Raw genomic sequence first — 72,089 nt, 5'->3', positions numbered from 1 at the left:
TAAGCTCATGGAGGCAGGAACTTTTATTTGTATTGTTCCCTAATATATCCTCATCACTAGAATATTACCTTGAACATAGTAAGCGTTCAATAAATATGAGCTAAAATAATTTAATACTCTAAATCCCTTTGATTCTAGTGATCTAATGGGTCCTTACAAATAGGTAAATGCTCAAAAGGCAAAAGTTTAAAAAAGGATCAAAGCCTGAGGCAGACTCTAATGGAACCCTTGATGAACAGAGAACCATATGAAGTTTCCAGAGGCTTACAAAAGAAAAATAACATAGTACATGTCGGAGAGCAAGGCATAAGGAAAATGAGGGAAGGGGAATAACATCCATTAACTGTCTACTTTCAGGGATTACATAAGTAAAAAGGACTACTGCAGAAATGCACTTCATAACTGTATGTATGCTTGGCCCTTGACCTGAGGTACCCTCCATTTGTTTTGCACATGGAGCCATTGGCTCTGATAAAGTGCAAAGGATCAACATCACTGGTCAGAGAAACAAAAATCTTTCCAGCCCATCTCTGCCCCGCTCTCAAGCACACCCACTACAGGAAGTAACGCCAACCATTTTACATGTGCTTACATGAACATTCTCTCTTTAAACGTGTTCTCAGACAAGACAATCAGTAACGATGTTTTTAAGAACTTCCTTCTCCCCAGCCCCTAAAGTGGAAAGAATCTAGCTCACTCGGTCCTAAAATAAAGACTGCGGGCTTAAAGTAGGAAAGAAGGTGTTTCTAGATCATTATCTATACAGACAGTTAGATCTAGAAAAGGCCTAAGGAACTCTGCAATATCTAGTCCATGCTTAATTTCCAGACGACAAAACAGATGCTCAGATAAGGAAAGTAAGATGCTCAATATCTTGGAGCTCGTTAGTCTTAGGGAGAAGACTTGATTTTGGGACTCCCATATCCGAGTCCACCTCTCTTATTTCATCAGTTTGTTTGGGTATTGAGATTCCACAGTAGCTTTAAATTGTTTACAATAAGAAATAGTGATTAACTACTTTAATTGTTAATTAAATAGTATTTTCACTTGATTTCATTATTCACCTCTGTTTCTCAGAATTGTTTTTTCTCAATCCAAATGATGCCCAATGAAATAGTGTACTGGCTTCTCATAAGAAGCTAGAACCCAAAGAAGAACCCCCAAATCAGGGTTTATCATAAGAGGTTTTAAATTTGAGGTGTCCTTTTTCCATTTAAGGTCTCACCAACATAATGATATGCTTGTTCTTTCTATTTATCTACGATCGTGATGAGATCCATGGACCCAAGAAGCAACATAAAATGTCCACTATGATCTCCAGAGTGTTTTAGATCAAAACAACATTAACCATCCAGATAAAGAAGTCCCTTGATAAACAAGCCAATAGCACCCTCTGGTTGACAGCAGTCTAGGCAAGCAACAGAAATAATAACCGTCCAAAATAAAGTTTTATGATTCCAGATTTGCTTGCTCCCAGTTTGGATTCACCATTTCTGGAATGAAATATAATTTTTTGGTCTCCTTTCTTAATTATCAACAGTTACATTTCTTAGTTGTAAACAGCAAAATCCACTCTGGCTAGTTTAAATAGAAGAAAGGATTTATTAAAATGATAACAGCCTTGGCTACACCAAAACATGATCCATAAGAATAATGAATTAGGGGCACCTGGGTGGTTCAGTTGTTTAAGCAGCTGCCTTTGGCTCAGGTCATGATCCTGGGGTCCTGGGATCTAGCCCCACGTCCGGCTCCCTGCTCAGCAGAGAGCCTGCTTCTCCCTCTCCTTCTGCCTGGCACTCTGCCTACTTGTGCTCTCTCTCTCTCTCTCTGTCAAATAAATAAATAAAATCTTTAAAAAAAAAAAAAGAAGAATGAATTAGACTTCATGAAAATTAAAAACATTTACACTTGTACCTGGAATATATAAAGAACTGTCATAGCTCAATAATAAGACAAATAACCTGATTTAAAATGGATAAAAATATTTGTATAGATATTTCACAAAAAAAGATATACTAATGACTAATATGCACATGAAAAATGCTCAACATCAGTTGTCACTAGGGAAATGTAAATTAAAACCACAGTAAGATACCCACTTGATACCCACTAGGATAGCTATAATCAAAATGATAACAAGTGTTAATAAGGATGCAGAGAAACTGGTATCTTCATTCATTGCTGGTGGAAATGTAAAATGGTACAGATGCTTAGAAATCAATTTACCAGTTTCTTAAAAATGTAAACATAGGGGTGTCTGGGTGGCTCAGTCGGTTAAGGCTCAGGTCATGATCTTAGGGTCTTGGGATCGATTCTCACATCGGGCTCCCTGCTCAGCAGGGAGTTTGCTTCTCTCTCTCCCTCTCCCTTTCCCCTCCACTCATGCTCTCTCTCTCTCTGCCAAATAAGTAAATAAAGTCTTTTTTTAAAAATGTAAACATAAATTTCATAGATGACCCAACAATTCCACTGCCAGATATCTACTCAAAAGACATGCAATAAAAATCATGTCCACACAAAGACTTATAGACAGATACTCATTGAGGCATTATTCATAATAGTCAAAAAGTGTAAACAATCCAAATGTCCACCACTTGGTAAATGGATAAACAAAATGTGTTATATCCATACAAAAAGATACTATCTAGTCATAAAAAGAACAAACTGCTGATAAATGGCTGCCGTGTAGATAAACCTCAGATGCCCCATCCTAACTAAAAGAAGCCGATGCAAATATTGTCTGATTCTATTTAGATAAAATGTCTAGAAAAGGCACTTCCATGAGACAGAACATAGAAGTTGTCTGGACGTGGGGGCGTGGGGGAGGGTGGAGACAAAGTCAATTGATTGCAAATGAGTATGAGATCTTCTTGAATTGAGGGAAATGTTCTGAAACTAGATAGTGATGATGGCTGTATAATTCTGAAAATTTATCAAAAATCATCGAATCATGTACTTAAAATAGGTGAATTTTATGGTATATAAATTAGAACTTAAAAATTCTCTTTGGAGAATTTTGGAGAATTCTCTTTGGAGACTTTCATTTTTAGCTAAGATGGAGTAAAAAGGACTGGCTACCCCCACCATCACATGAAGCAATGAGAGCAGCAACAACAAAAAATGGTGTATATGAAACAACCGCTTTTCAAGACTAAGGAAGCAGGCAGCCAAGATCAGGGGTCCCAGACAGACTGGGGACAAATGAGGTGAGCCCTGGGATTACCCCCAGATTACTGTCTGGAAGACTTTTCAGGCTTTGGCTCAGGGAAAGAGGACTGAGGCAGAATCCAGTACACTCCCTGACTTTAAGGACCTGAAGCTGGCAGAGTCAGAGGAGAAAACAGTAGTGAGAGTTCTCAATATGGTGTAGCAGAGAGGAGTGAGCTACACAGAAAGAACATTGGAGACCTGCAAAGGGTCCCCCTCTAGTTTTTGGCATTTGCATCTGAGGAAATTACCCCTGAGTGCACAGAGCCACATGGATGGTAATTAAACTACCATAGCATAACCATCTGAGGTTGCCAGTCACTAGCCACTTTTTACAGAGGTTGCCAATCACTAGTCACTTTTTACAGGGGCAAGTAATCCCAGTAATATAGATAACATGTATAATGTCTTGCATCTGATATAGAATCATGATATGAAATTATAAGAAATGGCTTGCAGTTATCAAAAACACAAAACTCTCATTTTGGATAACCACTTGGTCGATTAATTCACAATACGGCATAGCCAGAATGAGTTTCAAAAAACAAAATTATTTAAGACACCCTTCTAAGAACCGTAATCTGTTTTGTATCACATATTCCTCTAAGAGCAACTCAAAAGCTGTATGCTTCTATTAGTCAGATACAAAAAAAAAAAAAAAAGGGAGAGCGAGAGAAAAAAATTGGAGAAACATCAATGAAAAAGAAAAAAGGCTAAACGGTGTAAATGGAATAACTGCCATCATTTTTCTTTGTCATTACCTTGACAATAAAAGGTTTGTAGGGAAGCTCCTGATTTATGGTCCTTTCCGGCAGTTACTGCTGAACAAAAGCCACATTGATTTCCCAGGATCCCAGGTGGGGCAGTTCAAGGCCACTAACAATTGCAACTCACACTTCTATTGGTGAATATCTGTGAATTGGGTCTGACCCAGACCAAATTTATGAATGGGGCTGCTCTTGGCCTACCTGCCTTATCGCTGACAAACAGAAACCTTTACCTCTCCATAAGTTATACACATGAGTGCACCCTGGACTTCTGACCCATCCTTGTGCTGGCTCTCTCGTTGGGAGACCTTATGACTCTCTTTGAAGATTATGCACCAATAAAGCATATTAATCTTTGATATAGCCGACCCTTTGCCTACTGAGAACAGTATTGTTACAGCAAGAAGAGTAAGTTAAAGGATGAGGTAGAAAAGTTCAATGCGTTTGTTCTCAGGTTTTCCTTAGGTTGTCATTATAATGCTGTGAATAAAGTGGGACTAAAAATTCCTTTATGAAATATTTCCTTGTTATAAAACATTATAGGGCAAATATGCAGGGAAATAAAGTAGGGATATAGAGAAGAGTAGATGAAAATTTGGTGTCAATGAACATATATTAATCTAGGCCTAGAGGTAAAGAAGTGATTAATAAAAGAATGGTAGAAAGAAAGCTAATATTTTAATAAATCACTGATAAAGAGGAAGAAAAGCCTGGCACCAAAGAAATGGTAAATAAAGGAATTGGGAAAATACTAGATAAACATAGAAAGATCAAAGTCTTAACTATACAGCTGAGTGTATCATTGAAAGGATTTCTGGAGAAGGCGGCATGAACTGAGTTTTGAGGGCTGAGGAGAAGTTAGTAGAGAGAACAGCACGTGTGAAGATAGAAAGGTGTGTTGAATCTAAAGAAGCTAGTGTATGACTTGTGAGGAAAGCTCCCAAATGACATGTTAGTTTTATATCCATCGGTCCCTATCTCTGTCCCTTCTCAGTAATACAGAAGTGAGTCAGCAAAAAACAAACAAGGATTATCCTCCCAGTTGTTTATTTCCTAAACTTATTTAAGACTGTGGGGGCGCCTTAGTCAGTTAAGCGTCTGCCTGGGTCCTGGGATCGAGCCCCATGTCGGGCTCCCTGCTCAGCGGGGAATCTGTGTCTCCCTCTCCCTTTACCCCTCCCCCTGCTCATGCTCTCTCTCGCCGTCTCAAATAAATAAATAAAATCTTAAAAAAAAAAAAAAGACTATGTAGGCACACTGCATGATGCCAATCACAATTAAGAAGTTTGCCTTCTCTTGACTGCCTAACCAATAAGAAGTGGGTATTTACCGGAATGCACTTAGGGCCTCCAGAATGGGGAAGAACTGGGTTTGGAGCATCTGTTCAATCTTACACCAAAGGAAATATAGCTACATGAGCGGGAGACACACATTAGGAAAGTTCCTAATGACTATCCAGTTGGAGAATCTATCCTCTTTTTATGTGGGACTCCAATATCTGACCCTTTACCACCTAAATGTAGGGTAAAGAGAGTATGGTCTCTGGTGTCAGACTGCCTCAGCTCAAAGCTGGACTCAGCTACTTATCAGTTTTGTGGCATTGAGCAATTGACTTAACTCTACTTTTACCCAGTTTCCTCATACGTAAGACAGGGCTAATAATAGAACCTAGGTCATGACACTGATGTGAGAATTAAAAGATAGACTACATGTCAAGTGTTTAAAACAATATTTAGCAGTGAGCATGCAATGAATGTCAGCTATTAAAGAAAGACTTTTTCTTATATATATATATTTTTTTTTTGCATTTCTTTGGTTGGTTGGTTGTTCTGTGTTTTAATGAAGATTGGTATCTGATGCTGCCAGATGGAAACCAGAGAAGAGTAAACAACAAGGGATCTTCATGGATGGACACACACCATGCTTTGCTCCGTTGTTCTAGGCAGTGACCCAGGGAAGAAGAAAGCACAGTGGTATATCCTGGCACGAACAGCATAGCATATCCCTGAACAACAAGCAGCTGGGCTGGAACAAAGCCAGGGAAGGAATGCAATCTCTTTGGGGAAAAAAAAAAAAAAAAAATCACGACACGTCTTCCTATTTTGACAGCCCAGGGAAAAGAGGCAGCTATATAGAATAAAGCAGCAAGTGCACTTTGGGATCTTCCAATGAGAAGCCACGGAGAAGCACACCCTATTATTGTGCAAAACCCCTACTTAGATGTACACCCAGAGCTTTGGCCCTCACCCGAACTGTGCTGTTAAAAGGAGAAGAGTTTGACTGTTTTTCCCTGATGGGCACAAAAAATTCTTCCTTTTCTTCCTGGGTTTGGCTGGTGCTGCTACAGCTGCTGAAGAAAGCCCCTGAATAAGAATTTCTCCATTGCAACCTGAATATGTTCACCCTTCTAAGAATGCTGTGTCTGAATCATTTTTAGATTCATGAAGTTTTTACCAGCCATGAAGGTAACAAAATAAAATATAATCCATTATTAGTTATAACCAAATTATAAATAGAGACAAGAGGCAGAAACCAAGAAAAGAGAAGAAAGAAAGGAAGAGAGAGAACACCGACAGAGAAAAAGAGAGAAAAATGCAGAAAAGAAGAAAGAAGCCCACACCTGCTGGAAATAATAAGAAAAATGTGAGCTAATATTTATGCAGAGGTTCATGTTCTCTCTCCCTTCAGACGATAGAACGTTTATTTAATGAGTCTCTCTCTATCAACTTGTCAAGCAAAACAGCTGCATCTTCTGGGCCTCTAGCTCAGGGAAAGGAACTAAAGTGTCATGTCCCCACAAAGCTTCCTAAGCTAGATGTCTGAAGTATATTGCACAGGGAAAGCAAAAATTCCAAATAACCAGAATCTCCTCCATCCCAAGAATTGCCCGTGCCATCTAGTGGCAGCCTGTAATATAACCTCCCAGAGGAGTGGATGCAATCATTAGAGTTTCTGACTTCATTTTCTATAGAGTTAGAAAGACCTATGCTGGAGGGGAGGTGGCGAGCATGGGTTAAATGGGTGATGGGTATTAAGGATGACACTGTGATGAGCACTGGATGTTATATGTAAGTGATGGATTCTACTCCTGAAACTAATATTACCCTGTATGTTAACTAACTGGAATTTAAATAAAAACTTGGGGGGGAAAGGAAAGAAAGAAAGACCTAAATTATCCACCTGGTCACAGGATGCCAATACTGGGAGAGAACGTAGCAAGACCATGGTCTTGACTTTGGCGGCACAAAGGAATCACACAAAGAGCTCTTTAAAAATCTATCAGTACGTGGGTCTCATGCCCAAATACTTATGACACTAAAAAATGATTTTTTTTAATTTAAGTTTTTATTTGTATATTTCACTGTAGTGCTGTGTCAACAAAATGACATCTGTGTACCAGTGCATACATACATCAACAGTAAGATGTAACTTCTCATTACACCACTGCTAGAATATTAGCTTTTTGTAGGACACATAAGCACGTAAGATGGCCACACAAATAATTTTCTTTTTTTTTTCCTTAGATAACCTTAATTTTTTATCAGTAATACTTTATCAACCTCACTGTTAAGAGAACTGTAAATTATCTGGGTGATGGGGTATGAGGTCAGGGGGGAGGAATCATTCAACTGTATTATACTGTAACAGTAAAAAATGATTTTTAATAAAACAATTTATTTTACTCAAATAAAAGGAATCAGAATTTCAAGGTTCCCAGAAATGGTAGTTTTTAAAAGCTCTTCAGGTCCTTTAAGCTGAATCTACCCTTAAGGACCAATGAGCTAATCCAACCCCACCTTGTTCTAACATGTGGAAAAGAAGAATGAATTACTGTTCAGCACTCAGTGGCTGGCTGGAGGGGCAGAGATGGGAAAGGAGGCCCTCAACCAAATTAGTATTTTGTTTGTACATCTCCCAACTTGTTAAAGGATATGATAAAGGATACGAATCAGCAGCCAGATGAAGAGACATATAGGGCTAGGTCTGGGGAAAGCATGGAGCTTCCACACCCTTTCCAGGTTCGCCTCCCTCCCAGGTCCCATGTGTTCACCCCATGACTCCCTTTTAGAATGGGCTTGTTTTGCTCTTTTCTTTTTTCTCTCCCATCTCCTGAAATACAGCCAAAAATGTTCCAACTAAATCAATATACGTTGACATAAATCAACCTTGTATTCCCTTGAAAAGATGACTCTACAGTAAAAAAAAAAAGTATAAATCTCCCAAAATAAATAGAATGTAGGCTTTTAAGAATATTTTTATTACATTTATTAAATTTCTCTTTAACAACTTCTTTGTGTACAAATTTTCCTGGCATTAGGAGGTATAAAGATAGATTCTTCTTTATCTATAACCTGCCTCAATTCAACAAAGATTTAGAACAAAAGTAGATGCAAAACAGCATTTTTTTTTTTAATTTTAAGTCAGAGTGAAAGGTAATGTAGACCAAACAGTAAGGCAAAATCAGGAAGAGTTAGTACACATTTCCTTAATCAGATCTTACACAAATTCTGCTGTGCTTATTAGAGCTATTTTTTTTTAAAGGGGAGAAATGATCAGTTACAAGATACCTATTCCTTATTTGATAAAAACAGACCAGTTGTTCAGAATAAGAGTAGTTTTTTTGACTGTAAACAAATAAAGTAAATCCCATGTAGTACTAGATGGTGATAAGCGCTATGAAGAAAAATGAGCAGAGAAAGATAGGAGTTGAGTATTGAGGGGGGTGACCAGGAAAAATGCTGCAGGAAAGGCAGGGCACCAAGCCATGCAGCTATCTGCATAGTAAGATTAGTTCTTACTCACGTGAAGCCCAGTGCAGGTCAATGTGATGACTCTAATCCATACAGTAATTCAGGACCCCAGGCCTTTTCCACCATGTGGCCCTGCTCTCCCCCCTGGGTCCTCAGGGTTCTTCTCTCCATTTAGCTGGAGGAGTGTAAAAAGGAGTGTGGGGTGGGTGACACTCCTCTACCTAAGGAGAAAGGCATCACCTTCTCCCATCCTAAAGGTGAGAACCAGTCATACAGCTCCATCTGGGTGCTGCAGCCCTAGGAAATGTAGGCAAATGGTGTGCCCAAGAAGAAGGGAAGAATATGCATACAGATGAGCATTCGCGGTTCCCACCACAACCAGTTAGGAAGCTACTGCAGTTATCAAGAGGGAAGATCATGCTGATTGGGACCAGGGTGATGACAGTAGAGCTGGTAAAAACTGAAAGGATTCGGGATTTATTCTGAGTCAGAGCTGACAAGGTTTACTGAATAATCAGATGTTGAGTATGAGAAAATGAGAGGAGTCAAGCTTAATTAAAGCCAAGACAGACGAACTGCTGAAGTTCAGACATTCTTACACAGGGGCATCTTGAGAAGATTCAATTTGCTTGAGTTCATTCCTATGTGACTCTTATTTGTGGCCAGAGAAGAAGGTTTTATTCAAGAACACCAGGGGAACAGAGGCAGGAAATATTAAGATGGTGGCTCTTCCTAGACCATGAAGTTCTTCTGAGAGATGGATGAAGGGTTTATTTCCACAAAGAGCTCTGGAGACAGAGACATACACAGTTCTTAAAAATTCCTCAAATAGTAAAATGTGTAATGGGAAATTTGGACATTTTCTCCTGTAAATCATAATGCCTGAGGAAGCAGCAAATACCATGGACACTTCTGGTGCATTGGAGGTAAACTGCTGGGTTGAACTTTCTGGTGAAAAACCTATATAAGACAGATACTAAGAAATACTTGGTGTAGGGGACAGGTTATTTTGGTGACAACAAGGATCTGAATTTTTGAGAAATAATAAAAATGTTTTGTGTTCCCTATGAATTTGTCTTCAGAAGAAAGGAGAGGAAGGGAGGGAGGGAGAGGGGGAAAGAAGGGAACAAGGGAGAGAGAGAAAACCTATGGTGCTTTATTCCCCCATACACACACACACACAAACACACTCACACATACCTCAAGTAGTGAATTCTGTGCTCAGTGACAAAAAAGAGAGATGTAAATTGGGAAAAAAATGGAAGTTGCTTGCTAAATACTTTTCTTTATATTTTTTGCTTCCAAAAATCTAAGCCCATTCTGGGGACAAGGATAAGAGAAAATACTTCTAAGAGATCAAATATGCAAGTCAAATATGAAAACATGAAGGCAAAAAGATTTTTCTTGGATTAAATGAGATTTTCCTCAACTGGAAGGGACAGGCAGGAAGAAAGTGCACTGTCGCAAAAGAGACTGTGTTTCCCACAAGGAAAGAGGCTGATGATGGAAGGTATACAGATCTTGTCTTTCTTTAAAATTTTGCTGTATTCTTCATCACAAATTTTTTTTTGCATTAATTCAGATTTTTTTAAATTTTGTATTGGAATATGATTCATGTAATATTGAGTTTTGTGGCTCCCCTTAGTCCTCTTCCTGGTGTCTGGATGCCACACAAAGATGCCTGTGTTCCAAGCATGCCACACCACTAGACCCCAGGTGTCATGCCAGTGTGATGGTGGGCACCCAATGGTAACCTCAGTGGACAGATGACCTAAAAATAGAGGCTCCTCTGTTCCTCCAAATTTTACATGATGGAACAGTGGAGTTAAGTAAAACTTAACAGCGGAGTTAAGTAAACCTTAAGAAAAAATGAGATTAGGAGTAAAAAATAATTTAAGTTCTGTTTCTTGCCCATTGAATTCATGAACTGATGTTCACAACTAAATTACCAATAATTCTCAACACTGGCTGCACATGAAAATCACTTAGAGGGCTTTTAATACACACCAAACACACAGCCCCACCCCCAGAGGCTCTGATTTAATTGGTATGTTTTAAAAGCTCCCCAAGCTATTCTAACGTGAGGCGGGGGCTGAAAGCCATTGCCTTGTGCTAACAAGCATCGATGGTGCATGCCATGTGCGCTCCAACAGTTGGGCCTAGCAGAGGTCCGGCAAAACAGGAGCCTCCTGTCACTGTCTTCCCTTCTGATGTGGCTTCAAAACAAATCTCAGTGCATACTGCGATGAAGCATAAAACAAAACCAAACTCACTACAAAAAGTGAGAAAGCTTGAAAACACAACTCAAAAAACAAATTCAAGAGAATCCCTTCACCTAAAGCTCACAGAGTGTCAATTCTTTAAAAAGTGTATTAGCAGGGCACCTGGGTGGCTCAGTTGGTTAAGCATCCCCTTGATTTTGGCTCAGGTTATAACCTCAGGGTCTTGAGCGTGAGCCCCATGTCATAGGGCTCTGTGCTCAGTGGGGAGTCTGCTTGAGATTCTCTCTCCCCCTCTCCCTCTGCCCCTTCCCTCTACCTGTACTCTCTCTCTAAAATAAATAAATAAATCTTTTTTTTAAAAAATCAAAGCTAAAAATTAAAAAATGTGTTTGCATTTACATGATCATCTCTTTCAAGGTGACGAAGCCATTTCATAGTTAGAGAAGTTAGGAAATAAAGAAAACGCATTTAGAATAAAACAGCACAAAACTGATTTTAGTTCTTTTTTATGAAATTACTTTCTTGTTGTAGCTTAAATATTTTCTCTGTGCCCCATGCCAGCAACATACACTGCACCACCTTTAATTCTTAAAGCCTAGAGGTAAAGCATACCTCTCTACTTTGTGTTAATACGAACTTGGTTCAGATGAGGTTTAACCCTGGTTTTCAAGGTGCTTATAATCTAATGTACTATTGGTAGTTCAGCATCCAGCATCATGACATCATGATGGATGTCCCTGAAATAGCTTGTGGACCAGGTTACAACTTCAGACAGCTTTATTAACTCATCTGTTCACTCATATGAATGAAATCATTCCTCTACAAACTACAAATGACTATCACTTCAAATGACAGCACTGCAAATGAGATGTTCAACTTGAAAGAGTATTTGCCTACCCCTAGGGAAATGTTACTGCCAGGATAAGTAGAACCAAGTGCAAACTGAAAAAGAACTACTTCCCCTGTTTGCCAAATAAAACTTACAACTGGCTTTATGAGTAGGGAGAGAAATAGTCAACCCTAAGGTGAATGAAATGTACTGGTAACTAACAAAAATATCCTCTTACCCATCTACCCAAGTGCCGAAAAAGAACCTTCAAATCCATGATTAGCAATGGATTCCTTTGGATTTAATAGCGCCGTCTCCCTGTAGACTCTATGTAAATATATACACTTAATATCCATGTAAAGTAGAAAGCATTGTCACTAACAATCAAATCTAATTGAATTGTTCATATCACTCAAAAGCACTGAGCCCCTGACTTGGAGGAAGATTATGCAGAAAAACTGGTAAATGAGAACAACAACAACAACAACACCAACAACAAACTTTTACTTTATAACTTGATCTGGGATTCACCCCGCCTGTGTTCCTACTACAATATTCTGTGCTCCACTCAGTTCTCCTCCAATGAAGCCTCCAGTATGCCTCCTATTTGAAAACCTATTTGAGGGCGCCTGGGTGGCTCAGCTGGTTAGGCAACTGCCTTCGGCTCAGGTCATGATCCTGGAGTCCCAGGATCGAGTCCTGCATCGGGCTCCCTGCTCTGCGAGGAGCCTGCTTCTCCCTCTGACCCTCCCCCCTCTCATGTACTCTCTCTCATTCTCGCTCTCTCAAATGAATAAATAAATCTTTAAAAAAAAAAATGAAAACCTATTTGAACACCTTCTCAGAGAAGCCAGTGACGGAAGATGACTGGGAAACCCATCAGAGAAGAAGTTCATCTTGAACCCACAGACCGGGGCCCATGAACAGAATTCACAGGAATTTACTGATATTTTTTATTTTTTATTGCAGTTTTTGCAGATATATTGAAATAGTGTATATATCATTACTTTGGATTTACGATGATTGTTAAGCCAGCTGCTAGATTCTGTTATTTAATGTGTTAATAAGAAGCACATATATTACTACATCACAATTTTTTAATTATTTTGAAAACTATATTTCAATGTGATTTGTTTTCTTTGAATCCTTTGTATTTTATTTAAAAATATTATTCTAAGCCAAAGCAGTCAAAACACAAAAAGCTTAAGAACCCCCAAATAGAGAAACTTCTCCTTTCATTATAATTATTGGTTATTAGATTTCCATATTCTCTTGCTGCCTATCCTGAGTATATAATCCTAAAATGTGTATCAGGGAAGGCAAGAAACAAAATATCCTCTACTTGATTCTTTGCTACCAGTGGCCCTCTGGGCTTTATGGGGGGGGTGAAGAAGACAGACATCCTCTGCACTGCATCCAAATAACACATTAAAAGTTATTTTCTGCAGATGATCAAACTTCGGTGTTAGGAAAGGCTTTCATTTGCATTTCTTAAAAAAGAAAAGAAATTGCCCAGCATCCATTCATGATAGCTGTACTATTTCTGACTTCTATAGTGACTTACTAGAGGATTATGGCAATTAACTTAACCTTTTGGAACTTCTACTCTATATGTAAAAAAGCATAAAGCTACGGGTCATTAAACTGTACAACTACGTCTAAAGGTTCTCTAGTGATCAAATGCTGCTATCGCTTAGAATATATTTTGAGACTTCCAAACGATGAATGTTATGTGATCATAAAATGGTACAGCACAGAAGGAGAATTCTGGAAGGAGAGTGATACCTAACTCCCGTCAGTTGGTATATCATATTAAATTCGTAACAGGCAACTGTGTTGGCTTCGGCTCTGCCACCAGGTTTTTGATTACCAGCCACTCCCCACCCACCGTGTTGGTTGCTGCCAGGGCCTCAGCTGCACTCCTGCCAGTTTTATCACCAGCATGCTTCAAGCTCCACTGAAACCCCTGCCAAATTAAGGAGGTAGAACGGGAGAGTGGAATGATGGGACTATTCTTCAGGCGAATAGGCTGGGGTCAAGCCCTGGTCCTCCAACTGGAATACGGCCCCCAAAAAAAGATTCCTCAAGGGGAGAGGCATCCTCAATCCCCAGTGCTGACAGATGTGCTGAAGGTGATCCTACAGCTTTTTTATGGGGGAACTGGTAGAAACTTGGTTCCTGAATGGTGATGGCAAGATGGTAACTGCCTGTTGTCACAGGATGCTCAGAACACAAAGGAGACCTCAACAAATCCACAGACATCAAATGCACACTAGTACAACCAATGCAATTCAGATACATCACCCAACATTTAAATCCTCCCTGCAGGAACTCAACACAGGCAGTAATTGCATCATCCAAAGAAACAAAGCACTCCCTTATAACCAGTTAAACCCATTCAAGTCAATTATTCAAACAATTCCTGCCAATACACAATTCAAACCTTCATGTCAAAAGATTTTGTTTATAAACTGATTAAGGGCTTCCAGAAATGAGCTCCTTGGAAACATTATAAAGTGTCCCTGTCCAGAGCATCACAGCCCTGAAGGGGATTTCGTAGCTTTACCCCCACAACATTCTGCATCTTATAGATGACAAATCCAGAGACCATGGAGTTTTAAGGGACTTCTGAGGTAGAAATAGAACTGAATTTGCAAGCTAGGGCTCTCTAGACAATATTCTTATTTCACACACACAGGAAAAAGTATAAACTAAGGTTTTCAAGAATTACATTAACAGGCCAACGAGTTCATTGTGTACATGCGTACTGTGTACCTCAAATTATAGATGATGGCTTGACGGTACAAAAATCCAACAACCTCTCTTTCAATTTTCCAAGGAATCCAGCTTTGGGTAATTACAGTCATGGCTCACCACTGAAAGAAGAGAGGCTCTCTTCTAACATTTGATATACCCTGTCACCATTAATGAGGCCAATAAATGCCATTCCCCATGTCCCCACTCCCTCCTGCAAGTATCCTGGAACTCACTGCAGATGCAATATATTTCACTCCACCCCTGGAACAGGATTTCAAGTTGCAGTGGGTGAATTTAGATGTTAACATGCATCATTTTTAAATTTTCAATTCTGCAATTAAGATGCCATTGTAAAATCACCTAGGACATAATTCTGGATTTATTTATTAAAGTCATATGCATGTATTAGATACAAAATTCTTTCATGTAACCAATGCTGAGATTGATCTACTAAAGTCACATAAACCCACATAGAGAAAGTCACTGTGGCTGTGCAGAGAGAAAAGAAGGAATTATGCACAATTATAATGAACACTGGGTCAGAGGTAGGTCTATAAAAATATAAATACCTCCATAATCTTCGAGAGTATTACTGCTAGCAACCAGACTCCAGCTCAAAGATGTTTCCTAAATGGTGTTCTGACTGGCAGAACACTGCTGATAACGCTATATGGTAACATAACAGAATGCTGATAACAGTTGAAGCAAGACTATATATAAAGCGAAATTTCTCTTTCTCTCTCTTTCTTCCTCCTTCCTTCTTTCATTTCCTCCTCCCTTCACCCTTCCTTTCCTTTCCCTCCCTTCCTCCCTTCCTTCCTTTCTTCCTTCCTTCCTTCCTTCCAACCTCCCTTCTTTCCTTCCTTCTTTTCATTCGTATGATAGCATGGGGAAAGGCAAGTATAACCAAGGTGGTCCTGTGACTGGTTTATGGCTCTCTCTCCCCATTTTATGATTTTTGGCTTAAACTAGATTTCCATATCTTTGATTGCTCCTTATCTAATATTTATTTACTTGCTCCTATGACGTCCAAAATGGAAATGTCAAAGTGCTAGTCAATAAATACACCAGGGAAGGCTGTATTCTTCTCATGCGCACATGAAAATGGAGCAGCCCTGTTTCTGGGTCTCTCCACTGATGTGACGTCAACATGCAGGAAGGAAACCATTCATTCCTGAGATGCATCAGGGAGCAAACCAGTGCCAACACAGCTCCACCTATACTGTAGCCAAGAGATTCAATCTGTCCTCTAAAAAGCTCTCTAGCCATACTTTGTCAAATGCTTTTTCTGCATCTATTGAGAGCAATTGCACTACTGCGTATTTATCCCAAAGATACAAATGTAGCGATCCGAAGGGGCAAATGCACCCCACTGTTTATAGCAGCAATGTCCACAATAGCCAAACTATGGAAAGAGCCAAGATGTCCATCAACAGATGTGGCATACAATGGAATATTATGCAGTCATCAGAAAAAAACGAAATCTTGCCATTTGCAATGATGTGGTTGGAACTAGAGGGTATTATGCTAAGAGAAATAAGTCAATCAGAGAAAGATATGTATCATATGATCTCACTGATATGAGGAATTCTTAATCTCAGGAAACAAACTGAGGGTTGCTGGAGTGGTGGGGGGTGGGAGGGATGGGGTGGCTGGGTGATAAGACACTGGGAAGGGTATGTGCTATGGTGAGCGCTGTGAATTGTGTAAGACTGATGAATCACAGACCTGTACCTCTGAATCAAATAATACATTATATGTTAAAAAAACAAAACAAAAAAAAGAAGATAGTAGGAAGGGAAAAATGAAGGGGGAGAATCGGAGGGGGAGAGGAACCATGAGAGACTGTGGACTCTGAGAAACAAACTGAGGGTTTTAGAGGGGAGGAGGGTGGTGGGACGGGTTAGCCCGGTGATGGGTATTAAGGAGGGCACGTATTGAATGGAGCACTGGGTGTTATACGCAAACAATGAATCATGGAACACTACATCAAAAACTAATGATGTAATGTATGGTGATTAATATAACATAATAAAATAAAATTTAAAAATAAATAAATAAAAATAAAATAAAATAAAGAGCTCTCTAGCCAAAAATTCAAAACAAAGTCAGCAGGAGTTAAACACCTCACTCCTCAAGTCAAACTGTCCCTAGGTGCTGGGAAAGAAAAGGGGAAACCCCTTTCCTTTTTAACCCTGGAATATATATTCTTCAGACCTAAAGGTAATCAAACTAAAGGTTTCCTTCTTCAAGGCTGTTTGCCCTGTTCCAGGCCTTAGAGATAAGCTTTCCCATCATCTATAAACTTGCAGTGTAGACCAAATAATTTTTCAAATGTTAAAATAATAAGTAATTTTCTTACTAAACTCTCCAATGAACAAATTACAATAATCCTAATAATCTATTGCAACTTTAATTTCCCAGATGTGTGCAAAAGTATACATGAAAAATATGAATCTGCAGTCCACTAATCTCTTAGATTTGCTAGAAAAATCTCAGTAACCTTACTTGGGAAGAAAAGAATTTTACTCTTTTTTCTACAGATATAAAAATAAACCTTTCTACCATTTTTCTGGCTATGAGATGCAATTATAAATAAAAAAGTAAAAGTGATAAGGGAGTGGGAAAGGGGATATAGGTGCAGTTGTAAACCCAAGTTTTTAACCCAGAATTCCCAAAGAGAAACATTACCTTCCCAAGAGAGAATGCTTCAGTTATTGTTCAAAAACTGGGTGGAATTCGTACACTGATAAATCCATTGGTTTAGTTCTGCTCACAGTGCACCCTTAATCTCTCAAGGCAATGGTACCTATATACACAATACAATTCACTACCACAGCAGGTGCAGCAGGAGTAGATGGGGAGAACGGGCAGCATGCTAATAAGGAGATGGTTAGAAAACCACAATCTGTCGAGCCCTGGAAAAAGAAATGTGGTCATGAGCAAATTCAGCCTGCAATCAGAGACAGACTTTTCATGGTATGGATCTGAATGATAATGATGAGCCCAGATATATGTGGCCATCCTTCCTCACTTTTCAAATAGAAAGGATGCTTTTGCTCTAAATATGGCACTGGAAACATTATAATAATACTTCATACTGACAACTGGCTCATCTCCCCACTAAATCAGAGGAGGTGTGTCCTTTCCTCTAACACGAAGGGGAAAGTTATACTCATGATCTAACAAACAGTATAATTCAGTCCTGATCTTTTCTTTTCTTTTTCTTTCTTCTCTTTCAACCTTGGAGAATAGCCAATTTATGCAGCTAAAAAAGAATAATGCAAGCAAGCCAAAGAAAAAGGTTGTAGAGCAAATCAGATATTTAATAAAGAAAGGAAAAGGCCATTTCAATGCAGATTCAATTAGTTTCATGTCCAAAGGTTTCCCACAGGTCCCCAGCAAAGACCTGTGAGTTATACTGAGTGAGGTTCAGATGCCCTTTTTTTTAAAAGAACTAGGACATATCCCTACGGTCCCTGACACAGGCAGGAAAACTGATTTAGTGGCCTAATTCCATTCTCAAAATGTGAAACTCCAGTACCGTGTTGGTGCCTTCTGGGCATTTTCCTGACATTTCACTGATGCTAAACTGTTCTCCATTTGGCTTTTTACAAATTGATACATATAGCTGGGAGCACAAACATGTGTAAAGGTAAATTTACTATCCAAATTCTTGAATGAAGAAAGACAAACTGTGGAGGAAAGAAAACGGAAAAAGAGAAATCAGACTTAGCTTTAAAGGGGGCAGGGGGGGGCATCACAATGTACTAAACAACACCTAAGATGATCTTAAACACAAAGACAGCAAGTCATTCAAAGAATGCAAGTGCCAAGAGGTGGCCTGGAGGAACACAGGGTAATTCCCATCAACCTCCTCATACCTCATAACTTAATATGTGCAACTGATGCCTGTTCTGTCTTATGTGAAGTGTTTTGCAAATGCAGGTTGAGACAATCCCATTTTGCGTCCCACACCATGAGACAGCTGCCTGAACCACTCCCAAGTATAAATCATGGAGCTGCCACAAAACTCAGATGACTCAAATTGAATCTGTTATATAACAGGATCCACCTATCATTTGTACCAGCTACTTGTAAGGCAGCAGAGTGCAAATCCTCCTGTTGAATATCTAAATGGCTACGGGCAGAGGGCAAGAAAGAGGTGACCATAAGCTAGCCAGGAAGGGTGGGAGGGTGGGGGAACTCTACAGCTAGAGTCACATGAAAGGCAAGCAGAGTGGCATGTTGCTCAGGAGATCCTTCTGAGAAAGCAATGTATAGATTCTTTAAGGAAATGAGACGGTAGAAGGTTAAGAATATACGTGAATTAGACTCCGTTTCCAGAAACTGTAAGTAACTACTTACAATTACACAAAATGTGCTTTCTCTGTGTGTGTGTTTGAATAGGGTAGGATTCCTTTAGAGAGTAAGGATTTAAAGCAAGCAAAGCCAGCCGTAAGTCCTGCTTTAAGCTTGGTTCCTTGAAACTGACCCTGAGAGAGAGGCTGCGTGTAGGAGATGATTGCAGAGCACCCTCTGGACTGAGGGTGGTGAAGGAGAAGGGGCAGACTGAGCAGCTGGAGGAGCTGATCACAATGCAGTTGTGACAGAGGACCCCGCCTAACCCCTGGCGGCTCTGGATCTAAGATGCCCCTTCAGAGTGATCCCGGATTGAAGCGAGGAGACTGGGCCCTTGGAGTCCTCAAAATGACCAGTCACTGGATGCCCTTCAAAGACACTGTTAAGAAGACGAAAAGGCAACCCTCAGTACTACTCTGCCTGGCCCCTGGCATGATGGTCAGTCGAGGCTTCGAGCTTTGAGCTAGGCCCCATGATGAGAAGGGTATAAAGTGGAATTATTCTGCCTGAAGAAAATCAAAGTTTTAAAACTTAAAAGACTTGTCCTGACTAGTTGTCCTCCACCTTGCTCAAAAAATGTTTAAACTTCTGGTTGAAAGAGATTTAGGTTCGATCTAAGAAAAAACTCCTAGAAGTATAAGGATATTAAAAACCCTAACTGACTGGCAGAGGAAGTAGGAATGCTCCTTTTCGGGAAGTACCTCAGGTGAAATAGCTACCCACAAGTAGAGATTGTGATAGGTCAGAGTAAACAGACATCTCTTTTTCCTTCCTTCTTTTTTTCTTTTGTTTTAGTTTTTGTAGCCCAGGAAATACATTAGGGGTTATGATGTGTCAAATATAAACTGGAAGTTATGATAATTCACAGAATTTACTTGTTACCATTTAACACCATAATTTTTATATTCAAGATTCTCTCTCTCTCTCTGTCCCTCTCTCTGTCTCACCAGTTATTTTTCAAACTTTAGTCAGAAAGACATCATATGGAGAAGTTATTTCTTAAAAAATGCAGATTCAACCCAAATCTCCTGACTCAAAATCTGTGGCAGTGAAGTCTGAAAATCTGTATTTTTAATAAGCTCCCAAGGTGACACAATATATCAGAAGTCCTGCTCTAGAACTTGAAGTCACCCGGGCAAAAAGTTTTGTATAGCTCCTTGGACTCCAAGTCCTGTCCCTCAGGGGACAGAAAATTCAGCCTGAGAATTTGATCCTTGCTCTCTCAGCCTACCCTGAGAGCAGCGCTGGCCCCCAGCTGTGAAGCTCAGCCCAAGGGCTGGAACAATGACAAAGGAGCCAGCTCCTCTCTGAAACTACAGCCTTTGATCCTGTGGCCCCTTTCGTCTGCACAGGAGTCGCTGGCTGACCTGTAATGTGATCAGTTCCAGATGATCCTACGTGGCAGTGGCTGAATTCTTGAAGTTTCCTTCCAGATCTAAGTTATACTGTTCTATAGGAACAGCTTCTCCCACCTCTTACTATAAACTGAACTTCTCCCATAGTTACTCACATTTGAACTCTTGCCTCTCGTGGCAAATAGGAAGGAAAAAAGAAGTACAATAAACGTGGCTACCAGGCAAGTCAGAAAATTTTGAAGTTTCTCTTTTAAATAACTGAAAAGTACCTGCTGTAAGGCAATTTTGAAGCTTCAAAGAGAGACCATATGGGCCACAGTGTCTCTCTGTTGGTGACTTTCCCCACCAGGAAACAGGACTGCCAGATATGCCCAAAAAATACCTCAAAATGGGACGATATTTTATGGGGCTTTGGCAATACATCATCTCCATTCCATAGGTGAGTTTTATATGGTTGACTGGGGATAGAAGAAAATGTAGTTCTCCTGATTAATAATTCACTGCTGCAAGAAGGCTACTCTTGTAAGGGGTACTTTCCATTTCTACCTTCATTATGCATTTTAAGCATATAGAGAATTTTAACAACTGCATAATTTTAACAACGCAACGTAGATACATATTTTCAACAATAAAGGGGAGAGCCTCTTTTTCATTTTGCTTGTAAAGACATGGGCTAACACAGTTGATCAAGATCCCCTCTCAAATATTAAATGCAGAGAGGAAAAGACAGTTTAAATGTTTGTACATTTTTTACCAACTTTTTGTACTCACAGTCTTTAATCTCCTAAGAAAAGCCCAGCACACCTGTGTTTCACATGATCGCGGCTCTCACCCAGCAGGTACATTTAAAGGAAAGAACCTGTCAGCACACTAATAACAGTCCTGACAAGGGAGGGACAAAATGCTGCCAGCACCATAGGAAATACTATCTCCGGGAAATTAAAAGTGTACGGTCGTGTGTATGGTATATGTGTGTTTATGTTCTTGTTTCCCTCTCTGGCAATAGCTCCTGTCAATCCATGAATTCTCCGCTATGAATGAAATAGAAAATTGCTTCAGTATTAAAAAGTCCCGGCTGGATGTTAAGCCAACAGCATGGTGATTTTCAACTCAGGCTTAGATAACTCTTGCTTTATGCTTCTTGGGGCTGGAAAGGAAATAGTGTACTCTCCACCACAGATGCAATACTTAGGAGAAAAGTGAAAAAAGTAACAGCCGTTTGGCTAATTTTGTGTGTGTGTTTTGTTTTGTGAAGGGGGAGAATTTTCTAGGAAGAAAAGAGAGACTATGGAGTCTTCTGATCTACCTTCTACCAAAGGTCAATGACCTAGTTGCCAAGAATGCTCTAGGGAAATTGTGGGAGGAAAGGGAGAAGGCTTGGTTGCTAGAAGATCCGCATGGCAAAGGGAACACCACAGAAACAGTAACCATGTTGCCCCTTTGATGGCAGACACATAGTAGCAGTTACTAGAACGGCCATTATCCATTGGAGCCACTAACTGGCCCCCAAAATTAGTCCTCCTTCTTTCATTGTGGCAGGCCACTCAGCAGCTCAGCAGAAGACTATTTTGCAGGCTTCTGGACAGCTAGAGGTGGCAATGTGACTGAATCCTCATCAGAGGCATAATGTGGAAGTGGTGGTTTCCACTCCCTGGTCTGGGGCCAAAGGCACATGCACGCCTGTGTTTTCCTGACCTTCCCACAAGCTGGAACACAGCTATGCCATGACCAGTATGGATCTTACAGACAAGGATAACACACTTGTGTTAGGAGGGAGGAAAAAACATTAGGATGAAATGAAGAGAAAAATAAATGTATTTATTTCACTGATTATGCTTTCGAGCTTCTTTGTAACTTAGCTTCCACCCTAACTAGTACACATTATAATATTCTGAAACTAAGGTCTTAGAATAGAACTGAAGAGCCCTCAGACCATATCCATTTTCTCAGTTTAACATAGACCTTACCAGAGTTCTAGAAGTATTCTGTTTCAAAGGCAATAATAACAATGATTATTTCCTGAGAGTTTACACAAGGTACTTAAGAAAAGGAACACTATTATATTTTTTCCAAAAAAATTATTTGGAATTTATGGAATGGAATGGGCCCTGAAAAATCAACAATCAAAACTATATTAACCACAAATGTGTTCAGCCACCATAGCCACAGATGAAAATAGTACTCGTATGGGCTGAATTGTGCCCCTCCCCCCCCCCCCAATTCATACGTTGAAGTCCTAACTGCGGGTACCTCAGCATGTGGCCATACTTGGAGACAGAGATTCTTTAACAGTGTAATTAAGTGATATGAGGTCATTAGAGTGGGTACTTATCCATTATGACTGGTGTCCTTCTAAGAAGAGATTAGGAAACAGACACACAGAGACCATGTGAAGACACAGGGAGAAGACAGCCATGTGCAAGCTAAAGAGAGAGGCTTCAGAAGAAATCAACCCCGCCAGCACCTTTACCTTGGATATCCAACCTCCAGAACTGTGAGACAATAAACTTCTGTCAGTTAAGCTACCCAATCTGGTGGTCCTTTGTTATGACAGCCCTAGAAAACTAACACACGTATGTCAAGGTCAAGCATTTTTCTTTTTAGCCAAAACTACGGAGAAATTCTTTGGGTTGCTTCTCTAACAAAATGAAACAAAACAAATAAAAGAAATGAGTTCTGCATGATTTCTACTAATTCAAATTGATGGGTTCTTCTGGCTAACAAAGAGAGAACTTGTTCATATTTGGATGATATCTGAACTTTCAAAACAATTCTATACCCTCTCCAAAATAAGTATGGATCCATGCCTCATGCTATATTCAAAAGTGAACTCCAGATAGGCTAAAGACATAAATGTAAAAAGTAAAAAGATAATAAAATAAAATGCAGAAAGCCATCTTCGCAGCCTAGGAGTGGATAAAGACTTTCTGGACAGGAAGCTAAATCCTCAAATCACAATGTCGAACTTGGATGGGTTTAACTGCATTAAAATGAAGAATTATAGTACAGTGAAGGATACCCTTAAAAAAGCTAACTGACCAGAGGAGATTCTGCAACATCTAAAGCCAAAAAATATTAGTATCTACAATAACCTACCCACCCCCACAAAAAAACAAAAACAACTCCTGCAAACCAACAAGAAAATAATACAATACCCAATAGAAAAATTGGCAAAGGATATGAACAGGTAAATCTCAGAGAATGAGCAGAGGTCTAATAAGTATGAAGCAAAGCTCAACATCCTTAACAACAAAAGTACTGAAAGCTTAACCATCAATGATATTTCCACATTGTCCATTAGAATTGCAAAAACTACAACACTAGATAATAACTAGTGTTGGAAAGAACATGGGAATGACAGAAACTATTAGATACTATTGGAGGGAATATAACCTAGTCGAATAGTTCTGGAAAGCATTCTAAAGGGACTAGGGAAACCAAGTATAAGATGTCCTTTGATTCAGCAATCTACTTCTGGCTATAGTAGTCCCCCATTATCTGTGGAAGATACGTTCCAAGATCCCTGGTGGATGCTGGAAACCACAGATAGCACCGAATCCTACATATACTATGCTTTTTTCCCCCAGGCATGCATACCTATGATAAAGTTTAATTTATAACTTAAGCACAGTAAAAGATTAACAACAACAAGTAAAGATAGAGAAATTATAAAAATATAATAAAAGTTATGTGAATGTGGTTTCTCTCTGACAAAACATCGTACTGTACTGTATTGTGCTTTACTGTACTCACCCCTCCTCTTCTTCTTATGATGTGAGATGACAAAATGCCAACGTGCTGAGATGAGGCGAGGAGTATGACGTAGGCATCGTGAGGTAGTGTTAGGCTACTATTGACCCTCTGACGATTCGCCACAAGAAAGATCATCTGTTTCCAGAGCAAGGCTAACCACGGGGAACTGAAAGTGCAGAAAACAAAACCGTGGATGAGGGCGGACTGTGGTATTTATCTCAGGAATACTCACATCCAGATCCCTCTGAGAACATGTGCCTGGATATACCTGACTGTATTATTTGCGATGTGGAAGTTAGAAACAATGCCCTTCCCTAGGGGAAAGGATAAGTAAAATGCGGTGGAGATATACTATGAAAATATAATACATTATCTAAAACAACCAATGGTACGTGGAGCGACACAGAGAGATATAAATCACAAGTGGTGGGGTATTTGTAGCACTATCCCACTTATTAAAAGTACATACCTACAAAACCCGTGATATATTTTCCAAAAGATATACAAACTAAACATATTGTGGTGATTGTCTTCTGGAGGAGAAGAATGGGTGGGAACTGGGAATTAAGAGAAAAATTAAAATAGAATAGGGTCTTGCATGCACTGATAATGTTATACTAAAAACCAAGGAGTATAATTAGCTCATTTCTGTACCTGCAATTTAAACACAGACACACATACAACAAAACTTCCCTCCCCAAGCTCCTCCCGAATTTCTTTCAGTGCATTATTCTAGCAAGGCAAATCTTCAATGAGGACACTGGAATTAATTAGACAGTTGCTTAATCTTATTAAACATTTTTGGTTACACTATCTCAGTGTTCACAAGCCACGGGCAATTTGTTGCCCCACCCCTCACAGGGATATCGGGTATTTGGCAATGTCTGCAAACATTTTTGGTTGTCACCACTTGGGGAGCGGGTGCTACTTGCTCCTGGGTGGGCAGGGGCCAGGGATGCTGCTAAACATACTGCAATGAACGGGACAGGGTCCCACAACAAAGAAGCATCCCTTTCCAAATATCAACAGGGCTGAGATTGAGAACCCCTACACTATCTCACTACATTTTCTATTTACTTCTTTGGTTTTTGGGAGGCTGCCCTTCAAGCTGACCAAGATGCTCCTTTCCTCCTTCCCATCTTACTCGTCCATTACTCTCCTTCCATCTTTCCCTTCCCACTCTTCTTTTATTTCTGCTCAAGCACAGTCTACTGTCTTAGGCTGCCACTCTCCCTCTAGTAATCATTAATCTACTTAAATACCACACTGATTTTAACTGCTCATAAAGACTGTGAACGAGATAAACTGATAGTAAGCCATTAATAATTAAAGACAATTAATTGATAAAATGCCTCTCGCCCCTTTTCCTCTTCTTTCTTATGAGTTGCTCTACCACACACCCATCTATTAAAATAGGAAAGGTACCAATTTGAAAGTCACTGAGGGCCTCTACTAAATCTTCATGAATTGGGTGAAGGAGCTAACTAATATCTTAGAAGACAACAGTTAAAACAACAAACTGGGCAGGAGGGGATCAGAAGTAGGCTTTGAGATGGCAGCCACAAAGGGACAATTTTGGGCCAAGGTGGGGGTGAAGTAGGGATTGAGCTTCACCAACTGGATGTTTGATGCTCAACTCCTTCACTGAAACAAGAGGAAGGGAAAGAGCAGAGAGAGTGACTATGACTTTTTAACTGAATTCCGGAATCCTCTGAGCAACAGAATGGGACTAATGTGTCCCAGGTGGGATTTAAGTCTAAATGAAAGGATTGATTTTCAGATAATGGAGACTGTTAAACATTGAATTTCAATGTTGTGGATATCCTGCTCTGTTGGTCTTATTTTTTTTAAAGGACTTAAGTATACTGTATTACAGTCCCATTTAGACTAATGAGCAGATCAAAATTCTTAAGAGCTGTGATTTGTGATTTTGTGCATTTTCCTTGAAGTTTCAATTGCCATTTGGTAGTTTGTCCCTTGGTAGAATGTCCCTTGGGCATTCACATCTCTTCTTTAGTGCCTTGGAGGTTAAATTATCATAAGTTATCTCCAAAGGACCCATTATCCATTTCTTCGATATACCCTGTTTTTTGTTCTTGATGCTGCTAATGGTGGCAGTAGTGTTTTGTTTATTTTCTTTCTTTTTGTTTTTTTAAGAAACAAAAGAAAAAGTCTGGAAGGTCTCTGTAGAGACATTATCCTCCCCATTTTATTCAGTCTGAGCAGTAGAAATACGAATATGTTCAGGCCTCAAAGCAGTCTTTTTTCTTCTCCAGATAAATTCCTAATTCTTATGACTCATCTGGACTTGAATTATTTTTTTTTTAAATAAAAAAGTTAAAAGAGAAGAAAGGCAGGAAATACCTGGCACATTTGCACGTTACTCTAAGCTCCGTCCCCACTCCAGCTAACCAGGACTGAAACCACCAGGCGTGATGCTTTAGAAATCACCCTCCTGTCTCTTTAACAAACTGTAAATGAGAAGAGGGCGGGCCTCCAGAGTGTCGAAGGTTCTGATTGGTCCTTCCGGCAGGCAGGAAGTGGGCAGTGAAATCATCGCAGCTGTTGGTGTCCGAGGCTGCAGGGTGAGAGGCCGAGGCCTGGCTGGGCTTCAGGACACTGAACCCGCCGCAGCTTCAAATCGTAGGAGCGGGGACGAAGGGTGCAAAACGGGGTCCCTTCATCGCGGTGGGCGCTGGGCCCTGGCAGCCTTTTCGCGGAGGTGCAGCGGCCTAGCAGCCGTGCGGCCGTGGGCCCTGGGTCCGCTCAGACCACCAAGACTGCGCAGTGACCCAGGAGCTGGAAGGAAGGTGTTGCGCGGGCTCTGGCCGCTGCCCTCGCAACAGGGCCGAGGCCCCTGTCTCAACCTAGTTTCTTTCTTTCCCCTCTTCTGCAGGCTCGCTTCCGGCGTCATGGCTCAAAGGGCCTTCCCGAATCCTTATGCTGATTTTAACAAATCCCTGGCCGAAGGCTACTTTGATTCTGCCGGGAGGGTGAGTTTGGGATACATCTGCCTGCATCCCTACCTCCAGCCCCTAGTGTTGAGAAGGGAGCTCAGTTTTTGCCTGAAGGAAAGGGATGAGCATCTCCCTTTAAAAATATACGTAATTTCAAGATAAATATATAAAATACATGTCAAAATAGACAATTTGAGTTCTACTTCTGTAAGGTCATTGTTATTAATATTCATAATTGAAATAGCCTCAGTCATTAATAATTTAAATTATAAAAATTGGCGAATATGTCGTTTTTATATGTGATTTGGCATTTTTTTATCAATTTTGCTTTGCTTTTTAAAGAGAGGGGAGGAGGGGCGCCTGGGTGGCTCGGTTGTTAAGCATCTGCTTTCGGCTCAGGTCAGGATCCCAGGGTCCTGGGATCAAGCCCCGCATCGGGCTCCCTGCTCCGCAGGAAGCCTGCTTCTCCCTCTCCCACTCCCCCTGCTTGTGTTCCCTCTCTGGCTGTCTCTCTGTCAAATAAATAAAATAAAATCTTAAAAAAAAAAAATTAAAGGGAGGGGAGGAGTCCTGGTGGTATGTCACATGTGCCGTGTTATTGCTTTATATTTGCATGCAAACAGGGGCAGGGTCAACGATGAGAGTAAACGGGGATGTGTGGTAAAGACATCTTTAAACAAAGTGCTGAGAAAAATTAGGGACATAGGCCTGAAATTCTTCCTACTTTTGCCACTCTTTGCAGGACATCCCTACAGCTGGGGGGGGGGGGGGGATGCGGCGGGGTGATAGTAACTTAATGTTACTTATAAGCCACAGAGCAAAAGAGAAGCTGGATTTAAGGTACCCCACAGGCCTCTTTGAACATAATTTTCTCATGCCTCTTTGAGTGAATGTAATTAAGAGGGAATACAATTCTTTTTAAGAATGCCTAGCTGAGAAATTATGAGTGTGTTAGGTTGGACGAGTGATCTCTTTAAAGTGCGCACGTATTTTTTCTTTAATTCTACCAGTTTATTTCTTCTAAGCTTACCATACGAAAAGCACTTCACATGAGATATAATGGCCTTAGAGATTTCGATCTGCCAAGTTAACTTTATGTGGCTCTTTCGGTTCTTCCCTGGAAACATTTGTCATGATGGATTAATTTAACATCAGTAATACAAGTAGGAGGAATGAAAGAGCTGGAGAAGAGTTGTAGAATAGAAGGGTACCAAAATATACAGGAATCTAGAGTCAATCTGATTTTTTTTTAAGATTTTATTTATTTATTTATTTATTTGAGAGAGAGGGAGAGAGAATCTGAAGCAGACTCCACACTGAGCGCAGAGCCCGACTTGGGGCTCAATCCACAACCAGGAGATCATGACCGGAGCTGAAACCAATAGTCAGATGCTTAACCAACTGAGCCACCCAGGCACCCCTGATTTTTTTTTTTTTTTTAAGACCAAAATTGAACTACACAAGCAAAGCTTCTTTTAATGATCTTGACATCAAATGGCTTCCTTTTGGCCATTTGGACCTGTGTTCTGTCTACCTCTGCAGATCCTGATTTTTTGTCCTGTCTTGTTGGAGGAAGACCTGCTGTTTCATGCAGACTTGGCAAAGAGGACGCTTGAGGATTTATCCTAATGACAGAAGCCTTCAATAAAATATATCTCACTATTCAGGCTGTTTATAAATTAAATGCTTTTATAAATTTAACCATTTTAAGAGAAAAAAAATAGTTTCACACATTTAAACTCTGACCCAAAAAAAATAATTTATCACCTAACACATGATTTTGGACAGATTCCAGAAAGAAACTAGCATACCAGTTCTAAAATTGTTTAATGTTGAACATCAAGATTCAGACTCTGGAGATCTGTCCTCCTTAATTTGTTAAAACAGACATTTCAACAAGGAATTGGTCTGTTTTCTGGCATCTATCAGAAAAAAAGGGCTTTTGGAGACTGCAAATTATTGCTAGAGTTTGAATAATTTTGTGGTCTGCCACAAGTAATCAGTATTCTCTGGCAGGTCACCTTTATTAAATGCAGTTATGTGACAAATAGAAAGTAACTTCCCTTCCTGAGACTGAGGTGTTCTCATTCTTGGTCTCAAAGTAAGGCCAGGCAAGATGATAAATTATCCATGATCTATGAACAGAAGATGACATGTTCTCATATAGATGTACTCCTCTGTCTAGTTGAGATTTATAGACCTTTTATATTAATATTGAAGTATATTTTACCTTATTAAATGTATTTTCAAGACTTATTGAAATCTTAACCTCTTGGCAGAAATCGTTAAATAATGGGAGCATGCCCGTCAAACAATGTGGTTTCTTCTTCAGAGTGTGAAATAAGGGATCATGGTACTTCAGAAAAATTATCCAGATATGGTTGATAGTCTGATTTGCCTTCTCAGAGATGCTCTTCAGAAGTAAAATTTAATATATTTTATAATAGTTCTGAAACTGCCTTCTTTCTGTTCCAGTGATAATATGCCCTTTTTAAAAAATGAGATTATGATGTTAACAGGTAGCAGTTAGGTTTGTTTTTATAATCCTTACATGGTGAAGTGAAATGTTTGTGCCCATGTAGTATTCCCCAACATTATTTTGAAATTTTACTGCTCTGTAAAATCCAAGTCTGGGAATCACAGCAGGTTTCTAAAATTGTGAAGGGATACAGTAAAGTGACCTTTTAAGACACTTGATGATTCAGTGTATACAGAACTTGCAAAATATTTTTCAGTTGCCTTTAGGATGAATAACAGTGCTTTTGTGGACCTCACAGTTTGCCCAGCATCTGTGGGCCTTCGTATGGATATCACTACCCCACAGCCCCAGCTTTCGTGTGCTTTTTAATCCATACCCAAATTATTACTTGTTATAGACCCTTGCACTGCTTAAAATTATAAAAATATCAACAGTTACATCCCTGAATGTGAGAGACCTTAGGCACACAATCTCATTTGATCCTCAGAGTATCTTTTGAAATTGGTGGGGCAGGTATTACTATCCTGACTTTATAAAGGTAATTGAAGCATAAAGAAGTTATGAGTAGAGCGCGATCACTCCGCTAATGGTGAATAAAGATGTAGCCAGCCTCATTCATTGGGCAGTATTTATGAAGCCCCTCCTCTGCTAGGCACTGTGCTGGGCATGGGTTTTGTGATGCTAGGTCTGATGTTCTCGCCACTCTGCCTGAGCCTCCTGATGTCCATGAATTTATTTTGACTTTCTTATGCTACTTTTACAGTTTTTAAAAATTGTCTATCCATTTTTTACAAATGGATTTTTATAAATGTTTATCTTCATTTTTTAAATAACAAAAGCAACCAGAGTGTTTCCTTAGGGAATTAACATTGCTGCCGCTTGAATAGCTGGAAAACAGCAAACATCTTCTGACTTGTGCTTAATTTATTAAGATGACTTTTATTATAATAAGAAATATTGGCTTAAATAACAGATGCTCCCTATTAATTGGAAATTACTGCATGCCAGTTTTTCATCAGCAGTCTACTTTAGTATTTAATTATAAATTTGATGTAAGACATTTAGTTACAAAATATTTCCTGCCTTGAGTAGGAAAATGTCATAGCACTTTTTAAGTTTTATTAATCTGTGGTTATTAAGAATAAAATAATTTTCCAGTTCTCCCAGCCAGTAGAAGTGGCCTAAGTGGAAATGAAGTACCCTCCTATGTTGATAGCCTGTAGTCCAGGAAGTTGAGCGGTCCATATTTTTTGATACTTGTTTTCTCTTTAATATCTACAGCTGACTCCTGAGTTCTCACAACGCTTGAACAATAAGATTCGAGAGCTGCTTCAGCAAATGGAGAGGGGCCTAAAGTCGGCAGACCCCCGGGATAGCACGGTTTACACTGGCTGGGCAGGTAGGGAGTGCTGACTGTGAGCTGGCATGAGCAATGTAGAGGAGGGCCAGAGCATCACCTTGTGAGAATGTGTGACTGACTGGGACACCCTCACATGCTTCCTGTGTCTGTGAATGAGTAATTGTTTCCGGGAGAATGTGGTGCTCTCAGCCTCGCCTTGGGATTTGGGTCTCTAACAGTGCTCTGAATGTAGGGCAAGGGAAGCATATTCATGGAATTCATACCTGCCACAAATTTGGATGGCTGCTTGTGGAAAGAAAAATTGATGTTTAGCATTACCTAGTTAATTTGGAGATGGAATGTCAGTGGGAAGAGTTGGGAGGAGTCCCAGAATACAGTGTGTGAAACAGAAGTACAGAGAATTAATCCACAGAAAATAAAACATGCCCAGATGTGTAATTTTTTTTAAAAAGTTACCACATAACAGGGATCCATACGTGAACACAGAGTAAACCAGAGATTCCATGAACTAATCATCTTAAATAGTCACTGCTGGTTGGTTTGCATTCATTGTTTTGCTAGTCGTTGAGAGGTTGGAGAAGTTTGGGAAGAAATAGTACATAGATGTCAAAGACGTGAGAGAGAGACAGGAAAGAAGGAACGTTGAAGAACTTCAGTTAGTTTACTAATAAAGAGAGACAGAAAGATAGCTTTATAATCTCAAAGATGCACAGTTTAGAGACTCAGTGTTTTCCAGTTACTCTGAAAAGGAGACAAAGTGGAACAACTTTTCAGCTCGAGGAATTTAAATTTCGTTTTAAGGCAATGGTGCTTGTCATGAGCATGCAGGTTCCTGAGCCTCACAGTGGAGATAATCAGTGTCATAGGTCTTGAGCGGGGCCCAGGAATATGCATTTTGCAAGCCTCAGTGGTCCTGATGTAGATAGTCTTCTATGGACTGCACTTTGAGAGCTTTTCTCTGGCAGGAATTTACTAAAAGCAAACCTTTTGGTAATGGCAAGTGATTCTCTCTGTCCTTATGAAGACAGGAAGGCAGATAAAAATCAGAATAAAATTATAGTCTCAGGGATGTTTAAAGTCAGTATTTTATAAAATAAGAGGAATTGACTAGTTAATGTTGGGCCCTCCCTCTTAGCTTAGTTTTATGATTTGGGGTGATTTTAGAAACTTAACACAAGATGTGTTAAAGATGAGAATAAATGTGAAAGTATTTTGCTTCAAGAAGGAAGTTACAACAACAGTTAACATTTAAGTGAACATTACTGTTCTCTATTTAAAATTGTGAGAATTTGAACAAAATAGGACAGGTACAATGCATGGTTATTTTTAGCTTTCCTCTTGATTTCCACATTGTTTAAAGCCCAGACTTGTAGATCTTTTCCTAATAGGAGTTTTTATTATTTTGTTATTCCTGGCAAAAAAAAAGATACTGAGACAGATGGCTAGATTTAATTCCCTAACTGTCTATAAAAAGAATGAATTAAACCTCTATCCTATTCACTCATTCAGGTGAGCTTATATTATTACATATTATAAGGTACCTTGCTTTAGGGGGAAAGGAAGTGGAGATTGACTTCAGTTTTGAATTAATAGTTTGACAATGTTAGGGAAAACCATCAGTCAGGCCCTCTACTGCCAGGGCTATTTGATAAACTAAAGGTTAAATAGAAATGGAAATGGAAAAGAAATTTGACTCCAAAGCAAAATGCAAGTGTGTTTAAATTTTTTGGCAATATGAGTTAACAGTGTCCTCTCCTCTGAATGCCAGTATCCTTCGATTTTTTATCTTTAAGTATTTATGATACTTATTGCTGGCTCCTGAAAGCAGCTTATATGGCAAGTGTCTTAGCCAAATTGGCATACTAAGCAGTTTAGATTGTTTCATGATGTAGCATAACATCTGCCAGATAAATTTGCTAATGGCTTTTGAGGCAGGGGTCCTGATGTCTCTTAATTGAGCTCTGTTAAAAAGCCATTATTCCCACATAAAATGCTGTCTCCTCCAATGTTTTCATAAGTAAAATGCTTTTCTTCCCCTGCCAGTGTTTAGACAGTCTAAATAGCATGAAACTAAAGTTTCATAAGAAACTAAAGCTAATTTGACACATAAAATCATGTCAATATCTTTTCTTTCCATTATTGTATCTTACCAAGTATGGTGTCTTTATTATTGCAATTTTATTGCCAGAAAATGCATTCATAAACATTTTAACACAATAAAAATACTTGCTGTTGTGTGTCAAAGCAGTGTTTACATAATTATGTGTAGATTTGTATGTTACTGTGTGTGTTCCCCATATTATCTTCCAAAGAGTGATACCTTTTAGAAAATAAGGATTCCATTTCTTTAACTTTGTTCACCAAATTTAGTGTCATATTTTTATAAATATCTTGTTGCTAACTTGTCCAAAATTATATTATTTTGGGAAACACTAATTTATTGTAGAAAACCTTTAAAACTTGATCACTTTCTTCAACATTGGTATTTATTGAGCATTTGTTGTCAGTCTACAATGAAAGCTTTTGCAAGTTTCATTACGTAGTTTGTATGAGAAAACTTCATAATTATTACTAATTAGAACTTTAAATTACCATCCTATTTTGTTAAGTTTCATTCCCCAATAGAAGTATGATCTGATAGTTAATGTCAGATAGAATTAGGATTTAGAATAGGGTTAGGTTCTGCTGCATATACCCAAAAGAATCAAAATTGCAGTGACTTAAATAAGATTATTTTTCTCTTATGTAAAAGAAGGCCAGTGTAGTCCAGGGTTGATACAGTGACCTCAGGATGTCAGTAGGAGCCCAGTTCCTTTCTTTCTGTTCCATCATCCCTCAGCCACTGGCTTCTACCTCTTGGCCAGATAGCTGCTAAAGATTGATGCATTTCATCAGTTTTTCAGGCTGCAGAAAGGAAAAAGAGGCAAAAAGAATGCATTCCTCCCCTTTTAAAAGACTTCCTGGAAGCCCCACTCAACATTTCAATTCTACTTACGTCTCATTGGCTGGAACATAGTTACATGGTCACACCCGTCAGCAAGGAAGGGTAGTAAATGTAGTCTGTTAGCTGGTTACGTGAACTTGGGGATAAGACCTAGAAATCTCTGCTGTAAGTCCTATATAGCAGAGAATAAAGCAGAATTTATTCATTTTAATTTTGTTTTCATTTAATAAGTAATAGTCTTTTCATAAAGCCTGCCATAGAAAGTATTGTAGGAATGCCAAATCATAAATAATTTTTCTAGAGCTAAGTGTAACTTACTTCAAGAAAGGGAGTGCAACTGGTTCTAAACTTAATACTGTGAAATGTTAGCATTTTCTCAGCTTGACTGAACACTTCTCTGCCTCCTTTCCACTTCCCCTCAGACTTTTCTTTGCTTGTCACAGGATTATGAAGTTCTTAATTTATTCATACCATGCATTAATCCATAGTAAACCCCATAGTCATATGATTGTGTTTCTGCTTCATGACTATAAAAAAAAGCTACAGAGGTAGTTGCCCAGTTTCATAATACCTCATTCATGTTATGACTGGATTAGCCTCAGTTGCTCACTTGATCTTGGAAATGAAAGGAGTTTTAGTGAAGAGATGAAGTACCCATGTGTTTTTAATATTACATATGTACTTAAAACTGAAAAATTGGACTCCCATCATTTTTCCCATTTTCTGGTCTTTTCAGGAAAAATTGAAACTAATAGTGACAAGAAATGTACTAGAATTTCTGTACCTGTTATATATACCTTAGAAAGCACTGTGTGCATAATGCTTTATTGGTAAGAGGGATGTGTACAGGTTTAAATAAAAATTTAGAGGAAGCAAATCACTGCTTTAGAAAATACAGTCACTTTACAAACTGTTTTACAACTGAAATCATCTTGGTTTTTATTGTAAAATGGAAGCAGAGGATATAACACAGTGATGAGAACAGTTAACATAGGCTTTTAATCGGATTCAGACATCATTTTCACTAAAGCCTACATAGTCACTCCTGTGGGTTGTCAGTGCAGTTTTACAATCAATATTCCTGACTTTCAGCTTTTTTTATTCACAACAGAGAGGTAAAATGCCTTGACCCTAGGAAAGAAAGGAGGGGAGAATTTTTCAAACCTCACAGCTGTCTCGTATTGGGCAATGAGGCAGTTATGGTAATAAATCGCTCTGGGGTCTCATGCTTATCCAGGAATGAAGTATTGTGAATAATCAATTTTGCAGACAGTAATTGAGAATTAACAAATTATTACTGATGTTCAGAAACAAGAATTCAGTAACTTAATAATAAAATATATTGAGTCCATTTTGTCCCAAGGGAATGAGGATCATCAATATGCAGTTTCATGATCATTTTACTGTTAAAGGACAGGCGTAAAGATTAAAAGTGATTGCTATTAATAAAATGTTGCTAGTATCGACATTTGAATGACAGGAGCCAGAGTGTGTGTGCACGTTATCTCGGTGACTAATGTTGTATGCCAGACACCATTCTAAGTGCTTTGCATTAATTAACTAACCTAAATCTCAGAACCACCCTATAGCATGGATACTATTTGCATCCCCGTTTCACAGATGAGAAAACTGAGGCAAAACGAGGCTGAGTACCTATCGAAGGTTACAGAGCCAGTAGTGAGAAAGTTAGGATTCAGCACTGCAAGTCTAGCGTTAGAAGCCTGGTCTTTCCCCCGTGAGAGTGTTTGTCCTCGTGTGTGTGTGTATTTACTCTCCACTTCTACATCTGGGTTTGCTCCATACATTTGGTAACTGAAGGTCTGCGCATAACTGTAAGATGGAGTGATTTGAGCAGTGATAATGCGATGATACTCATGCATTTTAGAAGTGGCTAATGACTAGTCAGTTTTAAGTGTTTGAGAAAATAATTAGAATAGATGAAACATGAAAGGAATTTGGAAAGAAAGAGGGAAACACGAGTTAGACAGGCAAGAGTAATTACTATTTAAAAGTCTATAGGAAGAAGTTATTTGGGATTGGACATAAAGTAAACCCTGGAAAGATTTATGGGCATTTGCAGCCGGAAAAATGAAATCTCCAGCATTTTCCTACAGAATTTGCTTCCATGCTTCCTAATCCTGAATTAATATACTTAGCATGGTTTCAGGATAGAAAATTAACTGGGCCAAAACAGAAGCTTTTTCTCATAATTGCTTGTATTTGAAAAGGCTTGTTGAGGAACTTCGTGTACGAAGTATCACCCATAGTCTGAAAACAATCAGTAGCTCTTACAGCTGTTAATAAGCGATATTTGAAACGAACAGGCCCAGTTGTTTTCACTGACATCCTCTTTTATAAAATTTAGTACATTGAAGTGTAATGCATCATGATATTGATGTATCACATACGCCAGCAATAAGCACTGAATTGTTCCTTCTCAGCCATAATCCTTTCCTGGTAGATCTACCAAGAGTTCTTTATAGAATGCACTCCCAGCTTGGGAAGCAAGGCAAACATTTTGGTTCTTTAGATGTTCCATCAAGAACTGGTCTTTATACCTGTGCACATAGCAGCAGACAGTGCAGAAAAAGAACAGGCATGGAAGCCCCTTAAGATCAAACACGATGGCCAGCTACGGAGTGGTCCTAAGTGGTATTCGGGAATCTGTTGGGACTCACCAGAGAGCCTCACAGCCCCTGCCTTTTGGCTGCTCTGGGTTTTGTTCCAGGTGCTGTAAGTTCCAGGAAGGAGGAGATTTTACAAAACACTGGTGAGGAATTGTTATTTTAAAGAATTAAATGAGCAAATGAAGTATTCTCGTGTTAGAAATAAGCGTTTAGGAGAAAAGATTGCTTCCCTTGCTGATAACAGTAGAAAAGGTAAGTAAACACAAGCAATAGCTGATCTCACTAGTGTCTTTAAGAGAGAATGAGGGAAAGTTCCAGCCCTCATTTAATTTCATTTTTTCCCCCTCTTAACTATGATGATTCCTAAGGGAAGTGATGATCAGCTCATACTCAAGGAAAAAAAAAAACACAGGACTAGTGGCTTTAGTTCTAAAAGATATAACCCAATCTTCTGTAACGAACTCACAAAGTTAATGAGGCTAAGATCAGCATATATTTCCTCTTTTCAAGTATTAGATAACATTTTAAATAAGAGGATATGCAGCATAATCCCTGGAGTAATATTAACTTGCACTCTAAATGCAAGTCATTAAAGTGTTTCAAGATGCTGTTCCTCTGATCTGCCAAATGTATAGCCTTTGAGCTACAGCCTTAGCATGTGGGGCTTAGTTTCTGCTGATACCAGACTTAGTTGAATCACTCTGGCCAGGTATCTTTTCTTTGCAATTTGATCTTTTTATTACGTAGCTCTTCAATCAGAGCCAGCATTTCATTGTCTAATTTGAGCCCCAGCCAAGTGTCCTTCACCTTCCTGAGAAGCACCTATGGCTCCCAGCCAGAGCTCTCAGGGCAAGTGGAAGGAATAAAGGGCGTGGATCTCCACTGGGCTGATTAGAGCCCCTCACAGTGACCACTAGGTAGAGACCTGCCAGAGTGCTTTCTTTCAGACTGCACGTTCTCTGAAGTTGATGTCATTGTACTGTAGGTTATCTTACATGGCTTAGATATAGGCTTGAAACAGCTGTAGGGTTTAAATGCTACCAGTGTGCTTGGGTGAAACACTGAGAGCAGGAAGAAAATGTTGATAGATCAGAAGAAATGGCAGGAGGGAAAGAAAGAAGACATATCTAAGCAATTTGCCTTTTACAGACAACACCAAGGAGGCTGGGGCTGTGTTTTGTCATTTTTATGCCAGTAACTTGAGTATTTAACACAGTGCCAGGTCCATAGTTGGTGCTTAGTAAATACTTATTGAATGAATGAATGAACGAACGAACGAACGGAGAGTGTTCTGCCATTACTATTCTATAGTAGACCACCTATACAAATTAAAAACAATAAAGCAAACCAGGTGGGATGAGGGAAGAGTGGAATTTGACTCATTTCATATGTCTTAGGATGTAGAAGAGTCAATCACATCTCCTTCCCTTGACTTTTGGTCCAATTGAGAAATGAACTCAAAAATTAGAGAGGGCTTATAATATCTGCTTTATACTTGTTAAAGCTGGATAGAGAGCCTATTGTTTAGACCTGGATGTAAAATGGGCTTCTTCTTTTTTGCTGCCTGACTTGAACTTACCTCCTTAGACTCAAACAGAGCATCTGGATAGTACAAATACGGATTACTACATGAGAAAAAGGAGAAAAAAGAGGCAACACCTAAAGACAGAAGACTCCCAGAAAGCTCAAGAGGAGGGCCAGATGGCACATGTATAGAGAACATTTTTTTAGTAAGAGGAGCCAGCAAGGGTGGAGAGAGGCAGGAACATGGGAAGACTGTGCTTCCCTCTGTACTTTCTGTCCTTTTCAATCAGGCATCAGAGATGAGGCAAAGTGACTGATTCAGCACTGGAAATTCACAGTCTAATGGGGTTGGGTATTTATTGAGTAGTTATTATGTGCTAGGAACTTGCAATAATCAGCATGATTCACAGTAACTATGGAGTAGCTACTGTTATTTCCATTTTATAGATAAACATGCTTAGGCACAGAGAGGTTTAGTAAATGAGGTAAAATCACACAGTGAGTTACTGGTGGCTTCAATCCCAGACATTGATTCCTGAGCCTGCGCCCTTAATGACTACTCTGTTGAAAGATTTATCACCTATCAATGGCGTCTAAATAAAAGACTAGGAGCACTTCCTATTTTGACAGTTGTGAGGCAGGGCACTGAGGGAAGGAGGAGGAAAGTATGAGGTCTCCTTTTTTTTAAGCCTATTTTCCTACTGGATGGTAAGCTCTGGAAATACATAAAAGAGAAAAGAAGACACATCTTCTGAGTGCTTGTTTGCCCTATTTTCTACTTCTTCGTTTGAGATAACACTATTTAATTAATGGTGCAGAGTCACAACTGGTTTTCTCCCCATGTTACCTGTACTCAAGTATTTGGAGAACAACAGCTGTTGATGCTTCTGATGCTTGACTTTAAGCTGACAGCTGAGCAGATAATGCTGGTCCAGGCAGTGTTTATGTACAGGCTTTGTGGAGAGCACTGTGCACAGTAACGAAAGTGACTGGGAATGGGAATCCTGCCCTAAAGAAAACTGTAAATTTTTTTTTTTTTTTTTTTGAGAGGAAGGGAGAGAGAGAGATGGGGCAGGGCAGAGGGAGAAGGAGAGAGAATCCCAAGCAGACTCCCTGCTGAGCGCAGAGCCTGATGCGGGGCTTGATGTCATGACCCTGAGATCATGACTTGAGCTGAAATCAAGAGTCGGATGCTTAGCCGACTGAGCCACCCAGGCACCTCTAGACAACTGTAATTTTGTTGAAAAAATAAAAATGCACTTAGTCAGACATCCTCACAAAATTGAGAAACCATTACAAAACAGTGTATCAGAAAGTACCAACGTGATACAGAAAGACAGGTGATCATACTGTATGGGGTTAACTAGAGAAAATGGTCACTTATATTTTCATAAATCTGAAAGGGAAAAAAAACATGGTAATTGATAAACTTTCAAAGTTTTGACTAGGGAACAGTTTATTTGAAACTACCCATCACCCTTTTAGGGAGTTCCTATTTCCATATCACTCAAAACTATTGAGACCCTTTCTTGGGTATTAGCTGGTACCTCTAGTGACTCCAGCGGTATTTCAATCTGAGCATGACTTTTCCCACCAGAGTACATGAAGAGAATCTTTAAAAGACCCTGACCTTCAAGGAAATACCTTGTAGAGAGGAGGTACCACGGCAAAGGTTCTTACATCAGTGCAGACTGGTTGTAAAATAAATGAACGCTGTTAAGGAATAATCTCTAAAGTGCAGAATTACAGACAGGTGTTTTTGAGAGTTCATACATCTGTGGAGATTTTTATCATGTCCACATACATTTGAGATGCACGAAGGTCTTGATTGGTCAAGATGAATAGGACTAATGATCCCTCAGAAAATCAGAGGCTTAGTATTAATTAACTCTCAACAGCTGGCTATATTTATAGTACTACTGGGGATAAGTAGCTGAGTAAGGAAATTGCAGATTTAGAAGTGTCCCTAAGCAGTTTACCCTCCCTTCCCAGAGTAATAGCTATAGAAGGAGACAGTAGAAAAATCTAGTTCAGAGCTTCCATGCTAAAAGCCAGGACAGATTCCTAGTACCTCAAAGTTTTCTTCGGTCCTTATGGTATCGTTTTTTTTTTCTTTGAAGTAAATTAGTTGTCAGCATTTCAAAAACAGATTTCTAGGATGAACTGTGGGGGCAGTGCGAGACTTCCCGAACTTCTTGCACACAATGACCTCAATCTCTGGTGTTCAGAGCAGTGCTGTCCTTACAACGTTCTGCGGTGATAGATACGTTATTTTCTTGTCCGTTACAGCAGCCGCTAGCCACACATAGCTATTGAGCATTTGAAATGTGGCTAGTGTGACTGAGAAACTGAATTTTAAATTTTGTTTACTTTTAATTAACTCAAAGTTTTCTAGACACTTATGGTTAGAAGCTGTCATGCTGGACACCACAGTTGGAAACAACCAAACAAGCTCTGGGAGTTGTAAGATCAAAGTAATGTATGTCTGGATTTCTTCTGGCCTCTCGGACCAAAAAGGAGGGTTTTTTGTTTTTGTTTTTATTAAAAGAAACCCTACCTACATTGGATTGGTGAGTCTTCTAGTCCACTTGCTCTTAAAGTGCATCAGAGAATCACTGACTACTCCAGGAGTCACATCATTCCCCACACCTTTGGAGGACATTTGTCCAGCCTCTCTTCCCTAAACTCCAGATGCATCCAGCTGTCTATTTAAGCTCTCCACTTGGATGTCTGATGAACATCTCAAACCTTCTCTCTGCCTCTTCCCCACTGCCAGGCCCTGTGTTAGACATGTCTAGTGCTCACCCATATCTGGTGTCCCTCTCTTTCTGGACTCCTAGCAGGGTTAAACCTCTCAACTTCAATGTCATTAGGTAAGGCGACATCTTCTAGTCCAGGGGCTGCAGGGGGAAGCAGCATGTGTCGCTTCTAAGCCAAAGCCTGTAATTGCTGGTGTGAGGCTCTGCAGCACTCTTCATGTGGTACCTGTCTAGGATCCAGGTCCCTAATAAAGTCCTGCATGTTCAGTTCCTTCTTGGAGGACCTGGACTAACACATAGGGTTATCTTTGAAAAATGCTTTTTGGGGTGCCTGGGTGGCTCCACTGGTTAAGCATCCAACTTTTGATTTCAGTTCAGGTCTTGATCTCAGGGTCGTGAGTTCAAGTCCCACACTGGGTTCCATGCTGGGCATGGAGCCTACTTAAAAAAAAAAAAATGCTTTTGGGGGGGGAATACTACTCCTTTACATAAACCAACCATAGATTAGTATCAAGCCTAAATTTCTGTGTCTGGTTTTTAATAATTTGAACCCCTAAGGAGTCTATCCTTATTAACCATGTCATCCCCTAGCCTTCACATCCACATGGACTTGCTCCGGTGATTCGACTTGCTGGGAGTACTATGCACAGGCTCTACTTCAGCCTTTCCCTTTTGGTCCACACCCCATCCATACCTTCTCCTCCTTGATGGTATATTTTTTCCCCCTGCAATGGACGGGATACTCTCTCCACCTCTGTTCATTCTTTCTCCATTAAGCCAGTCTCCAAAGTTATGAATAACTAAAGAATGAACATGGCATTTCTAAAACATTTACTGACTTCACATGCTTGATTCTAAGAGGCACTTGATTGATTTTTTACTGATGTGAAATTTATCTGGATTTGCATGTAAAATAGAGGTAGTGTCCCTATTACAACTTTCCTGTACCCTTTAGGAAATAAAGTACAACCAACCAGAATAGGAATAATCTCTTATTCCTAAAAGGAGAGTACTCATTACTTAACAGAATTAGTTATCCCAAATGCTTTATTGGTCATCTTTAATGAGTTTGGGAGTAATGGGCAAATAATGGATTAGATTTTGCTTTACTCATTTTTCAGTGTATTTCTCTTCATATGGATTATTTTCCCATTTAGAATATGCCAATAAGTTTAAGTCATATATATGAGCAAATCTAACAAGACAGTAAAATTCAGACCAAAAAAGCATTTGTTTTCATAGCTTAATCACAGTAGTTATCATAGAGTGAACCATCTAAGAAATAGAATATTTAACATCAATTTTATGTCAATGAAAATGTCAAAATCCCTCCAGATTTAAAGGGGGGTGGGGAGTGGGGTTTTTTTTTTCTTTTAATAAAATAATCCTAAAACGAGTTGGAGCATATTTTTACAATTAAAGCAATCAAAACTTAAATCTCACTTTAGTCTTTTCTGTTCTGGAAGAAAAGGTGAAAGGGTAGAAGAAGGAAGCAAATCTCCTTTATCCTACCTTTTGCTTAGAAAAATAATATAGAAGGAAATTTTATCCACTACTCAAATTTAAGCCCAGAATACTCTGAGTAAGTAGCATATCCTGTGATAAAAAAAGGAAACATTAAAAAGATTAAACTCTATACATCATCCTGTGTTGAGTCTCATGACCAGTTTTGATGGTTATCCTAGAAGCTAGTACAGTGTTGTCTCTCATTATGTTAAATGTCCTGTAGAGACTGGAATCCTACTTGCTAATGAGTTTATGAATAGTTAGAACTGTAACCCTTCCCTCCCAAACTTGACCCTTCCCTAGAGGCATATTAATATCTTGGTGGATGAGAAGTATATTAAGCCTTGCAGTACTATTTGACTCTTTCCATGAAGAACAAATTTATTTTGATAAAAATTATATTTGAAAAGAGTTTGTTAAATCATTTTTTTAAGATTTTATTTATTTATTTGAGAGAGAGAGCACAAGCAGGGGGAACAGGAGAGGGAGAAGCAGGCTCCCCGCTGAGCAGGGAGCCCAATGTGGAGGTTGATGCCAGGACCCTGGGATCATAACCTGGGCCAAAGGCAGACGCTTAACCAACTGAGCCACCCAGGCACCTCTGAAAAGAGTTTTTAAAAGCATAGACAGAGGCCAGGACTGTGAGTATATGTAAGGGGACTGGGTGAGTTTTCCCTGCCGAGCCCTTGAGGTTGTATCTTTTTTTTTCTATTTAATTTTATTTTATTATGTTATGTTAGTCACCATACATTACATCACCAGTTTTCAATGCAGTGATCCACGATTCATTGTTTTCATATAACACCCAGTGCTCCATGCAGTACGTGCCCTCCTTAATACCCATCACCAGGCTAACCCATCCCCCCACCCCCTCCCCTCTAAAACCCTCAGTTTTGTTTCTCAGAGTCCATAGTCTCACATAGTTCATCTGTCCTTCTGATACCCCCCCTTCATTTTTCCCTTCCTTCTCCTAATGTCCTCCAAGCTATTCCTTATGTTCCACAAATAAGTGAAACCATATGATAATTGACTTTCTCTGCTTGACTTATTTCACTTAGCATAATCGCCTCCAGTCCCATCCATGTTGATGTAAAAGTTGGGTATTCACCTTTCTGATGGCTGACTAATATTCCATGGTATATATGGACCATATCTTCTTTAATCATTCATCTGTTGAAGGGCATCTCAGCTCTTTCCACAGTTTGGCTATTGCAGACATTGCTGCTATGAGCATTGGGGTGCATCTGGCCCTTCTTTTCACTACATCTGTGTCTTTGGGGTAAATACCCAGTAGTGCAATTGCTGGGTCATAGGGTAGCTCTATTTTTAATTTTTTGAGGCACCTCCACACTTTTTTTTCAAAGTGGCTGTACCAACTTGCATTCCCACCAACAGTGTAAGAGGGTTCCCCTTTCTCCACAACCTCTCCAACATTTGCTGTTTCTTGCCTTGTCAATTTTTGCCATTCTAACTGGTGTAAGGTGGTATCTCAATGTGGTTTTGATTTGAATTTCTCTGACGGCTAATGATGATGAACATTTTTTCATGTGTCTGTTAGCCATTTGTATGTCTTCTTTGGAGAAGTGTCTGTTCATGTCCTCTGCCCATTTTTTGACTTGATTATTTGGGTGTTGAGTTTGAGAAGTTCTTTATAGATCTTGGATACCAGCCCTTTATCTGTAGTGTCATTTGTAAATATCTTCTCCCTTTCTGTGGGTTGCCTCTTTGTTTTGTTGACTGTTTCCTTTGCTGTGCAGAAGCTTTTTATCTTGATGAAGTCCCAATAATTCATTTTTGCTTTTGTTTCACTAGCCTTTGGAGATGTATCTTGAAAGAAATTGTTGTGGCCGATGTCAAAGAGGTTATTGCCTATGTTCTTCTCTAGGATTTTGATGGATTCCTGTCTCACATTGAGGTCTTTCATCCATTTTGAGTTTATCTTTGTGTATGGTGTTAGAGAATGGCCGAGTTTCATTCTTCTGCATGTGGCTGTCCAATTTTCCCAGCACCATTTATTGAAGAGACTGTCTTTTTTCCATTGCATATTTTTCCTGCTTTGTCGAAGATTATTTGATCATAGAGTTGAGGGTCTGAATCTGGGCTCTCTGTTCTGTTCCATTGGTCTATATGTCTGTTTTTGTGCCAGGACCATGCTGTCTTGGTGATCACAGCTTTGTAATATAGCTTGAAATCGGGCAACGTGATGCCCCCAGCTTTGTTTTTCTTTTTCAGCATTTCCTTGGCAATTCGGGGTCTTTTCTGATTCCATACAAATTTTAGGATTGTTTGTTCCAGCATTAAAAAATGTCATTGGAATTTTGATCGGGGTGGCATTGAAGGTATAGATTGCTCTGGGTAGCATAGACATTTTAACAATGTCTATTCTTCTGATCCGTGAGCATGGAATGTTTTTCCATCTTTTTTGTCTTCTTCAATTTCTTTCATGAGTGTTCTGTAGTTCCTAGAGTATAGATCCTTTACCTCTTTGGTTAGGTTTATTCCTAGGTATCTTATGGTTTTTGGTGCTACTGTAAATGGAATTGTTTCTCTAATTTCTCTTTCTACAGTTGCGTTGTTAGTGTATAAGAAAGCAACTGATTTCTGTGCATTGATTTTGTATCCTGCCACATTACTGAATTGCTGTAAGAGTTCTAGTAATTTGGGGGTGGAGTCTTTTGGGTTTTCCACATAAAGTACCATGTCGTCTGCAAAAAGAGAGAGTTTGACTTCTTCTTTGCAAATTTGAATACCTTTTCTTTTGGTTGTCTGATTGCTGTTGCTAGGACTTCTAGTACTATGTTGAACAACAGTGGTGAGAGTGGGCACCCTTGACATGTTCCTGATCTTAAGGGAAAGGCTCTCAGCTTTTCCCCATTGAGGATGATATTCGCTGTGGGTTTTTCATAGATGGATTTTATGAACTTGAGGAATGTTCCCTCTATCCCTATACTCTGGAGAGTTTTAATCAGGAAAGGATGTTGTAGGTCGTATCTTTATTTCCCACCTTGCCAGTTACCTCTCAGCATTTGGTATTTATGCAAAGGTGATATTATGTGCATAAATATTGCTAAAGGTTGGAAGACCATAAGGATTGGGTTCAAGGCTTCTAGCTACACACAGTTCCCCATTTTTCTATTAAATTAGGACATGTAGGATATACAGTATTGAGGAGGCATTAAATGTCTTTGACTTCCATATTTTGTCTTATACCCTGGACCTAGACTGATTTCTAGAAGGCTTGTCCAGGAAACTTTTTCAAATTGGCAGCAGCACTCCTCACTTGAAACCCTTTTCGTCATGGGTGTTTTGTGACAGGAAGTAGACACCATAAACTGCGAGTTGCAGCAGATTGCTTAATCAAAATATATGGATACTGAGGCCCAGAATGAGACAAAGGAGAGAACCAGAACCTGAGGTTGTAGAATCCCAGAAGCTGGAGAGAGAATTCTCTGCTGATCAAAAAGAAAAAAAGTTTTTCATCTAAATGAAATATTGTGGACTGGAGAAATGACTACCTGTTTGTCGTGAGAAATGCATCCAGCCTTAAAATTGCAAACTGTAATGGGTTTTGTTTGTTAAAGATTTAGGCCAAGAGGAATTGATAATGAGAGACAAAGGTCTGAAAAGGAAAACAATCATTGGGCTTGTATTTAATCACTTCGTATTTTCTCAGACCTCAGTCATGTCATTATCTGGCTGTGGTGCTTACAGAACTTAATTAGGGGAGTTGAGGCAGCAATGGGAATAGGAGGCCAAAATGAAAGGGTAACAATTTAAACGGATCACCAGCAGGTGCCTGGTGTGGATGGAGATGAAGCCATTTAAGAACCTAATTGTAGAAGAAGCTCTTGACATTGATCATTTGTGAAAAGGAGATTTTTTTTTTCTTACATACGTGGTTTTGTACGCTTATGTCTACAAACCTTCAGCACTGGTACGTCTGATCATCAGCTTGTGGAATTACAAACACCAAGCCACTTTGAAAGAGCAGAACAAGGTTATTAACTTTGGCAGGAAATGAAAATTTGGCCTTAATATACATGAGAAATTGAATTGTCTGTAGCACAAAGCTTTGGAGATTACCCATGCAAAATGAGAAAACTATCTAAATTTAAAATTGTCCTCAGTACAGTGAAAAGTAATTTTGCAGACTGCGTTTTTACTGCACTGAAATCCATGAAGAGATGGGCTCTATTAATTTAGATTTAAACAGAGACTCTGTATCTTCTAAAAATGGTAAATGAGATGGAAAATGTACTTTAAGGGGAGAAATGAGTTTCTGGAAATGCTGCAGGCAGGCGGGTTCTCTATTCCACATCTCTGAGTCTGCCCTGAGACCAGTCGGCTTCAGAGGGAAGGCTCTATCTACTGTGACAGGCATTTGGAATAAGGACATTCAGACAACGCCTCAATTATATATATAGCAGGCTTCAAGAGCAGGTTAAGAAGCAAATCGAGTATGGCCCAAAGCAAAAGTTATTGGCAGTTTTTACACCATAATTCCTAACGTGGCCGGGTCCTTGGCAGAGAAAAAAAAAAAAAAAATTAAGGAGGGATTGAATTTATTTTCTCAGATCTCTCTACCTCACAGTAGTTTTCTTATAATCTCTGCCTGGAAAGATACTGGAGTAGGGAATTTGGTTACTCTACCTTCCTTCTCACTCAAAAACTTAACTTCTTTATAAGGAGAAATTGAGTTTTTCACTCCCTAGTCTTTAAATTTTTTTTAGCTCACAAGAACAAATATTACTTGTTTATTGATTAAAGTAAATGATTATTTGTTAAATAAACAGGTGACTGTTTAGAACCATGGTTTTGATAAGCTGTCATGTAACCATCAAGAATAATACATGAACACACAAGAGCCAGAGTGGGACAAGGATTAATAATAAACTTAGGTTAGAGTTCTCCGAGGGTCTCGAAGTGTCTTTTCTTTACGGTTGCAGTGATGAAGAAACAGAGTGAGTGCCTGTGTCTGGTTCTTAGAGCTGCTTGGTAGTAAAGCTGTGTCTAGAACTAAGGTCATCTGAACTTACGCATAGTTTACATATGTGTTATGGTTTATCAACAATCAACACTGCTGAGTTGGCAACAAACCAAAGTAATGCAGTCAGCAGCCCGTTCCTCATCTTCACGTGATTTTCTTTTTGCTTCTCAGGTATCGCTCTGCTTTACTTACATCTCTATGATGTGTTCGGGGACCCCGCTTACCTCCAGATGGCACACGGCTACGTAAAGCAAAGTCTGAACAGTCTGACCAAGCGCTCCATCACCTTCCTTTGCGGGGACGCAGGCCCCCTAGCCGTGGGCGCCGTGGTGTACCACAAGATGAACAATGAGAAGCAGGCAGAAGACTGCATCACCCGGTAATCATGTTTCTTTTCGAGGATTATTATCGAGACGTCATTACATATTAATTCTGTATGTGTGTTAGCAAAAGAACATTTTAGTGAAGTTACTTTTCCCTCAGCAATAAATCTTACTACTGTCATTTGATCACATCACACATCATTCCGATGTAGTTAAGGAACAACCAGTAAAATTCCCTATTTTATTGTAAGATGTCATGACACTGACCCACACCAGATCAAACATCAGTTTAATAACAAAAATGAGATCAGAAGCCTAATCCTGGGATTACTAATCCAAGGTGCTATCCAAGATCAATAATTTGAAAAATGTGGTTCATTTCCTGTGATGCGCTGGGGAAGGCCTCCTCATGGACTACAGACTGACTCAAAATTGCTTTTCTTAGGAGCAAAGAACATGCAAATCCAGATTTTTATTTTTAACAGAGATTGGGGAAGCCCACTAGAAGCTTGTGAATTATGAAGAATTACTAAACTTGTGTACTAATAAACTACAATTATTGTTTTGCTAGAGTTTATTGAGCACGAAGAATTCTGTTCAGAATTCTGGCAGCCGTGCAACTCTACATGCAGTGCTGTTAGGCTCCCACTGAGTGTGTCCACACGCAGAGTTGCGATTCCAGCAAAGGCTTTTGGTTGTGTTTCGTTGTTTAATAGCCTTTACTTTTTAGAGCAATTTTCAGTTCACAGAAAATTGAGAGGAAGGTACAGAGATTTCTCATATACATGCATAGCCTCCCCCAGTATCAACATTCCCCACTGGAGTGATACACTTGTTACAATGGACAGGCATATATCACCCGAAGTCCATAGTTTATATTAGTTAACATTAGTTACCTCTTGGTGTTGTGCATTCTGTGGGTTTGGACAAATGTATGATGACATGTATCCATCGTTATATTGTCATACAGAGTAGTTGCCCTGCCCCAAAAATCCACTGTGCTCCGCCTGTTTATCCCTCTTCCCTGCTCCCTGACCCCTGGCTACTGTTGATCATTTTACTGTCTCCGTAGTTTTGCCTTTTCCAGAATGTCATAGTTGGAAATATTACAATATGTAGTCTTTTCAGATTGGCTTCTTTTACTGAGCAATACGTATTTAAGGCTCCTCCATGTCTTTTCATGGTATGTTAGCTCATTTCTTTTTAGCACTGAGTAGAATTCCGCTGTCTGGATGTACCGTAGTTTATCCATTCACCTACCGAAGGACATCTTGATTTCTTTCAAGTTTTGGCAGTTATGAATAAAGCTAATGTAAACATCCAATTCTGCAGGATTTCGTGCAGACATAAGTTTACAGCTCCTTTGGGTAAATATCAAGGAGTACAATTGCTGGATCATATTGTAAGGGTATGTTTAGTTTTGTAAGAATTTCCAAACTATCTTCCAGAGTGGCTGTACCATTTTGTATTCCCACAAGCAATGAATGAAAGTTCCTTATGCTCCACATCATACGTCATCAGGGAAATGCAAATTAAAACAACGAGATACCACTACACATCTACTAGAATGGCCAAAATCTGGAACCCTGGCAAGGATGTGGAGCATCTTTTTATATACTTCCTTGCCATTAGTATTGCTTCTTTGGTGAAATGTCTGTTAAGGTCTTTCACCCATTTTTTAATTGGGTCCAGCAACATTTTAATCAGTGATTATCTCCAGTTTGACCATGGTTTTTGATTCCCACTACTTTTTCTTATAATTACTATTAGAATGGCATTTTCATCACTGATTTTGTTTGTGGAGGATCTTTGGTGAATTTTACACTGTGCAGTGGTGTGTATTTCATTAACAGGCTTTTGGCCTAAAATTCTAATAACTAGAGTTTTTTCTCCCCCTCAAAATTTTATTATGAAAAATTTCAAACATACAGAAATGTTGAAACAGTAGTGAATACCTGTATATCTACCCACATAGATTCTACCATTAACATTTTTCTATACTTGCTTTATCACATATCTAATCCATCTATCCATTTCAGAGTGAATTGCAGACATCAGTACCCTTCCTTCTAAATATTAAAGCATATATATCATTTACTAGAGTTCAATATCTGTTTAGTTTTCTTCTTTTGACGTAAAGTTTACACACAATGTGCTGCCCAACTTTTACGTATATTTGTTGAGTTTTGACAAATGCATTGCAAAGCAGAAACTACCTTTCTATTTCTTTGCGGCCAGTTTAAAGCCATTAGCCACACATTTGCTTTAGAGGCTCAGAAGGAAGTCTCATTCAGTGAGTCACTCTTAAGTATCGTAAAAATAAGCCGTAGTGGTCCCAGTGTTTTATATGTAATGCCAGCCTTTCTCAGTGTATGTGCAGCCAGATAGTAATAGTTTGCTGTGTGAAAAATAAAAACAAGATTTTGTATTCAGACAGGGGAAACACTATTTAAGCACAGTTAAATATACACCTTTACTGACTGCTCAGAGTCGTCAGGAGCTTTTGACACGTGGGTGAAACTCTGGCGACTCTAGGGAGTGAAATTTGCCAAACTTGTCAAGTAGATAACCCTTTTCCTCGTGACATTTTAGAGCCTACTGTTGTAAGAAACCGTCTTTGGGGCACAGTACCATATATTAATATTGGTTTATTTAGAAAACACTCTTAAAAGTAAACTAAAATTTTTTGATACCTTGATAACAAAGGTGTTTTTGTTATTTATATCTTTTTTAAAACTTTTACAATGTTTCAACAGTATTTTATTTATAGCCAGTAGATTTGTTAAGATTAAATATATAGAATGCAGATAGTGAAAATAGGCCATTTATGGCCACAGTTTTGATTTTTCAGATCTCTAGAGTTCATGACAGAACAGGAAGAAAAAAGGAATTATGTGTAAATTACTTTCACATCTCCTCCCTTTTAAGGGAAAAATCTGTAAGTTTTTGCAACTCAATTGAAATGATTGGATGTCATCAGATATTTAATAAACCTACTTGGTTGTTTTACTTTTTACTGAAACTTCTTTCTCATATCACATAGGCCTTTGGAGCTATCAGAGACCCTCAAGTTCTCTACATGGCCTCTGTGTTGTGCTCCACCACCGTCATTTTTCAGCTTACCTTTCCTATGGTTTCTTAATACAATAGTCTTTCAGGGGCACCTGGGTGGCTCAGTCATTAAGCGTCTGCCTTCGGCTCAGGTCATGGTCCCAGGGTCCTGGGATCGAGCCCCACATCGGGCTCCCTGCTCTTTGGAGAGTCTGCTTCTTGCTCTTCCTCTGCCTCTGCCCCTCTCCTCCTGCTTGTTTTCTCTCTCTCTCTCTGTCTCAAATAAATAAATAAAATCTTAAAAAAAAAAAAATATATATATATATATATAGTCTTTCAGAATTGTAATTCTGAGTTTTAGAGATCAAAGAAATCAGTGTTTCCCTAAGGTAGGGATTCTTAAATTTGGGGCCCTGAGAATCTTAGGGCTTCCAAAGGTATAAAATCCCCAAATTGTATTCAGCATGGAGAGAACATTTACACTTTTTTGGAGGAGTCTGTGACTCCCCAAAAAGGAGTGTGTGTGCATGTGCACGTGTGTCTGTTCATGATCAGAATGTCCTGCAGTTGGCTGGGGCAGGTGGCAAGGAAGAGAATCAGTAGCACCAATTTTTCCTGCTGTTTGATTTGTACCGGGTTCATTTTCACCTTCCTTCCACACAGAGGGAATTGGTGCCACTACTCAAAGAGAACGTTGCCTATTTACAATACCCCACTAAGTCACTAACCGCACAGATCTAGTGCTGTGTGGGGCCGCTATTCAGAATGACCAAGGGTTTTGGCTTTCTGATCAGGAAGTGTAGACTCTCTTTTGTAGTGTGATGAGAAAGGACTTCTTTTTAAAAGTTACAAACCGTTAGATGATACAAGGTAAAAACTCTCCCCAGTCAAACCCTGGGGACTTATTGCCAGGAGTGGAACAGAACTATGCTGGTTTTCTAAGTCTCCATTCTTCCTTCAGTGACATTTCAGTGACCTGTCTCTTCTGAAGACTGGTTGCTATTAATATCAACGTAGCAAAACAAATGGGGCTGCAGTGTTGTGCTTCTGGGTTTGAGAGTTTTTGCAAACACATAAAATAACCTTTATGATTTACAAATGCTATCATTTCTTAACTTTATCTTGAGAATATAGCATGTAAAACCTGCATTTAGAAGTCCTACCTTTAGTAATCATCAGACCCAGCTCAGGAGTTTTAATGACTTGAATTCAAATCCAGAAAAAAAAAAAGAATACTTCCTTTTTTACCCTAAACTGTAAAATATTATTTTAACAAGATGCTCTAAGCAGTACTTCATTTTCAAGTATTTGAAAGGTATCTGTTGTCTACTTTAAACTTCCCAAATGCAAATGAGTTTGGCTGCAAAATAATTGGAATGCTAATTATATATCTCCACCTAGGGGTAATACAATCCATAAGGTTGGCAAATAAAGGAAATGTGGTTCAAACACATTTAGGTGAGAACATCTTTGGAGCTCATGCGATAGTTGTTCCAAGTAACTTCCATAGAGCCATTTGTTTAAAAAATTCACAGGAATTTTTCTTTTTGAATAATTCAATTCCTTTTACAAAAGTAAAGCAACGTGCTTTTTTATATGTAAAGTCTATGCAATTTGATATTAAATTGATAATAATCATCAAAACTTGATAATAAATTCTTAAATCAAAACTCTGAGATATTCCTTCTGTTTCCTACAACAGTTGAGTTTGTTTCTAGTAAAAAGATTTTATTTTCTTAAGATCTCAACATTACTGAGCTGCCAGTTGTGACATGAGAAAAAAATAGAATTTTTCTTAATAAATGTTTTTTAAGTTCTTTAAAAATATTAGGGTGTGTGTGTGTGTATTATGATTTTAAAGTAGCAAAATGGCCCATAATTCTGCCATCCAGACAGCCCTGTTGACATTGGGGAAAAATTCAAAGTATACAAGAAAATGAAAAGTAACCTTTGGCCACCATGTCCCTATTCCTAAGATAACCACTATTCCACTGTGAGTTTAATGCTTATATTTATAGAAGAAAAACCAAGCATGTTTAACCAATTTGATGAGATGCCTCCATTTGTTGAGGTATAATCTAACTTTGTCAGTAACTGCAACCCACCATGCTTTTTCACACCCCTCTTTTCCTGATGGGGAGAGAATTCCCTTAAGGATACTTTTATAACTTTTTCTCAGTCTGTTTCAGAAGTGTTGGCCCCTCTCAGTCACTAAAAGCATCTCATTCTGGTTATTAAAACATGGTGTTTCCCTCCCCTCGCCACAGGCTTATGGAAGTGGAGGGGAGGGTTGGGAGAGGGGAATTGTCTGCTCTTTCCCAAGTACCCTCTCTTGGGAGCCAGGACACTCTTCACTACACCTGTTGGTTATAGCTCAGTGGCAGCACTTGTTAGGTTTTTGTTTGCCTGTTTGTTTTTGGGTTTTTGTAGCTATTAGTGGCCTCCAGAGATTAGCAGTAGGAGTTATATACCCCGCCAGCTCTAACCTTACCACTAAGTATGTTAAAATGAAAGCACAAGCAGTGGACCAGATTCTGCCAAATAAACCAAATGCAAACATTGATTAGGAAGAAGATATACACACATACACACAAGTAGTTTCCTGTCCTGTTCTTGTGGCTCAGAGAAAACCACACTGTCCCCAGACAATCTTACTAGGTCTTATTCAAACAGTAAGAGAGTCTGGACCCTCTCCCAAGCCTTCCACCTATCTTCATCACCCACTCCACCAACAAAAAGCCACCTGCTAACATTTTTTTACTATATTTACCAGCAAATCCTCTGGTGTAGATTTTGATAAAGTTATCTGAAGGGCCAGATGCCTCCGAATGGTGATTCCTGATAAGAACACTTCAGATATAACCAGTCACCCCAGGGGTGTGATTGTGGATACTTCACATGCTTATTGGAGGACTTATATTCTATAGTGTTCGTGTGCTTATAATTCCTAATGCATAGACTAAAGTTAGGTGAGATGCATGCACAGGCCCTGGTTATACTTAACTACTTTGAAAGTAAATTACCACATAGACAACAAGAGAGTTTCACTACCAAATAATGGCTTTGTCATCAGCGAGCTTAGGACACTAAACGTACTACCTGATGACAAAGCCATTATTTGGTAGGGCTGATGTCCTCTCATTACTGCTCTTTTCCTGAAATTCCCTGGCTCTTCCCTCATACTTTTCCAGCATGCTAAAGCCATTTTGTCAAGTCTCACCAAAAATTATATCGCTTTAAAACGTAACTTAAATGGTGTCACATTGAATATATAGGATAATTTAGAGATAATTGAGATGTGCTTTCAAAATTTCATGTAATAAAAATCCAAATAACAAAGACATTTTCCCTAAATATCATATTTGCTTTCCTACACTCTCCCCACCCCCTCCCCCACAACCACCCTCAAAAAGAAGAAAGTTTCATTCTCTGAGTTTATGGTTGTTTTCCTGAGCTCATTTTCCAGTGAACCTCACCTGCTTTCTGCTTTCCTGGGGCTTCCCATGTTGGTTCTCTGGAAAGAAATCTGGGGCTTTGGTTGCCCTACTCTGCCAAGTATTCCACCACTGTGCCTATATCTGGGGCCCAGTGATGGGGAGGCGAGAAGGAAGTAAAGCATTGGGTTCACCCCACCCTCCTGGGACCACCACTTACTTCTCCAGTCTGTGAGGAAGGGTCCCTCCCTCAGAGACTTGGCTTCTGTGAGCTCCTCTTGCCTTCATTTCTGCTGCCACCATGAGATTGCTTGTGGCCTGGAGTGTGAGAAAACAGAAGACAAGGAAACATAAAGAAAACTGAGGGGCTGTACCCACTCTCTCTGATATTAGGAGTTCCCTTTCTCATTCTTTCTTGAAACAGAACTAAAGGGCTTCTTCCAGGACTCTCTCTTTCAGCCTTTGGTGCCCACTTCCAGATTTGGGGCTGTTCTGGATTCAAGCCAGGGGAATACCATTGGTGAAAATATAGTAAACTCACCACTGGTTTGGTGGTGCTTCAAATTCTGGTCTTCCCCACTCTGCCTGCTACTGTTTACTGTTTAGAGTCCTCACATAGCTGCTTTGTGCATTCTCTCCAGGTCCTAGAGCTGCATTTACTGAGAGAGGCAGGGTAGAGTGTGCCTACACCATCTTACCTGGAGCCAAAACCAAAAACAACTTTTTCTGAAAAGCTGAACTGAGTCTAATGATAGAGAGTTAATAAATTATCATATAGCCATTTGATGGACTACTATGTAGCCATGATAAAGAATGAGACTACTCTGATACAGAATGTTTGTCAAGATGTATTGTCAAATAGCAAGCCACAGAACATCTGGGGAGATATATTTATAGATATGCATATTGATGCTTACATGTGCATAAAGAAAGTCTAGGAATATCCAAGAATTTGGTAACCATGGTTATTTCTGAAAAGAAGGACTGGAAGGGGGAGACTGGGAAGACAGGGAGGCTGACTGATACCTCTGTGCCATTTGCATTATGGTAGATTATGGTAGATCATGCTGCCGTACAGACCCTTCAGGTAGGCCTGAGGACATATTAAGAAATGAACCAAAGAAGGAGGTAACTGGGGTGCAGCAGGCTTTTCATGTTATGGAAATAGATGACCCTTTGAGTGACTGAGTCCTTTCTCCAGACTAAATGCTGTACTGGGCAGCAGGTCTTAGCTTCTCTGACCCCAGCTGCTGGTCTTAGGGCATAGCTCCAGGAGGAACTAGGGAGGCGCCAGGTAGCCTCAGCCACACATGCCTTTTCTTTTATTCTTTGAATTTGTCAGTTCCATTGTGAACTGAAGAAAAAAGTAGTTGAGGGTTAATTTACCCTTTGTAGCCTGGTTCAGCCCACTTAATGTATAATAATATAATTTATAATATACATATATGAAAATATTTACCTTTTATATATAAATTAATTTTAATATATTTAAAATGTTTAACTATAATAGTGGGGCACCTGGGTGGCTCAGTCAGTTAAGCGTCTGCCTTCGGCTCAGGTCATGATCTCAGGGTCCCTGGATCGAGTCCCTCATCGGGCTCCCGGCTCGGCGGGGAGTCTGCTTCTCCCTCTCCCTCTGCTGCTCCCCCCACTCCTGCTCTCTCTCACTATCTCCTCTCTCTCTCCCCCTCTCTCTCTCTCCAATAAAATTTTTAAAATAAAATAAAATCTTTAAAAAAATAAAATAACTATAATAGTAATTTAATATATAATCCCCTAAATATATATTTGTGTGTATGTGTGTGTGTATTTTTTAAATGTACCATTTTTAAGTATCTACCACTACCCGATCCCTTCCAGGTTATCTTAGGCATGTATTTTTATTGCCAGGCTAATTCACCTGAACAAGATTGACCTCCGTGCTCCAAATGAAATGCTCTATGGACGAATGGGCTATATCTATGCCCTTCTCTTTGTGAATAAGAACTTCGGAGTGGAAAAGATTGCTCAAAGCCATATTCAGCAGGTACCACATTTCTGTGCTTTTTGGAGTCCTGTTAGGATCCCAGTTGTTAACTGCCTGAACTCTTGGTTTTGGTTCTCCAATTAGCATACCCCGGGTCGAAGGAAGGTGTGTGTAGGCCTCTAAAAGGTCAGGTGGGGTCAGAGAGCTGACAGCGTCACACTGAGTGCATTGGAAACACTTAGAGAGCGACTGGGAGCGAGACGTCCAGGCTGCTCCATTTGAGAGTGTCACGGCCCTTCGGAAGACGAGGGCCAGATTTCACCTCCCAGGTGCGGATGTCTCCTTTCGTGCCTGAAGAACTCATGCTTTCCTCTGTCACGTGAATTCGCATAAGCGCTAGTAAAGAGTTCAGAATTTCCATATTTCCCTCTTTTAGGCAGAATACAGTCACCCCTGCTTCCTGAGCACAGAATTAAACTGTGCCCATCCGTGGCCGGAAGACCCCGTCTGATTCACCATGTTCTCCATACCTCTTAGCAAAAAGTTCCTTACGGGAAGATTCTTATTTTGATTCTCTCATTATTTTGATCGGTTTTCTCCCTGTAGATTTGTGAAACAGTCTTAACCTCTGGAGAGACCCTTGCCAGAAAGAGAAACTTCACAGCAAAGACTCCACTGATGTATGAATGGTACCAAGAATATTATGTGGGGGCTGCTCATGGCCTGGCAGGAATTTATTACCACCTGATGCAGGTAAGAGATGAAGATGGTGGAACTGAGAAACGCGCTTGCTCACTGCCCGGGCCAGGGCAAGAAGACCGAGGCTCCCCCTTTGGCTTTTCATTCTGTCAACCAACTGCCTCACTCTCCTTGCCATTTCCTGGCCTCGACAAACAAGGGCAATGTTTGCCAGAGTGCATTTTACAGTGTATAAACATAAAAGGCGCTGTGCCGTGGGATGCTGTCTGATTTGTAGGTGACCGGTACTTGCCTGCTTCGTGCCGCTTTGCAGACGGAAGTGTTTTGACCTGTACTTCTATATGAAGTGCCTTCTGCTCTGCTCTGCCCTTTCAGCAAATGCCTTGAATTAATATTATTGCATATTATTAGACACCACCCACTGAAACAAATTCCAAAAGAACAAAATCAATAGAAAACAAATGAGCATATGTTGCCTGCGACTCACTTGGAGAGCAAAGCCACAGAGCCTTTTCAGTGGATTTTGTGTAACTTAAATAGCTGGATGCGCTATGCCCAGCCGTTCTTTGGATCTAATACTATTAGGAGACATCAGCCAAAGTCAAATAGACTAAGGACAAGTAGGATTTACTGCAGCAAGCATAACCTGGAAGGGGAGGTCAGAAGAGGACTTTTCATGAGAGCATCATTTCCGGGGGCTTATTTAGCTCTCTTTAAAGAGAAATTGGCACTTGTGAATAAGAATTCATAGCTAAAGAAAATTGATTTTTAATGGCGGCAGAGGTGCCCCTCTCACCTTCCCAAAGTACAATGCAGCATAAAGAAAAGTGTTTCATTAATATGTTCAGCGTGAGTGCTCGGATATACATACTATTAGCTGGTTGAGTAGCTGGCTGCAATAATGCAAAATCAGTGTCAGACCTTCCGTCTCCCTGTAACTAAACAATGACAACGAAGCTGAAAAACTCAAGGTTATTATTGCTTTTGAATGCAAAGTCCCACTTTGAGTGTTAGTGGCCGTAAGAGACCAACTTTTGTATTTGTTCTGCACTTCTCAATTAGGAGTTTTATAATGAGGGGTTTCGACAGTTCAGACTTAGACTCCTTTATTTTTCTGGCATCAACCTCCACTGGCTCTGTACCGGAAGTAAATATATATTCCTAAGTTTTCAGGAAGGAGAGTTCATGTATTGTGCAGTCTTGGGGTGAGTTAGAGTCATCTTACTTCCAGCTGCCTCCTTTTGGTGGCAGTGTGAAATCTGGAGACCTACGTTCTGAGTTTTCCATTGGCAGATAATTGTTTATTTGAAATAATTTAACTTTTTTTCTTTTTTTTAAGATTTTATTTATTTATTTGACAGAGAGAGACACAGCGAGAGAGGGGACACAAGCAGGGGGAGTGGGAGAGGGAGAAGCAGGCTTCCCGCAGAGCAGGGAGCCCGATGCGGGGCTCCATCCCAGGACCCTGGGACCATGACCTGAGCCGAAGGCAGACGCTTAATGACTGAGCCACCCAGGCGCTCCGAAATGATTTAACTTTTAATACTGAAAGTCCATTCCAGTAGGTACTTACATATCATAAACATAAATAAAAATATTAAACATAAAACATAATATTATGTTTTATCATAATATCATAAACATAAAATATTATTTGTAGCCCATTTTGGATAATTCCTGCAAATTTGAGGAAAATCCACTCCTTCTACTTCAGCATTTTAAACTGAGCTGGAACAATATTCTCTGGGTAGAGTGAAATCTATATATGCCCTCAAGAATTTAGTGCACATTCAGTACCTATGCATCACAACATGGGCCATCTCCTTACCCACATGCCCACCCCCCTCCTGACAAGGACAACGCTTTGAATTTGTTATTTGAAGAAGTGAGTAGTGCGTTGAATTAAGAACAGGACCAAAAGGAGAAACTAAAACCATTATATCAAAAATGGAGGCTCGGGGCGCCTGGGTGGCTCAGTTGGTTGAGTGTCCAGACTCTTGCTTTCGACTCAGATCATGATCTCATGTTGGGCTCTGTGCTCAGGGGGAGTCTGCTTGAGATTCTCTCTCTCTCTCTCTCCCTCTCCCTCTACCCCTTCCCCCCCCCATGCTTGCTCTCATTATCTCTCTCTCTCTCTCTCAAATAAATAAATAAATCTTTAAAAAAAGAAAGCCAAATTCTTTAAAAAAAAAAAAAAAAAAGTGGCTCAAATGCCCTGTTAGTGCATCCTATAAATCTGTACATCATTGTATCAAAATAATACTGCATAAATGTCGGTCCCAAATCCTCTGCAGAAGGCTTAATCTAGAGTCACACAGCAGTTTGGGATCTAGATTCCAGGTCTCCTGACTCGTTAGCTTCCTCTTTTTTTGGAAACATCTACCACTTCTCTAAATGTAAAAATGAAAGTTGCACTTACATTGTCTAATGCATCTCTTTGTGGCCTTTAAAGTATGAATAAGGTATTGGGGCATCTGGGTGGCTCAGTTGGTTAAGCGTCCAACTCTTGATTTCAGCTCAGTTCTTGATCGTGAGGTCAAGTCCTACATTGGGCTCCATGCTGGGTGTGGAGCCTACTGCCAATAAAAATTAAATAAAGTATGCCTAAGGTATTAAAACCTTAAGAAACATCTCTTGTGTTCATGCATTGACTTAGGAAAATTATTTATATATATGTATACAACGATAAATATTGAAAAATAGTATGTACATAAAGTCCCAAGAGTTAAGGGTTATCCTGATTTTAGTATGTTCCAGTCAGTTAAAAAAAATTGGAATGGAATCCAACCGTTTAGTGACTTCTAGTTCCTTTTGGTCATGTTTCATTTCTGGCTTAAAACTAATCCCAGGGGGGGGCGCCTGGGTGGCTCAGCTGGTTAAGCGTCTGCCTTCGGCTCAGGTCATGATCCCAGGGTCCTGGGATCGAGCCCCACATCGGGCTCCGTGCTCAGCGGGCAGCCTGCTTCTCCCTCTCCCTCTGCCTGTCTCTCTGCCTACTTGCTCTCTCTCTCTCTCTGTCAGATAAATAAATAAAATCTTTAAAAAAAAAAAAAAAAAAAAAAAAAAAAAAAAAAACTAATCCCAGGGGCACCTGGGTGGCTTAGTTGGTTAAGCATCCGATTCTTGATTTCAGATCAGGTCATGATCTCAGGGTCATGAATCAAACCCTGCGTCAGGCTCCGCGCTGGGTTGGAGTCTGCTTAGGATTAATTCTCTCTCTCCCTCTGTCTCTCCCACCCCCTCTATCTCTGTCTCCCTCCTTTTAAAACATACACAAAACTTATCCCTGAGGTTTAGGAAGATCTGTTTGCTTTAGCAAAACTAATAATTCCCTTTCTCATTTTTAGCCCAGCCTTCAAGTGAACCATGTGAAGTTACAAAGTTTGGTCAAGCCCAGTGTAGATTATGTCTGCCAGCTGAAATTTCCTTCTGGCAATTATCCTCCGTGTGTGGATGATAATCGAGATCTTCTAGTCCATTGGTGTCATGGTGCACCTGGAGTGATCTACATGCTCATCCAGGCCTATAAGGTACTGTGAATTTTCTCATTTTCAAAATAATTTGGAAAATGTAACCTAAAACTCCATAACTTGCAACTGTTTTATGCGTAATCTTTAAAGAAGCAGTAGAGAAATTACTGTTGGATGTACAATCACTTTGCTACATGGATTATAATTCATTCTCACAGTATCCATCTATATCAGAGCAGAGACTATTTCATCGGTCGGGAGACTGTTTCACTAACAGGTAGAATAGCCAAGATTACAGCATCAGTGGCAGAGCCAAGAGAAGTATCCCAGAAATTCAGTTAAAAATAGAATCTTTCTTGGACACGTGGGTGGCTCAGTTGGTTAAGGGTCTGACTTGATTTCAGCTCAGGTTATGATCTCAGGGTTGTGACATGGAGGCTGCTTAAGATTCTGCCCCCCCCACCAAAAAAAAAAGAAAAGAAAGAAAAAAAAAAACACTGTGTAGGGGCACCTGGGTGGTACAGTTAGTTACGTGTCCCCAACTCTTGGTTTCAGCTCAGGTCATGATCTCAGATGATTGAAGAGCCCCGCACCAGACTCCACACTCGGTGCAGAGTCTGCTTAAGTTTCTCTCTTCCTCTCCTTCTACTACTCCTTCCCGCCACGCTTTCTCTCTCACTCTTTCTCTCTCTCTCAAATAAATAAATACATCTTTAAAAAAAAAAATAGAATCTTTCTTGTGCATTGCTGGTAGGATTGTAAAATGGTGTGGCTGCCATAGAAGAGAGTTTGGTAGTTCCTCAAAAAATTAAACATAGAATTAATATATAACTCAGTAATTCAACTCCTAGGTGTATACACCCAAAAAATTAAACACAAGGATTCATATAGATTCTTGTACACAGATGTTCCACAGCAGCATTATTCACAATAGCCAAAAGGTGGAAACAGTTCAAGTGTCCACCCACAGATGAATGGATAGACAAAATGTGGTGTGTGTATGTATACATATATACAATGGAATATTATTGAGCCATATGAAAGAATGAACTTCTGATCCATACTGCAACATGCATGAACCTTGGAAATATTAATGCTAAGTGAAATAAGCCAGATGCTAAAGGACAAATAATGTATGATTCCATTTGTATGGTGTGATGGTTAGTACGAGGTATGTAGAGTAGGCAAATTCATACAGAAAGAGAGTGGCAGTACCAGGGGGCGGTGCTGGGTGGGGGTGCATTATCATTTAATGGGTACAGACCTTGTTTGGGGTGATGAAAATGTTTTGGAAGTAGTGGTAATGATTATACAACTTTGTGAAGGTAATGAATGCCACTGAATTATATACTTCAAATGATTAAAATTGTAATTTTTATATTTTCTTTCTTTTACTATAATAAAAGAAATGCAAATATCATTTCTAAAAAGCATGCTATGGCAGAGCCATAATCAGAGGAGAAAGGGGTTTTATTTGAAAGAAAAAAAAAATAGAAGTAAACCAAGGTATCTGTGTCTATTGGTGCACATCTACAAATTACAAATCTATGGACTATAAATAAGCATTGGCATCTCATACTCTAAATAAGCTTTTAGTATATCAAATTTTACTTGCAGAAAGTTGGATATAATGGAAAAACTTTTTAAACTGCCTTATTTTACTTTTAGGAACACTTAGTTTGCAGTGAAATATTAGAAATGTCTACTCAGAATATTTCTTGAGTCTTTGATAGATATATAGAAGATTTTAAAGGCGTATCTCTCTTTTTCTGACAAAGTATAGTGTTTTATAATCAAATCCATTTTTGTAATCAATTTTCTAAACAGTTTCTTCTCCAGTATGTAAAGAAATGTCCTGATAGTGAAGGGCATTATTGTTAACCAAAGAAGATAGCGTGTGGTCCTTGGGAAAGTGACTGCTGCCAACAGCAAGTCCCAAGTAAAATAATGCTGCTTCTCCAGTAACACCTACATCCGTAAGCAGAGCGCACATAAAACGTAGATGGCACACAGGCAAGGTCGTGGGCAGTTACTTAAAAGCAAAAAAAGCAAAGCTAGTAAACTTCTCTCGTTCGTCCCCATTGACGGGACCCATCTCCCTGGCTCTAAATCCCTGACCCTTTCTTGCCAAGCCACCTCCGTCTCCCCCCCTTCTGCCCTCTCCCTTGCTTTCCCATCAGGAAGGAATGTCAGTACAAGTTTCTTTCATATCCCTCCTAACGAGACTTGCCCTCGGCTGTACAGGTCTTCGGGGAGGAACAGTACGTCGACGACGCCTACCAGTGTGCTCACGTGATCTGGCAGTACGGACTGCTGAGGAAGGGCTACGGGCTGTGCCACGGCACTGCGGGGAATGCCTATGCGTTCCTCACGCTCTATAACCTCACGCAGGACAGGAAGTACCTGTACAGGGCCTGTAAGGTAGGCATCACAGCTGTCGGAAAGAAAACACCTTCCCCGGGGGGCCCGAGAAAGGGCTCTAGCTCAATCCGATTTGCTTCATTCATCTTTTAAACCATGAGTCTGTGCAACAAATCCAGTTACGTAAGAAAAGCCTTCAAGGGGCGCCTGGGTGGCTCAGTCGGTTAAGCGACTGCCTTCGGCTCAGGTCATGATCCTGGAGTCCCGGGATCGAGTCCCGCATCGGGCTCCCTGCTCGGCGGGGGGTCTGCTTCTCCCTCTGACCCACTTCCCTCTCGTGCTCTCTGTCTCTCATTCTCTCTCTCAAATAAATAAATAAAATCTTTAAAAAAAAAAATAAAAAAGAAAAGCCTTCAAAAACCATTCAGTTAAATTCGCCTTCTGTATAAGGACGTAGTTCTACTCAACAGCATTTATGGGCGGGACAAAAGAAATTCTGCTTTGATAACCTGGGAGACAGTGGCTCAGACAGCTCGTAAAATTCCTCCCTCCCGTGCTTCATCCTCTCTTTCAGACCATCTGTTTCTGTGTGTCAACCCCTTTTTTTCTGCCTTGAAGATAGTTTTTGACTTTTCAGAGTAATTCTTAGGGATAATTTCTATCCACTTTGGAGGGTCTCTGGAAGAAGTCGCTACAGTAATTGACCTTGGTCTCACTTTCAGTTTGCTGAGTGGTGCTTAGATTACGGAGAACACGGTTGCAGAACGCCGGACACCCCCTTCTCCCTCTTCGAAGGTATTTTCCACATGTTTACTTAGTTGCCTTGTAATGTCAGCATCTACTTCTCTGCTTGGTCATCAGTGTATTTGAATTTGAGCTTTATCAACAAATTAATTTTATGGTCATTTCTTGAACTACTTCTTTACTTCCTCATATGAAAACTCAATATTAAAAATCAGGTAGTCCACGGACTCTCTCAGACCTAATCCTAGTAGTCATACTGGTGACCACAATCTGTGGAGCCAAGCACGCACTTGGCATTTTGCCGATGCCATCATAAATCATCTCAGCAAAAACATACACGCATCATTATCCTCATCCCACAAATGAGGACCTCAGGTAAGTGGCCCGTGGTGCCATGTGAAGGAGCTGACATGTGATAAACGGCAGGGCTGTGCCTTGAACTTCTCAGGTTCAGCTCTCCTTCCTGTCTTCCGCCCAGACGAAGAGACTGAGCACCTCACTAGTGATCTCCTCTAGTGTTGACCGGCACCATGGATAAATACGGGCAGACGCCCCCCCCTTGCATCGAAGCCTTTGCTACTTGTATGATAATGTTGATGCTACAGAACGAAGCCACTGTATAAAACAGAGTCATTTGGCGTAATAACTTCTGCCTCTTCTTCTTCCTTCAGGAATGGCTGGAACCATCTATTTCCTGGCTGACCTCCTAGTGCCCACAAAAGCCAAGTTCCCTGCGTTTGAACTATAAAAGGAAAGCCTGCCCCCTGCAATGCACTGCATGACCCTTTCTGTATATCAAACCTGGACTAAGTGCTTTCATTGCTTTTCAAGGAAACATAGAGTCAAACCGTGTACTCCATTGAGTTGAGTTGTTGTTGTTTTTCAGAACTTGCCTTTGGTTCCTTTTGTTCTGTCATTTACTTTTACTTGAAAGTATCCAAGGAAATCTCTTAACTTTAACCTCAATTCCTTCCTAAAGGTAGGATGAGTGATATGTACAGTGTTTTGAGGGCGTAGGTATATATATATTTCAGAACCTGGAGGAAATCTCTTACTTAAGCTTATGAATATAACTAGCAGTTGCTGTTCTAAAAATGTTGAAACTAAATGTAGATAAATATATGGTTATTGGTGGATATTGCCCTCCACCTTTAGAGTATTTTTCCTCCAATAGGGCAGACTGTTTTATGACTTGTTTTTCTTTAGGTGATTGATTGTGAAGGGGGACAAAAATATTAACCATATGCTTCTGAGACAAAAGTTGCATGAGTTGCAGCCTGGTTTAAGGACCGAAATACCGCTTTTCAAATTCACAGTGCTGGTTTAACTAGAGATAAAGATACTTTCAGATTTGCTTCCTCTTGGTAGTAAAGCATCCGGGCCCTATAAGCCAGCATTTTTATCAAAAAGTTCTAAAATGCAGTGGTGGTTTTAAAAACTCTGATTTGAAGATTAGTTTCAAGGTAAGCAAACAAAAAGTTTATTGTTTCTTCTAAAATAAGCGAGTGCATTTTTGAATGATTTATTTAAATTTGTTCTTTGGAATTAGTATAAGATCAGGAGACGAGTTTTCTGTATGTGAATGTTGTGACTTAGGATTTGAGTCCATCCTGTCCACCCTACCTTCTGAACTTTGACTTGTGTTTTACTTCCTTGGCAGTGACTGTACTTTAGTGCTCATTCTTTGGTACAAGCCATAAGATATTTTCCTTCCTTTCAATCTATCTGGATGTTTGTCTTTTTACTAAATAGTACAGTACTCTACATCTCTTTAAAAGGGGGGAGGAGGGCTATGTAGCCAATAACTTGAACAAAAACACTAAGCTTTCCATAGAAATGCTGTTTATTTAGGAGGTATTAGCCAGTGAAAATGTTTAGAACAAATAGATCCTATCTCTTTGCATATCCTAGGCTTAACTTAAATTCCTCAATTTCTGAGCCCTTGGGATCAGGATCCTATATTTATATGGTAGATGAAGGATCCCTGGTGCTTCACATTCTGTATAAATGGTCCGACTCATCAGCTTCCCCTCCCCTTCCTTCCTTCACTGCCTTTCCCAGGCTGGTTTCATCCTTTCTGTATGTTTCGACTGATTTTAGAACATTTTGCAGCTTTACAAAACAGGGTCTAAGAATTTTAAATGTGCCTATTTCTCAGTCACAAAAGCATGCTATTTTTATTTTAACTTTGAACCAAATCCCACTGGGTATATGTTGGTTCCTGTGGATAGTAGTCCCCTATTATTTCACATTCAGCACCAAAACAGCTTATATTATTGGAAATTGTCGGACCCTTGAAAGGCTACCGACAGAGGGATCTAAAAAAATAGCCCACTGCTCAGTTCCTAGGATTGGCTTATTCCTCTGTGACTCGTGCCCGTTGGGCAAACCTCGTGCCTCTCAGATGTCGAAGTGCTGCGGGTGAGCTGTGCCTTTCTCCCAGGCCGTTCCCATGAGCTGCGGTGGCATTTATAGTAAAGCTAATTTGCCTTGGGCTGGGTGTCCAACTTGAAAGATTAAAATCCACTTAGTTTAGTTAAATGTCTTACTAGACTGTGCCTGTACTTTGAGCTACTATAATTACTAACCCAAGGGAAAGAGAGCAAAACACACTTTCTCTTAGCCAGAGGAAACTTAATCATGGTACATCTCCAAACATCTTGATTAATTTAACCCCGGGAAGACTTCAAGGCAGGGAGAAGAACATTTTGAGTAAGATCCTTGTTAATATTTAGATTGCAATTAGGAGCACCTGGGTGGCTCAGTCGTTAAGCATCTGCCTTTGGCTCAGGTCATGATCCCAGGGTCCTGTTATCGAGCCCCGCATCAGGCTCCCTGCTTGGCGGAGAGCCTGCTTCTCCCTCTCCCTCTGCCTGCCGCTCTGCCTTCTTGTGCTGTCTTTCTCTCTCTCTATCAGGTAAATAAATAGGATATTTTTTAAAAATATATTTAGATTGCAATTTAACTACTGCCAGCCATCCATTAACAAATTTATCAATACAAACACAATTCAGGTCTCATTTTTTTCTTTAGCTTTTTAGGACTTATGAAACTGGCAGGATTTTCTGTTCCTGCCATTGTTGGTTTTCTTTATGGTTAAGAGGTAAGAAAATTTGATAGGATTTTAAACTCAAGCAAAAGCTATAAAAGTAAGACCAATGCCCTAATACCATTGTGGAAACGGAGAAGCTTTTATACCAGCTTTCTTAGTTTTAAAAGGAAGAGGCATCATTGCAGTTCTATTTCTGTTACATCCTTTCCCTCAGATATTGTCATCTTTTTTTTAATTATTATTTAAAAAAAAAAAAAAACTTCGCAAAAGTTGCTTCCCAAAAAACTCCACACTATCTCTTCTCTCCCCATGCCGAGACTTGGGAGTAGAACCTTAAAAGCTTGCTGAGCAGCGTTCATCTAGCCTGTCATGTGTTTCTGTCCCCATAGTGAGGAGACATTACAGAAGCTAACTCTTCACCATGGAAAACATGGGAACGTTATCACAGCCACTTCCATCTAGCCCATGGGGCTTTGGTCTTTCATCCTTAGAGTCACTGGTCTCCTTTTCATCTTTGATGTCAGTTCCAATTATTTGGCATCAAAGCCTTCGTGGTAGGAAGAGTTTGAGGTAAGTGGATCCAACACCACTTTGCTTCTCATTTCCACTTCCCTACATAATTGAATTGAGAGACATACTCTGCTCCTATGTCCCCGGGTTCATTTGTGTCTGATCTTCCAGTGCCCTGCCTTCTGCTAGCTGATCTGAAATACAGAATGTGAAGAGTGAACATTTACTCATCTACTCCTTTGGCTGCTGGAACTCATCGGCAGTCCTTTATTACTCGTACTGATTTCTGATTCCACTTCTGCTTTCCCTAAATAGGTCAGAGCATCCTATTTGCCAATTGCTGAGTTGTAGAACTTTCTCTCCTGGAGGTGTAAAACAGAGTGTTTGGGATATTCAGGGAACCCACCCAAAAGTTATATTGCTATTTACTGGGAAGGGTTGGGATCATAAGTATTTCTGTGTTCTGTAAAGGATTTCACTTACTGGTTCTCAATAAAATTTTATTAGGACTCTATGTGTCAGGTGCTTTCTGTTTGCTTTGGTTTAAACTTAAGAAATATTTTCCTTATAAATGGTAAAGGGGGGCTTTTTCTCTATACACTCATTCCCTAGGGTTTGTTCCTGACTTTTTCTTCATTGTCTTGTCAAATAATATCTGCGGTACTTTCTGAAAATGGATTTAGAGGGAAATATTTTTAAATCTGATTATGATGGAATTAGGAGGAGTCTAGTAGGATCCAAACAAGTGAGTTAACCATCTCATACATATGAGAATCCACCCTATGGTTAATGACTAAAGACCTAGCTCTAGAAATTGATTTCCCTGCTGACCACTTCTGAAAGGAACTTTGAAGAGAGGAAGAGATTAAATGAGGCATAATTATAAAATGTATATTCAGAGGTTGGACAGGAGTTCTGCTGAATCACCTGGCAGGACTTTGTATCACTCACGCCGTGCCACAAACTGTGTGGTGTCACTTAGCACAACAGAGATTTGCCAAATTATAAAACACTTGTTTTCATCCCTGAATTAGATTTTGTCCTCTGGTACACATGATTAAAATGCCCTTCAGGGCGCCTGGGTCGCTCAGTTGGTTAAGCAACTGCCTTCGGCTCAGGTCGTGATCCTGGAATCCCAGGATCGAGTCCCGCATCGGGCTCCCTGCTTGGCAGGGAGTCTGCTTTGTCCTCTGACCCTATCCCCTCTCATGTGTTCTCTCTCTCTCATTCTCTCTCTCTCAAATAAATAAATAAAATCTTTAAAAAAAAAAAAAAAAAGGGGGCGCCTGGATGGCTCAGTCGTTAAGCGTCTGCCTTCGGCTCAGGTCATGATCCCAGGGTCCTGGGATCGAGCCCCGCGTCGGGCTCCCTGCTCTGCGGGAGGCCTGCTTCTCCCTCTCCCACTCCCCCTGCTTGTGTTCCTGCTCTCACTATGTCTCTCTCTGTCGAATAAATAAATAAAATCTTAAAAAAAAAAAAATGCCCTTCATATCCCTAGTCTTGTGTTTGAATGACGCATAATAGTAAGGATAAATGCACAGTTAGGTTTATTTCATTCCCTTGAATGGATGAATGTATAGATGGTGATAATCACATCTTTAGATGCGGCTAATGAGGCATGCAGAGGACAGTGCCTCACCGGCGCCTCCCAGAGACTCCAAAGTGATGCCTGGAGCATTCGCACTAACTCACCACAAGAGTACATGGCAGTGCCCAAGGCCGGCCAGTGCCGTCCCCCGCTTCACACTCCCTGGCTCATCCTCCGAATGGAAGGAAAACAATGACAAGCACATTAAATTGCACCACACTTGTGAGCTCATGAACAAACAAAACTTGAAGAACTAATTTGTCCCCTGCGACTTACCCACAGTAGTTTGATTTATTTTTTCCTCACTTCGCATTAAGAAAGAACTTTGCCTCCCTCCTCCTTATACTCTCTGGCTAGAATAAGAATATTTTTGTGTCAATCCTCTTTCCCTCGATCATTCCCACTGTGGACTCAGTGTCATTAAGTTTCATGTATTCTCTGTAAGCATCATTGAAACAGAAATACCTACACGTCAGTCCCCTGATAATTTGCTTTCTTACTCTGTTTCTCATACACCCTTGCCCTTTTCCTTCTAAAGCTGAGGGTCAATTAACAAAGCAAGAGAACACTGGCTTTTTTACAATGGAGAACACATTGGCTTCATTGGTCCCATTATGTAAACTATTGAAACACTATTTTCCAGAAGCCCTGTGCTTGTGCATCCTCGGGGACTTTTTTGACTATTTTGTGAGTAATGGGAGAAAGCAGCAAACACAACAAACCAAGAGGTAAAATAATGAGAATAGAGAAATGGATCTTAGCAGGACCGCTGCTCATAGTCCCCCAGTTTAATTTCACATTTCGACATTATGTTAACTTCTCAGGCACATGCAAATGACGACCACGGTGACATTAAATCTGCAGCTAATGTTCTATCCTCTACAAATACGTGTTAGAGAAGGCATTTGTGAGGCACTTAGTCATTATGCAGGGAAAGGCAGGACTCTTGATAAATTCGTTTATAAAACAGTGCCATAGTTGCTTAATTTCTCTGACGGAGCTGGGGTAGTAAGAAAGGCATCTGTAACCCCCAAAATACTGATGTGGTTCACTGTGAAAGTTGATGATTACTATCGATCTCTCGAGATTTAGCACTGAGGGGTTAACATGGGTACCGCCTTGCTGGTTTAATCCAAACTGGTAGCACTTGCATTTAGACATTCCACGAGCAATGCTTTAAAACCGTGCTATCCCCGAATGGACTAAATGTCCAAATCACTTGTGTGATGTCTGCACACAAGTTGCCCAGCAAAGGCTTTCTTTGTGCAAGGGATAGGGACCCCTACTCTGACGACTCAGTCAGGTGAGGAAGACCAGTGATGACAAGCAATTACAAGGAAATGTATTCAAATATTCCTGTTCATCCCCGACCTACTCTTTCTTGTTCCACAAACTTCAAGAATGCCCAGGTCTTTCATGTGAACCATGTGTCTGGCTATTTGGAGATACTGGGGTTTAGAATCCTGCAGGGAAGAAGACACTTTGAAAGCCACTCAGCCAGTCCAGAAACAAGAGTTCTTTCATTTGGAACACGCTGATGATGGGTGAGGTGGCAGGAAATTTGAGGAGCTAAAGTCACTTGCCCCCAAAATTACTTTCACTCAGTTGGCTGACTTCTCAAAAACTCCCAGCACCAGCATTATGAATGATTTAGGTTAAATCCATGTATGTCCCTCTGGAATCCAGTTAAAATACAAGAATGTTCAAAAAGGTAGTTCTTCAACCAGCTGTCAGTTATTAGTACCTCAGTACTTAGTTTCATGTCCTGTGCAGCAATTAAATTGAAGAACTTCAATCCAAACAATATTAACTGTGCTACCAGCATGTGCTAGGTACAGCGTTTAGCTAGGATTAGGAAGATAAGATGATACCTGCTCACAAAAGACTGTTGAAGCCTAGAGATCAATATAAAAAAGTAGTTTCAACATGATAAGGAACCTCATCAGGACTGGCTTTCCATGAGTGAGTGGCGGGGGCGGGGAGATGGAAGTACAGGAGAGTCGAGGAAACTCGTAGAAAAAAAAAAAAAAATTTGAGGTCAGGGCATTTTAACCACTTATGCATACAAACTACCTGGGGATCTTTTTAAAATTACTCCAAAATGGGGCGCCTGGGTGGCTCAGTTGGTTAAGCGACTGCCTCTTCAGCTCAGGTCATGATCCTGGAGTCCCGGGATCGAGTCCCGCATCGGGCTCCCTGCTTGGCAGGGAGTCTGCTTCTCCCTCCGACCCTCCTCCCTCTCATGCTCTCTCTCTATCTCATTCTCTCTCTCAAATAAATAAATAAAATCTTTTTAAAAAATTAAAAAATTAAAAAATAAAATAAAATTACTCCAAAATGTCGACGTGATGGGGCCTGAGATTCTGCAGTTTTAACAAGCTCTGAGACAATACACGTACTGCTGTCCACAGAGACTACTTCGAGTACGATGGACCCAGGTAGTCCTGCAAGGAATCCCGACTCAGCAAAAAAGAAAGGAAGGTCAGGAGTTGGCCGCAGAGTTGAAAGAACTGACTTACTGTGTGTCAATCAAAGAGCATAAGCACCAGTAGCAAGAGCGTCAGAGAGCTGGAATGGCTGGAGTCTAATTTCTGATGTGACACGATTCTAAATAAGGTCTGGGGGTGATTAGTTTTCTGTGCTGGTTATCGTAGCAAGTAAAAGAAGCAGACTTGGAACAAATATGTATTTATAATTTTATTGGGAAAATTGCCAAAGATTTGGTGTCTTTCCAATCCAAAGAGAGTCGTAGGCTTCTGGTAATATGAGAATCATATGGAAGACATCTATACTAAAGAATTAATTTGAGTCATCTGGAATCATCAAGGTTTGTATGAGGAAAATGAGACCCCCTCCGCCCTTTGTTTAGAACTTATAAGGAGCCATAATTGGCCAGCCAACTTTTGGAAGGTGTTTGAAATGCAAAAGCAGGTTTTCACATTCCTTTTTCCACTTTTTTTTTTTTTTCTGAGCATGTTCTGAGTAGTAAATGTACGCTAGAGGTGTCATTTGCCTTTATTTGCCATCATCAGTCATTTGCCATGTTTCCTAAATGAGAATTTCATAAAATGGTAGGGCTCTATAGTGCCTCAGGGGCCATTTATCGAGGGACACTTCAGAGCAAAAGAACAGAGCTGATCCAGGAAGCTTGGAAACTTCATTAGAAATAGAAAATACAGGACCCCTGGGTGGCTCAGTTGGTTGGGCCTCTGCCTTTGGCTCAGGTCGTGATCCCAGGGTCCTTGGGATCGAGTCCCACGTGGGGCTCCTTGCTCAGAGGGGAGCCTGCTTCTCCCTCTGCTTGTGCGCTTGCTCTCTCTCTCTGACAAATAAATAAATAAAAATCTTTAAAAATTAAAAAAATTAAAAGAAAATACATGTTAGTTCTCAACTCCTAAACTGAAAGGTTGATACGAGTGAGTATGGTCATATACTCCTGTTCATATAAGCTTTCTCGGTGTTTCCTGGGTGTTCTGTACTAGGAACTGATCCAAGTTTAGGTAACTCACATTACCAGTGCATATACTACCACTTATTACAGAGAATGTTTATCTTTTACAAGTTCTCACCTGCCCAGGTAAAGCTGAGTCACATTCACATTCTATTGAAATATACTAAAAAGAGTCTCTGTAGGTCTGGCTTTGATGGCCTTTTCCTGTTTCCTTGAAAAGGCCAATTTATCCACTTTTCTATCTCTTACTCCTTCGAATTGCCCCTGAATATCTTAATTCAGTTAATGGTGTTA

At 39.9% G+C, this 72,089-nt stretch overlaps 1 protein-coding gene across 2 annotated transcripts; it reads left to right on the top strand.

The window, feature by feature from the left end:
• Window positions 1-26,549: 26,549 nt before the first annotated feature.
• Window positions 26,550-66,012, top strand: LANCL1 (LanC like 1). Of its 2 annotated transcripts, none has more exons than XM_021702966.1 (10): window positions 26,550-26,588; window positions 26,900-26,996; window positions 30,721-30,838; window positions 47,318-47,525; window positions 55,845-55,980; window positions 56,527-56,673; window positions 59,967-60,149; window positions 62,334-62,510; window positions 63,173-63,245; window positions 63,866-66,012. In XM_021702966.1, the coding sequence occupies exons 2-10, from the start codon at window positions 26,916-26,918 to the stop codon at window positions 63,940-63,942; spliced, it is 1,200 nt and encodes a 399-aa protein (XP_021558641.1). In that variant the 5' UTR covers window positions 26,550-26,588; window positions 26,900-26,915; the 3' UTR covers window positions 63,943-66,012. The 2 variants fall into 2 exon arrangements, with proteins under 2 accessions (XP_021558641.1, XP_021558640.1); XM_021702965.2 differs by having other exon boundaries at window positions 26,559-26,646.
• Window positions 66,013-72,089: the final 6,077 nt, after the last annotated feature.

The sequence above is a fragment of the Neomonachus schauinslandi genome, chromosome 3 (genome assembly GCF_002201575.2).
Source record: "Neomonachus schauinslandi chromosome 3, ASM220157v2, whole genome shotgun sequence".
NCBI classification, from domain to species: Eukaryota; Metazoa; Chordata; class Mammalia; order Carnivora; family Phocidae; genus Neomonachus; species Neomonachus schauinslandi.
This window is presented reverse-complemented; position numbering and strand designations above follow the sequence as displayed.

Excerpts from the sequence above, each read along its gene's own strand:
- LANCL1 (XM_021702966.1), top strand. The coding sequence starts at position 26,916 with ATGGCTCAAAGGGCCTTCCCGAATCCTTATGCTGATTTTAACAAATCC. Across the intron at positions 30,839-47,317 it reads GGTTTACACTGGCTGGGCAG|GTATCGCTCTGCTTTACTTA; the intron begins GTAGGGAGTGCT and ends TTTGCTTCTCAG. Across the intron at positions 55,981-56,526 it reads CTCAAAGCCATATTCAGCAG|ATTTGTGAAACAGTCTTAAC; the intron begins GTACCACATTTC and ends TTCTCCCTGTAG.